The sequence below is a fragment of the Sinohyriopsis cumingii genome, chromosome 4, assembly GCF_028554795.1.
Source record: "Sinohyriopsis cumingii isolate HCF-2022 chromosome 4, ASM2855479v2, whole genome shotgun sequence".
Lineage (NCBI taxonomy): Eukaryota > Metazoa > Mollusca > Bivalvia > Unionida > Unionidae > Sinohyriopsis > Sinohyriopsis cumingii.
The window spans coordinates 116,497,817-116,569,905 of NC_142964.1; the positions used below are offsets into that span (position 1 = coordinate 116,497,817).

General features: G+C 35.5%; 3 protein-coding genes across 7 annotated transcripts in view; 1 reads left to right on the top strand and 2 right to left on the bottom strand.

Annotated features, from left to right (window-relative positions):
• The window catches only part of LOC149801946 (small EDRK-rich factor 1-like), a 17,691-nt gene extending 16,041 nt beyond the window's left edge, over positions 1 to 1,650 (bottom strand). The window contains exon 1 of the mRNA XM_089956344.1: positions 1,512 to 1,650. Within this exon, the coding sequence (XP_089812470.1) occupies positions 1,512 to 1,518 (7 nt within the window). The 5' untranslated portion in view covers positions 1,519 to 1,650. The remainder of the gene's footprint in view (positions 1 to 1,511) is intronic.
• Positions 1,651 to 4,555: 2,905 nt separating this feature from the next.
• LOC149801947 (activated RNA polymerase II transcriptional coactivator p15-like) lies at positions 4,556 to 33,566 on the top strand. 5 transcript variants are annotated; one of them, XM_089956341.1, is made up of 6 exons: positions 4,556 to 4,710; positions 5,212 to 5,335; positions 17,481 to 17,550; positions 27,914 to 28,015; positions 30,767 to 30,872; positions 31,581 to 33,566. In XM_089956341.1, the coding sequence occupies exons 3-6, from the start codon at positions 17,497 to 17,499 to the stop codon at positions 31,661 to 31,663; spliced, it is 345 nt and encodes a 114-aa protein (XP_089812467.1). In that variant the 5' UTR covers positions 4,556 to 4,710; positions 5,212 to 5,335; positions 17,481 to 17,496; the 3' UTR covers positions 31,664 to 33,566. The 5 variants fall into 5 exon arrangements, with proteins under 5 accessions (XP_089812467.1, XP_089812468.1, XP_089812465.1 ...); XM_089956342.1 differs by lacking the exons at positions 4,556 to 4,710; positions 5,212 to 5,335 and adding an exon at positions 6,111 to 6,135; XM_089956339.1 differs by lacking the exons at positions 4,556 to 4,710; positions 5,212 to 5,335 and adding an exon at positions 6,300 to 6,443.
• Positions 33,567 to 40,827: 7,261 nt separating this feature from the next.
• On the bottom strand, positions 40,828 to 45,473 carry LOC149801948 (uncharacterized). Its single transcript, XM_089956345.1, has 4 exons — positions 45,365 to 45,473; positions 43,322 to 43,405; positions 41,362 to 42,504; positions 40,828 to 41,048 (listed from the first exon to the last, which is right to left on the bottom strand). Exons 1-4 carry the CDS (start codon positions 45,468 to 45,470, stop codon positions 41,041 to 41,043), a joined length of 1,341 nt encoding a protein of 446 aa, XP_089812471.1. The 5' UTR covers positions 45,471 to 45,473; the 3' UTR covers positions 40,828 to 41,040.
• Positions 45,474 to 72,089: the final 26,616 nt, after the last annotated feature.

Below are 72,089 nucleotides of genomic sequence, written 5' to 3' on the forward strand. Positions count from 1 at the left end.
ATACCATCTTGACATCACGATTCTTGGCAGACCAGTACATTTTCAGTTTTTAAATTTAAACTTTCAATTTATTTGGATGTTCCTGGAACTATTTTGGGATTATTCTGGATTAACTTCATAAGTTTCTCTCACATTTATAATTTATAATTTTGATAATAAAATTAATTGTTAAGTTTAACCTCTATTTCAGTTCTCAGCCTGCCCCAAACCCCCCTAAGCAGGCATTCCTCTAAGGTCCCCAACCACTTAAGGACCTTGGCAGCACTGGGAAGTATAAGTATTATTAATTTTGTGAAGTAATCATTTCATGAGAAATATAATGTTTACAATCCTACTTTTGAAATCATCCTTTTACCAACAAATACATATCATTTAGGATGCAAACTGATAAATCTTTATCTATATCTGGCCATTTCATGATGAAATATTGTGATTATACTCTTTTAAGAAACAGGTATTGAGAAAAATAAAAATTTATTTTCATTTGAACTACATACACATTTAATGAAATTTATACATTCTGATTATATTCCGATCTATAAAAAAAATTCGGGATTATTCCTTTCTCTAATGATAACTGTATCTTTGTACATTTTAACTATAAAAACACGTTATTATTTTAAAACAAGTAGTATTTTATCTTAACCAAGCCTATCACTTTTGCTAATGACTATCCCTCCCCCACCTCGACATTTTTTACTGAGGTAAAAGTGACTTTTTATATGTGACCATCTTTCCGTTTGCCAAAAGAAAATTTGCAACTCGCCCAAAATGTGTATTTTGATATTTTCATTTCTGTTTCATTATATCCACAGTAACTCTTATCGTTATTTACAATTTAACTATCAGTCATAAATGTACTATATAATACAGTATAACAATGTATGACTGGTAAACTGTAAGTAACCATACGAACCTGTGATTTATGTATGTATAGTCCCAGTTTCATCTGACCTTCCTCGCCTCAGCGTTGATATTTTTACATTTAAATACGGAACAGAGGAAAGTAGATCTACATTCCATGTTACTGTTTTCCTTCGTAAAACGTAACATATTTTAGTCGTTTAAAAGAAGCGTTGGTACCAAATACACACCTAAGAAGTTTCCGGACAACAGTCGTTACTACACAGCGTATAAGATTACAATAAAGACTGGAACAACCTACACAAATCTGGTTTAGACCGGACTAGATTCTGTAGTAGACCCATGATAATATTTTTTTTTTTAATTACATTAGTCGAAGTCCATTAACTGTATGGCTTCTATGCGGTTTTTCATTTAAATATACAAGCCATGGTAGTGTTTTAACGAATAATTACACGTAGTTTGAATCGTACGCATATGTTTATAAAAAGGCCCTATGGAAGGTTCGTGAAAGTTCCTGGTTCAGCTGTTAACTCAGACCTTCTTTAAAAATAAGATAAGTGTTTGATCTGACCAAAGACAAGATTGTATACAGTTGATACTCTGATTCAATTTTAAGCGAACTAATGACTAAATCATATACTTACGAGTCATTTTAGCCCACTGTCAACTTTTTTCGAAACGATAACAATAATGATTGTGTGTACACTGAAAATATTAGTCTGGCGTCCTGATACGTTTATTTATCTGTTCTACGCTTCGTACAAGAACTAAGGTCAAATCAAGAAGCAGGGAACCAGACAAAGAAAATATTGTTCACACTGAAATGCGCATGTGCGGCGAAGATTGTTCACTGTTAACTCATCGGAACTGTAGTCTGGTTGCATTTCAGTAAACACAGTAATTGTAGTGTAATTGACAATAATGGATAGTAGTAGTGTATAATAATGAAAATGAGCATTAATCATTTCAGCACATTCAGTACTGATTAAGGGATTTATTGAATGATAAAAATATAATATTTTGTACCGTTTGTTTTGTTAGTCATCCACTGATGTTAATCAGGTGTGTGTGTGTATGTGTGTGTTCAGTTAGGAGTTGTTTTTATTTTTAGCATGATTTAAAATCGTTTAAGTAATTTGAAGAAATGCTACAATGTAAAAGAAATGACAGCAATGGACCACTGGATATTAGAATGTTAATGTTGTTGTTGTGGGGTTTAACGCCATTTTTCAGCACACGATGGGCTCTTCATGGCGGCCAGTATTAATGGTGGAGGAAGAACCCGGGAAAACCCCAGAAGAACCACCGACCCACGAGAAGCTCCTGGCAAGCTTTCTCACATACCCACATTGGCCGAATCCTAGACTCGAACCCAGGCAGACAGAGGTGAGATGGCAGTGATCCGTAACGGAGAGCGCTTTAGACTACTCGGCCATTCGGGGCCCCTGAATATTATTGTATGGACGTAAATATGAAAATCATGCCGACATGGTGAGTGCTTAGTTCACAAGCTCATTGATTTTATTGAGTAACTTAGGGCAATTTCATAAGATGTGCTCAGAGTAACGAAAGTAATTAGCTGCAAACATCACAGTATTACCGGAGGTGTAGTGTAAACCTTAATCTAAGTAGCTTTGACATCACTTATATCACTTGACAGTATAAAAAAAAAAATTAACAAAAATAATCAGGTATTCCACACTGGATTAGAACTGATAGACACCAACAGCTGGTTTGTGTTATACATTTACTAGAGTTTATGTTCCATAGGAAAAATACGTTCAGGGCAGTCTTTACTCCACTTCCTATTGGTATTGATGTATTGTATTTAATAAATAGTACAGAACGCCTTCTGCAGTTATTCTTCAATAAAAACATCACATGGTGTCAGCGGTAAATTGAAAATGGCTTCATTTCAATTTACAAATCCGGACAACACTGACTTTTTGAGACCTAAAACTTGGGAAAGGTGGTTTAAGCGCTTTGAACGCTTTCGTCAAGCGTCTGAAGAAAGAAATGGGAAGAAATTCAAGTAAATACCTTGATTTATTCCTTGGGAAGTGAGGCTGATGACATTTTGTCTTTGTTCATCCTGACAGAGGAAGATCAAAAGAAGTGGAAGCCCGTGACAGATAGATTCGTGCGATATTTCATTCCAAAGAAGAATGTAATTTTTGAAAAGGGCGAAATTTAATCACAAAATAAAACAGCAAGAGGGAGAAACAGTAGACAGCTTTGTTAAAGCTATATATGTGTTAGCAGATAATTGTAATTTCGGGCCACTGCGTGATGAAATGATCAGAGATTGACTTTGTAGTTGGACTGCGAGATTCAAAACTGTCGGAAAAATTGCAGTTAGGGGCGAATCTAACTCTTGAGTATTCCGTTAGTCGTGCTCGACAGAATGAGACTGTGAACAAGCAGCAATGAATTACACGAACAACTGGAGAACGAATGACTGAAATGGATGCAGTAAAATCGTCTTCACTGAAATATCGGAAACAGAAACATAAAATCCCAAAAGTTCGACAAAATAATGTCCGCAGAAAAGGATGCATGAGATGTGGACAAATGTTAATCGTTCTCGAGACCAATGTCCAGCAAAAGGAGCAGAATGCCACAAGTGTAAGAACGGAGGACACTATGCAAAATGCTGTGTGTGTGTGTGTGTGTGTGATTTGGGTTTCTAACGTAGCTTTAACAATTTTTAAGTCATATCGCTACGATGTCTGCAGTGTGGCAGTTTATAGTGATGTCTCGCACTGGGGCATCATGCCGCAGACATTTAGCATGATGTCCCACCCAGTCACATTATCCTGACACCAGGCCGACCAGTACTAACACTAACCTCGTAATGCTGTGCGCCTAGCGACTCAGCTGTTAATACCATTTTTATAAGTCTTTGGTATGATTCGGCCGGGGTTCGAACCCGCGACCTCCCACATCCGAGGCGGATGCTTTAAGCACTTAGGACACCGGAGCGGTCGAGCTATTCCTTCAAGATAACAGAAGGCTCTGGATTGGGGTAGTTATATGTGAAAAGAAACATTCATCTAATTATATGATTTGATCTTGGTTTGCCAGGCCTAGAATGTATTTGGGTAGGAGTCAGATACAATATCCCACTATATGCCACCTTAAAAAATGACTTAACTATCAAACGTGCAGTGCTGAATGACAGTGATATGGTTATATGATAAGAGATTTTGCTTTGTTAAATTTACTTTTGCAGCAGAATTTTATGTGAGATGAAATATTTGAAAATCACGATACCAATGATAGCACAAGGTATCTATCATTGGTATCGCAAATTTATGTCAGTCTATAACAAGCACATTAATTTGGGCCAGAGAACAATTAATTAGATTTATGGGAACAAGTGATTGTTAAATCGCTATACTGCAATGATTTCTAATAGCTGTGTCGGGAGAGGAAGTGATTCTTAATTAAGCCTTCATTTAATTAACCGTTAGACGAATATAAAAGGGAAGGTTAACTTCGATTTTATATCGGAACTGTCAGAATCTGAGTTTTTCCAGTTCTGTTGTTTGTAAATCTACAAGACAGGCTGACCGCAATTTTTGGCGCCTAGTTATAATATGTGGTAGATATATTTAATCCTAATTGGTTACGCTAAATAAGGGGCATAATTCCCACCTTAATTTCTAGAGGTTAAATTGCCCTCACCGACAAAAATCTACACAGTCTGCATTGTTCCTGCAAGATTCATAATATAAAGGGACTCCGAGATTGAATTTCGAAACAATTCTCCCGTAAAACATTTGCCAAAGGGACCGGATGTCTGGAAAGTCAACGGACACAATTCGGGCTTGAAAGCACAAGGTATCTGCATCAATCTCATGTAATACGTTGATACAAATATAATGATTTGCTTGAATTTATTTACTTATATTTTTGCATGAATTTATTTGTTTAAATTCGTAGATCATTATTCTGGATATGAGTGTAACTGTGTTGAGTTGATCTATCTAAATTCGTACAATGATCTTCTTTATATCGGTTTGACGAATTGTTTGAATTTGTCGTCTTGATTGTTATGGGAATCTAAGAATTTCATGCATTACTTTAGTTGATATGAGTTACGAGAATCCGTATGAATCCTCCGATCTTAGTTGATTTCACGTATGATAAAGACTTGAATGTGTGTATTCGCTGAAAATAACGTAGTTAAACCATATACTGAATTTCATTAATTGAGAGGAGAACGGAAATGTCATATATCGTGTAATGTTAATGGGAATCAGTGATGAAATAGCCATTGGAAAGTATATTAATCTTGTGAAGCTAAGTGTGATTATGGTCTGCCACGCTTTACTTGACCAGATAGCCGTTGGTATCTGTTTGAATTCCGAAGAGAGGCGAGACAGTGGGGAGGTCGGAGAAGGGGAAAAGCGAAAGGACCTAGAGGAACGACCACAGTGAAGTTGGAGTGGACTGGAACAAGCAGGTTATGAAGTTGTACAAGTCAATGACTTCGATCGTTTACTCGATTATATGATGAACCAATTATATCATTTAAAGCAGATCGGCTATTTAGATAAATATATTTGTGTTTGAAATTCGGTGAAAGATTTATTCCCAAAAGAAGTGCATCTTCCTAATATAATGTATTAGCCCAGTTGTTTATGTAATTGATTAAATGTTTGTTTTTCCATGTACGAGGGCTCGTGTCATTCTGTTTTATATATCTGCTCAGATCTCCGTGTATTCATCTATAAGTTTCACTCGTTATTTTAATACGTACTCGATCCGGGCAACAATACAGAGTGCGATCACCCTCTAGATAATGATAGCTAAATAAAGCGGACACCTTGTAAGAAGGTACAACTTCACAACAACACACCTGTAGCACCGCTACAATAGTCAATACTGGATACAGAAAGTAAAACTGTGTCAGAAAAGACGGCCACTATTCACTATCTGCGCAATCCTAGAAAGAACCCCAGGTTTTGAACCACCATCAGAGATTAGAGCACCTAGGTACTTGAAGCTTGTCACCGTGCCCAGCTTCTGTGCATTCAATCTTATTTCCTTGAGAATGCCACTCGTGTTGTTTGACACTATAGTGAGGTTTTTTTTTTTCAGCGCTGATACCCATCCCATACCTTAGCGATGCTGTATCAGACGGTTCGCTAAGGTTTCCAGCTCTTGTTCATGTGCTAAGCCATCGATCAAGCCCAGCCCTTGGACAAGGCGAACGAGGCAACCGCATTGGGCCCCGCGCTTTCAGGAAATCACACACACAGAGTATAGTATACCTTACTGTAGGCATATATGAAGTTTTTAAGTTTGCACCATCAATTGTCATATTAATGTCTATGCCCCAGTGCTATGCATCACTATAAACTGCTACACAGCAAACATTGTAGTGATATAACTGAAATTGGTAAAGCTGTGTTAAAATTTTCACAGACACACACACACACACACTTTACTTTCTTTTCACCGCCATTACTGTATGTTACTATCCGTAACCGTGTTTACGGACTAGGGACTAGACCGGAACTATTGGACTTTACTTCCGTTGCGCGATTTAGTGGAACTCCGCAATTCAGGTAAAAGTGCGGCGTGTATAAGGCAACGTTTGGATTAAAATTAAGGTTTTGATAGGATCTATAATCGACATGATCTCATGTTCTGCTTTGTAAAACTGCACACGTATAATAACAAAATGCAGTAAGCAATTCTCAAAACCCAACCAACAGCTTTTTGCTTTTATTGTCGGGTATTTTCGTTGTTCTAGAGCTTCTGCTTTTGCAAGCAAGAAGCACCGCTCATTAAAAAGCTTTTCCCCTCTTCTTCTCATTATTATGCTTTCAGTTTTCCTAAGTACCAGCACAGGGGCTCGTTACAACGAAAATCAAGGGATGGGGGGTTCTAATCTGTAATAATATAACATGTTATATTATTACAGGTTAGAACCCCCATCCCTTGATGCAACGTTTAAGTTGAACGCATTTCAAACCCCACACTCTGTGGTACATGCAAATACCTTAAATATATGCCGATTTTAACAAGGCCCACTGAATAAAGCAATGTTAACTTATTAATCACAGGTTTAAATATTAACAGAAAGCTTGATTTGCATTCTGTGTATGCATGTAATTTTCGTAGAAGTATCTTCAGATTCGTTGAATTTATTTCAATTTCCAAACACCATATTAAGTTAACTGTAAATCTGCCTGCTGACCACAAATATGGCGGCTGATGATGTCATTTGGGAACTATATTGCATTGCATCACTACTTTTGAAACACTCCCAAAAACAAATGTAATTATGAACTCCTTCGTTGACTGAATTAAGGAGTGCCACTTCATAATGCTAAAATAAATATTTGAACAACATTTAAATTTAACAACTCGATCATTTCAGATAACAGTTTATGTCAGATAGCCTTTTTAACAAATCATTCCTAACCTTTCAAACTTTAGTTAAATTGTAAGAATGGCAGAATTTATGATAAATGGTAACATTGGGACTTTAAGCGTTCACCACAATGATGTATTTTTTATGAATCTTTGAATCAAGTACTGTATGTGATATCTTAAAATAAGAATTTTTTTCTTGCTAGATCCTCATTGAAATGGTCTTTGAAAATTGACATTGTCTGCTGTTTGAATATTTTGAACCAACTACAAAGTTAAAATCACCTACCCATCTTTTAACACAGTCTAATCCTTCCCCTGTCTTTTGACAGTTTAATTCGATTACAGTTGTAATTTTCAACACAGGGTTCATTATTTGATGAGTGGATTGCAAGTCATGCTAAAACAATTATGCCCAACAATAATGTGAATGTTAACAAACATCCTACCTTCATTTCTTTGTTAAATCTCTCCATTTAGAAAAGTCGAACATTTTTTAATATGGAGGAGGAATGTAATCTCTGCATTTTCAGTCGTAGAATAGGTCTAACCCTAGCATTTAAGATGTCAACTCTGATATATAGCCTTACTATGGTTCAAGTCCTACATGGTCAACAGGACACAGATTGTATCTGCAAATGGAATACACTCTAGCCCAGTTGATCATGTTGTGGTGTTCTACAGGGGTCTGTTCTTGGACCTGTTCTCTTCATTCTGTACACTCAGTCGCTCTGAAGTGTGATGGATCATCATCCAGTGTCTCACCAACTGTACGCTGATGACACCCGAATATACAAATCTAGCCACCCAACTGAAGTTGATGCTACCATCCAAGGTGTAGAGAGGTGCATTTCTGATTTGAAATCATGGATGACATGTAACAAGCTGCAGATGAATGATGATAAAACTGAGGCCATTCTGATCACAACAAAAAGACGTTCACATTCGCATCCTTTACCTCAAACAATAAATATCAGCAACACCAACATTAAATTCACACAATCAGTTTGAAACCTTGCTGTTACTCTGGACAGTACTCTCACATTGCACCAACATGTCATGAACATATGCAAGGCTGCATATCTTGAGCTGAGACGCATCAGCTCCATTCACAAATATCTTTCAGTTGATGCCACTAAAACACGGGTGTTCATTAGTACTTTCAAGGCTGGTCTATTGTAACTCAATTCTGCCTGGTTCATCTCAATATCTACTCCAGAAACTTCAAAAAGTTCAAAACACAGCTGCTCGGATCATACTTAGAGTACCACGATCAGAGCACACCTCCCTGCTACTCTGTACCCTACACTGGCTATCCATTCGATCCAGAATCAAACACAAAATTTGTTCTCTGTGCTACGTTTCACTGTCCAACATACCTATCCGACCTCACCCATGTGTAAACACCAGCAAGATACTTACGCTCGTCTTCTGACAATCATATACTCATTATTCCCACTATGAAAACAAAGTCATATGGACAGCGTTCTTTTGCATACCAGGGCCCAGCAACATGGAATGAATTGCCCACTGAACTTAGACACAAAGACAGTGATCACATTCAAGAGGGCTCTCAAAGCTAACTTATTTCAACTGCAAGAACAAACTTATAGACCTAATAATGTTTCCTACCTGAAACATTCTCAGCATGTTTTTTATTTTTTAATGTTTTTCTAATTTCATGGTGTTTCGTTTTTGTAATAATATTATATGTTTTTTATCTTATAGGTGTTGTCTAATGTTGTAAAGCGCTTAGAGTTCCTAAAGATTAGGTACTATACAAAGTCCTCATAGTTATATGATGGGCAAGGGTTGCTGCCTTCACTCTAATTTTGCCGTAGTTCTGTTCTGTCAAATTTACTATGGGAACTGGACTGCATTTTTCAAGAACATCTTGAATAACTGGCCACCCTTTCAAATTGACTCAAGAGCTATGGTAGCTAAGGAATACCAAAATCATCAGATTTTTTTTATGACAATGAATTGCAGCACATTTAGAAAATGTCATACTCTCTAATTATCATCATCTTTTCAAATGAAAGAATAAGGCTACAGAAGATCATTTCCTAGCATAGCTTTTTATAATTATTGTAATATACAATTCTGAATTATTCTTATCTAGTAAACTTGAGAAAAAAAATAATCCTATAAAATATACAGGGTTCTTAATAGACTTCAAAACTGAGGAGTCATTTGATCCATGACACCAAAATCTTGAGTTGAAATTGTAATCTCAAGAGTCAAAACTGAAATTTCAAGAACCATTTGAGTTTGAGACATGAATTCTTAGCTGGAATTGTTCATGGAGGAAACATATGCTGAAATTGTCTTAGAACTTTAGGAGATTTATTCTTTTTCTCAGGATTGTTAGTAACTTTCTGTTTCTATATAGTCCGAGGGTCAGAATGGTCATCATTGACAAGTTTTGCTGAGACCGAGACAGTAAAGAAAATACACTTCTTTCAGCCATTGTGATTAATACAATCCAGTTTATGACAATTCAGTGAAAAAGGAAGAGGTATATGTTTTGTAGTTCATTGCAGAGATTATTTTTTTATAAGCTCCACAAACATTTTTTTTGTCCATCATGAGATCACTGATTGGTTGGCAATGATGACATTGACTGATTACAGTAGAACCTGTCTAAGAGACCGCACTTTCTGTCAACAAGAAATGGTCTCTTACGACAAGTGGTTTCTCATAACAGGTTTGTACAAAAACACTATTTTTTCAATGTAGAATTTCAGAATTATATAAGAAGGAAAAATATCCACAATCATTGTATATATATATTCAGTTCTTTATTCATATTTCTTAAAATATTACATGCAGTCATCTGAAAGCAAAAGCACAAAATTATATTGCAATAAAGATGTACATCTATCATTAAACATTAATCACATTTATATCTGAAGATTACATCTACATTTATGAACATGTGAAACCATTTCTTATTTACTCCTTGTCCTTATAACACTGAATTTGTTTACTAATGTTTAAACTGCTGTTTTGTGAGTTATCTTCCCTTTATCACTTCTTTCAATTACATTTACTCCTCCACTATTTGAATTTGTCTCTTTCTAGTTGGAGGTTTTGCCATTGTTATAAAGGTGCTAGGTGATTACAGTGAATGTTATCAGTGCTCAGTTGCAATAACACTATATCAATGGTTTTCATCAGGTGTTGGGGGAAACATGGAATATGCATGTAGATTGAATATGTAGCAATGAATGAAACATAGAGGTAATTAACTCATCCAGAAACATCATTATTTATTCAGAGACAAAAGTCAGAGGCATAATTCTCAGATAATATAAAGCAGGGGTGGGCAAACTATGGCCCGCGTGCGGCCTGCCAAGGGCTTTCATGCAGCCCACCAAGGGTTTTCATGTGGCCTAGGAACAAGTCATCATTCACACTGACTCTGTTTATGTTACTCTGTTTATCAAACAAATGTGCTTTTGAAGTTTCAGTTTTCAAATATTAACAACATATTAACAACTGAAAATTAATTAGATGTTATTTAGAAAAACCATTTGTTTTTGCTATTTCAAATATTGATTATTTTACTTAATGAACTATGACAAGGTGTAAATTTGTGTATGCGGCACTTGCATTGGAAAGTTTGCCCACCTCTGATATAAAGGGATAACCTCTAGAAACAAAGGCTTTTACAGGTTGCCCCAGCTTCAACAGATCATGGCTTGGTATGTGGGTACTGTAACATCGAAAATAAAGCAACGAACAACATAACCCTTTAATAATATCAGTCAAATACAGGAGATGATTCATACTTACTGGTTTAATAGACCAAGACCTAATTGAGCCTGAAGCTGTATGGATTAACTCCAAAGACAAGCAATGTACATTGACTTTGGCACACAATCATGGCAGTTCATCATGTACTTTAGTCTAATATACAGTCGATAACAAATGACATTAATGCCTGACTTGCCAAATTTTCAAACCGGCATCAAGACTCCCTTTACATTCTTTTTCTTTTTCTTTATATTTTCATTGTTTTTGATCAGAATTGCCTTAACGTTTCATCTGGTCACAATAACCAAGGATTAAATAAAGGTCATTGATATTTGTCTCTGTTTTTGTAATATCGTCATTCATAGTGCTGGAACACTTTGCATGTGCTTTAATCTGGTTTCCTATCTAGAACATAAAACACTGCATGCAGGACATATGCAGTTTCAGAAATTGGTAGTTAGCCTATATTTTTTTTTATTGAATGGCCTAAGCAGTCATAGTTACCAATGATTTAATTAAGGTCACTGATGTGTATCTTTGTTTTTGTGATGCGGTCATTCATAGCAGTGTCAGAATGCATATTTTTCCAAGATCTGATCGCTGATTGCTTTCTGCAGGTGGTCGCTCATGACGGTACAAAAATATATAATAATGTTGATCCATGCATTACAATTGTGATAATAAATGACATGCAGTCGCCTTTAGTAGAGGTTGCTCATAACATGTTTTGCTGTATTAAACATCACCCTTAAGAGGCAAAATAGTTTTGTGGTCAAGGTATCACTCTGAATCACTTTATTTTGCGAAGAATGGGTAATGTATTCTCTGTGTCGTTAGAATGTGACAATTACTAACAACCAGTCAGCCTGTAAAAAAGTTCAAACTTGAGAACAGTGGCTGGGTTTTTAAGGTTACTCACTGCTCTTCCTCTAACCTAATTTTATTTTGAAGAGAAAGTTTCTGAGTTAGGCATGTGATGTAATCACAAGTTTTATATTTGCTAGTCAGCAAGGTTTTTCAGCACTGGGATAGAGATTATGTTTCAGCATTTTAACATGATTTGAACTAAAACATGTATCAGCTGCCCTTATATATTTCTCTAAACACGTCTTGACCAAAGCAATGACAATTAAACAAAACAAATTAAAAATACATTCTCATGTGTTTCTCAGTTTCTGCCAGTGATAGGCATCACTGTAAACTGCAACACTGCTGACATCATAGCTATATGACTGGAAAATTGTTAAAGCTGCATTAAAAATCAAAATCACACACAAGCTTTTGCAGAAAAAGAATTTTTGGTTGGTCTCACTTTTGCCATAGGTAGAATTATTTTTATTAAAATTGAAAACCATACCTTATATCTCATTATTACTTATAATACCCTCATAAAACATCTCACATTTAGTGTTAAACTCTCCAGATTATAACAGCGATCAGTTGACAGCTTGTTGTGTGCACATTAGCTTGTAAGTTTGATTACCGGTAATCCACATATCATTGCACCAGTTTTTTAAGACTTACAGTCTCCAGTAGACTGGTTCCAACTGGGTTTTGCAAAGTGTGAACAGAACACACTGGTATGCCAATTATTTGGTTTCAATAAATGATAATAATAATAGTAAAAATAATAATTTATTTTGCACAGGTGGCAGGGTATACTTCAACAATAAAACAGTGCAGTAGCCTGCATTTTAAATGCTATTTTTTCTTACCACAGGTAGATTCGTGTATGTTCTTGGGATCTCAAACAAACACAGATATTTAATGAAATGTTAATCCAATCAAGCCACAGTTGATTGCATCTTCCTTTAACTATCATAAACATCAAAGATTATCTAAAAACAATCTACATGGGTACAGTTAAGCCCACATACGCGTGACATCAGTGACTTGTTACCTCAATGAGTTTATTAATTTTGCACAGGTGTTATATTTTTGGCAGATAAGGTGTAAACAATATTCTATCAAATGGTGCATACATTCAGTTTGTAACGGACATCGCTCCCTAAATAGGAAATAATGCCAGACGCAAATCAAGGATAAATATGACTGATGAACTTCCAAATCAGTGTGTGTCATAAAATTTACATGCATCAGAAATAGTTCAGCTTTAAATTATAGTTATTGAAACCCAAGAGTACACACCTGTTTAGAACCCTTGATACATCATTATTTCCTTTATATTTCACCGTACATATATGGTACAAATAGTAGTGTTTGTACTCTGTGAATTGTAGTTATCTTAACATTTATCATCATTCTCAGAATTAATTATTGCTGTATGTGTCTTTGAAAATGGACACCAGAACAACACATTAATAATAGTAGTACTGATAATGAAGAAGAGTTTGAAACCTATTGCAATATTGAAACATTTATTGATAATTTTCTGCAGATTTAGATATAAAATAAAGATTTCTATGGTTCCAGACATTTATTCAGTTCTGTAAATAATTTTAATTTGAAGTGCTTGCAGATCTTCTCAACAATGCACTTATTAATAGCAACCTTGCATCGCCGTTTTTTGATGATAATGTGGAATTTTTAATTTGTTTAATTATTTTTTTTATTACTGCAGATGGTATGGAAATTTAAAGAAAACTGAAAAATTAAGATCTCAGTACATAATCATGCTGGTAAAGTCCACAGGTCACTGCTCGTAAAGTCCACAGCAGTGACCTGGTCTTTAACAGCCATCCTCATTTCCCTCAGTAAAATTTCCAAAGTAAATGTTTTGTATGGATTGCTTTCCACAGTCAATAGCTAGGTGTTTCCCACCCAGAGAGTGGTTTTCATACAGCACATACATGAGCATATAGATTAGGCAAGTGAATCATTTGTTTTTCCATAGTAGGCGTTGTTTAGGTAAAGACGTGATCTAAATTGATGTGGAAATGTATCTTATCTTGCTTATATTCATCATATTCAGATGAATCTGTCAATGTTATTTTCAATTGGCAACTCTCGTGGTTATTGTAAGGATTTGAATGAAGCTACCATATTGCTTAGAAATTTATGGTGATGGGGTAATGCGCTGATGACCATACTAAATTTATAAATTATAAAATATTTAAAAGACAATTAGTTTTATCCTGAATTTGTTTTAGTTCATAAAATTTGACCTTTTCAACAATTTCTAACAGTGTTTACTTCATCATAATAGTTTGTAAATCAAAATCATGGTAAACTCCTCTTAAATATTCTTTATTATCCAAAATATCAATTTTAACTTTCAAATTCATTTCAGTGGGAAATGTGCATTGTAATTGTAATTTAAAACTGAACAGCAGCTAAATTATTTTAATGATATAAATCTACTTACACAAAATGCATTGTAATCTATAAAAATAAAAAAAACACTAAGACTAACTTCAAAAGCAGTTATTTCATTATTAGGTTATTCTTTTTAATCCAAGAATAGATTTTACGCCAGCACTACAATCACTATCTCATTTAAGAAATTTATTTTGGTTTGAACTATTAAAGGAATACTTAGCCAGATTCAGCAAGAACATGCTGCTGACATGTTAAACATATGCAAAACAGACAATATATATGTTATCTTGCAATGAAAGTGACCTGTCAATCACTCCCGAGACAGTATTCAAGCAGCTGAGATACCTGCCTTTTTATTATATATCAATAAGCAAACATATATGACATCCAAAATAGACAGATGAAAAACTTGAAGAAATCTGTGAATGAAACAAATTTTCAACATAATTTTTTAATGGTATATTTATATGATAAATTCTTTGAATAGGTGATTATGCCAGATGCTAGAAATATAAAAAAATAATATCATTAATCATGTTTTGGTGCATTGTGTTTGTTCATGAACCAAGTTAAATAAACCAGCATTCAGAGGTCACTGGTCTTCAAAGGCCAGTTTGGACTTTAACCCCCATGGTTAGTAGGAGTCTGTTGTATGCCCAGCTTAGACTGGATACATATTAGTGTTACTGTATAGTTTGTACATGCAGGTATGGAACTGACACATGTGGTCATGTTTGTAGCTTTGGGGTGTCTCACATCTGTTGCCCAGTGTGTCAGCTTTTGCAGCAGGTGCAATTAAACCAGTGATGTGGCATATAAACAACTACAGCTGCATTAAAAACATCCATGATACAGAGTGTGTATCCACCAGATGTAGTAGCCTCCAGAATCTGCTTAATCGCTTGCCTTGTCACAACGCTGTATAAATAGGAACGGTACATGTATTTGTCAGTACAGGTCATACCACTATATAATCAATAAATCTGCATTGAAAATATGATCTTTCAAGACAGGTGGTCTAACAGCAGTGGTCTTTCAAGAAAGGTTTTACTGTACATAACTGACATGTGATTTGGTGTTGAATAAAGACAAAATAGTATGTTTGACAAAAGATCTACTTTAATTATTGAAAAAAGTTTAAGATACCATGAAATATGCATTTTGTCATTTATCATTTTATTAACATGAAAGTTTTTGCTGCCAAATAGGAAATAATAAATGTCATTCATACACTGTTGTGTGGGTGGGTCAGATTTTTTCCTGGGATTTTCCATGGTTCTTCCTCCACCAGTTATACTGGCCACCACATATAGCCTATCTTGTGCTGAAAATGGCATTAAACCCAGCAACAACAACACTTGTGTGGTGTTCTCAATGTACCACTGACCAATACTGTCTTTGGTAATGGTGTGAGAATCACTATGATTTGCCTGGACACTGGCAACTTGATGGACTTTAAGGCCTAAAGTCTGTCACCAATCCGACTACAAGTACATATATGCATATTCAGATCATCCTAACTTTTCTACCATTGTCTTTCAATTTTCATTAATTAGTAAAATATTCACACTGGATAAATTTCAAAATAAATATAGTGGACTGCTCTAAATATTTCTGTTTTTCTCTGTAGAATTCCAATCTTGAAAGTGCTGATGTACCAATAGCCTGGAATATTCTTGATGTTCTAACAGCCTTGATGTATCACAAGGATGTAATTCAAATTGTCTCTAAGTGAATTCACAATAATCCAAAATGTGACTTAATCCAAAAGTCAAAGAGCAAATTGTAACTCCAGTGAATAATTTAAATAAATCCTCTTAAATTAAAATTGAACACAACTAAAGTTGACTCCATCAAGACTGATGTCAAGATATGGAATGAGTAATTATGATCAATATTTATCTAAGAAGCTAAGACACAATAACAGAACCAGGATGAAGGTCATTTTCCCATCAAATTCATAAACAACTTCTGGAACATTAATTTCTGCAAACAACTAGATCATGAACTCAACATCTGTCAACCTGTTTACCTGCAGGTAATAGTGATTTTAAAATATAATCTAACATCATAGACAAGAATTAGTTAAGTTAAATATTGTTTGTTTGTAATACAAAAAACAGGTAGGCACAACTCCCACCCTCTGTTATGGACAAAAGTCAGCCACACATTGCAGATTAAATATACACAGCATATAATCATGGACAAAAGCCAAATTGCAATACAAATGAAATACACATAACACTATTGCTCAATAAAAATGTAACATTATCACATTATCATTTTGATCTGTTGTATATTTGTAAAAGAAGATAGTAAATTACTGTCTCAGACTGACCACAAGTACAAGTATATAAATTTGTAATATGATTAGAACAAAAACCCTAATTAAGTGAACTACATCCCATTCAGTGCATAGTGTGCAGAATATTGGCTTGATGTGTTCCTGAGTAAAAAATATTTAGGAATGTGATTTATTTATCTGTTTAAGTAACATTTAAACTGGGTGAGAAAGTGACAGTATTGATGTGATCAGGGAGACGATTCCGCTTTCTCACAGCTGTCATTAAAACCACATTGAAAACAGATTTGTTCAACAGAAAGAAACATTAAAATAGATATTTATTAATGGTTACTTGGTTATTTGTCTTTCGTTGTTAGGAGATAAGATGGGGCAATATTTTGAACTGTTTTGAAGAAGGTTACCATTCTGTATTTGTAGTGTCGGGTAACTTAAGTTTCCTTGATGATTTTTCAGCCAAAGCAGACATGTTGGCACCAGTAAAATTGTCTTCTTTTTATAGATAATGCAATTATCCCAAAGTGTGTCATCATATTCTAAATCAGGTATAAGGCCACTATAAGTGATGATATATATATAAGAAAATGCAAACAATAAGGCACAAGTTACATGGTGATACTAGAACAAAATTTTGCATTTTGACCTGATGTAGCTTCCAACCAAATCTACTTAAGTGGTAGCTTTTGACTGTGGTAATTCTATTTTCACTGTAGCATAATTTTGCTTCAAATATTACAGTTATAAAGATTGTTTTTTCCTCCCAGTTTCACACTTGATGCCTTATGTTGGAACTGAACATCTGTTATTTTCTTGCATTCAGCATAATATCTTTTTAATTCTAGATTGTTCATTTTATTAATATTCATTATTCTTTTTTAATTTGCAGGTTATTGAGCGACATCATGCCTAAGTCCAAGGAATTTATATCTTCTTCAGAGTCTGATTCAGATGCTGAGGTATATAGTATTTATTTAGTTATGCATCACACATATCCAGCTGTAAAAAGCATAGACCATAAAATGCCATCACATAATAATTATATATAACAGCAGTCTTGGATATATGCTGTAGACCCTGTTTCGATGCTGTAGACCTAGAATTGCAATCACACTGTAATTATATAACAGCAGCCTTGGATATATGTTGTAAACTTGAGTTCTTTGCTGTAGACCTAGAATTGCAATTACATTATAATTATTTATAACAGCAGCCTTGGATATATGCTGTGGACCCTGTTTCTATGCTGTAGACCTAGAATTGCAATCACACTATAATTATATATAACAGCAATCTTGGATATGTGCTGTAGATAATCTATCTATGCTGTACACCTTCAGTTGTAATCACATTATGATTGTATATGACAGCAATCTTGCATATATGCTGTAAACTTTGGTTCTCTGCTCTGTACCCTATACAGGCATCACATTATAATTCCCTATGACAACAGCCCAGATTCTATGCTGTAGTCCCTGAACTGGCATGATAATATAATTTGATATGATATCTGCCCAGGTTTGATGTTGTAGACCCTGAACTGCCATGGCATTTTAATCTTATATGATAACAATCTTGGCAGATCTGGGTCCCAAGAACAAGCTGCTGCCATATACAATAACAATGTGCCTTCAGTTCCACACCACAACATTCAATTTCGGCCACACATCGTTTGAACTAGTCCAAATCACACTCACACTGGAGCAAAGGTCAGTCCATTTTTTCTGCCTGTACCATCCTCCTCCTAGTAGAAAAAACAAGCTGACTGAATCTCTCTCTTGGAGCAGTGTCCGAATCTCCTGGAGTATGGAAATTCGATAGGTGGCAACCTGATTAGATTTCAACTTTCACTTTGACTGTCACAGAAACCCAAATACATCAAATCTCATAGATTCCATTAATGTTTTCAACCTCAAACAGTCAGTTAACCAACCCACCCATAAACATGGTCACATTTTGGTGTATCAGTCCCAAACACTCCACCTTTATCTGCTACTAAGAGAAACCTCCATATGATAGATAGAACCAAACTAATGCATGATATCCAAGAAAACATAACAACTTGCTTACCTCCTACAGCAGAACAACTCGATAACTGCCTGTGTTCATTGCTCGACAAACATGCCCCAACTACCAAGTGCAGAGTATTAGTTCAAAGTGTTCTCCATGGTATAGCAGCATTAGGGACCAGCTTCGTACTGCTAAAAGAGACTGCTGTAAAGCTGAAAGGCTTTGGCTTTCCACCAGACTCACAATTCATAAGCAAATCTATGAAGCCGCTAAGAAGAATGTCACAAATATAGTCCATGCAGCGAAATCAGCCCACTACACTACTAAGATCATGGAAAGTTCTAGCTGCAAAGAGCTCTTTGAGATTACTAACAAGCTAATGTCAAGGAACAAATCAACACTACTTCCAACTACCTTCTCTCCAGTCAACCTTCCGGACATGTTTGCAAATTTCTTCCATGACAGAACAAACCATTAGGGATAAGCTTGACACCACAATTTCAATTGACTCCTCGTCACTATACAGTTCAAAGTTGGGATACAGAATTTGAGCGGCAACCATTAGCAGCATTTGAACCTGTCTCTATGGATTTTGTATGTACAATTCTGATGAAGAGTGCACCAAAGTCATGTGATCCAATTCCAGCATCACTGCTGCTTGAGTGCTTAGATCCAGTATTGCATTCACTAACTGATGTTATTAATACCTCTCTCTCATCAAGGGAATTCCCATCATTTTTCAAAACTGCCATTGTAAAGCCTCTGCTGAAGAAACCAACACTATACCATAACGATTTAAAGAACTACTGCCCAGTTTCTAATTTGCCATTCATATAAAAAATCTTAGAAAAGGTTGTTCTATCCCAGCTTGTATCTCATCTGAATTCAAACAGTCTTTTTAGCAATGTACAATCTGCATATCGCCCTTGCCACAGTACTGAAATTACTCTTCTAAAAGTAGTTAATTACATTCTCTCTGCGTTGGATAGCGAAAAGATTACAGTCCTCACCCTCCTTGATTTTTCAGCAGCATTTGACACAATAGACCATGATATATTACTTCACCATCTCCAGGATGTATTTGGCACTCATGATACAGCTTTACTGTGGTATAGTCCTACTTGGTCAACAGGACACAAATTGTATCTGCAAATGGAATACATTCCAGCCCAGTCGATCTATGTTGTGGTGTTCCACAGGGGTCTGTTCTTGGACATGTTCTCTTTATTCTATACACTCAGCCATTCTCAAGTGTCATAGATCATCATCCAGTGTCTCACCAATTGTACGCTGATGACACCCAAATATACAAATCTAGCCACCCAACTGAAGTTGATGCTACCATCCAAGGTGTAGAGAGGTGCATTTCTGATGTGAAATCATGGATGACATGTAACAAGCTGCAGATGAATGATGATAAAGCTGAGGCCATTCTGATTACAACAAAAAGACTTTCTCATTCACATCCTTTACCTCAAACAATAAATATCAGCAACACCATCATTAAATTCACACAATCAGTATGAAACCTAGCTGTTACTCTGGACAGTACTCCCACATTGCACCAACATGTCATGAACATATGCAAGGCTGCATATCTTGAGCTGAGACGCATCAGCTCCATTCACAAATATCTTTCAGTTGATGCCACTAAAACACTTGTGTGTTCATTAGTACTTTCAAGACTGGACTATCGTAACTCAGTTCTGTCTGGTTCATCTCAATATCTACTCCAAAAACATCAAAAAGTTCAAAACACAGCTGCTCGGATCATACTTAGAGTACCACGATCAGAGCACACCTCCCCGCTGCTCTGTACCCTACACTGGCTATCCATTTGATCCAGAATCAAACACAAAATTTGTTCTCTGTGCTACGTTTCACTGACAGACTCTAGTCCACCATACCTATCTGACCTCACCCATGTGTACACACCACAAAGATACTTACGCTCCTCTTCTGACAATCATATATTAATTATTCCCACTATGAAAACAAAGTCATATGGACAGCATTCTTTTGCATACCAGGGCCCAGCAACATGCAATGAATTGCCCACTGAACTTAGACACAAAGATCACATTCAAGAGTGCTCTCAAAACTCACTTATTTCGACTGCAAGAACAAACTTAAAGATCTAATAATGTTTCCTACCTTAAATATTCTCAGCATGTTTTTCTCTGTTTTCTAATTTCATGGTGTTTGTGTTTGTAATCATATCATTATATATGTTTTTTATCTTATAGGTGTTGTCTAATGTTGTAAAGCGCTTAGAGCTTCTAAAGATTAGGCGCTATACAAAGTCCTCATTATTACTATTATTGTTACATGTAGGCTTGGAACTGGAGGCACATTATTATTATTGTAGCAGCTTGTTCGTGGGACCCAGATCTGCCATCACATTATATTTATGTACGTCTATGCTGTCAACCATGAACTGCCATCACATTGTAATTATATATAACAGCCTTGGTTGTGTGTTGTGATCCCCGAATTGCAGTGACATTATTATGTATGACAGCACCCCAGGTTTTATGCTGTAGACTTGAACCACTGTCACATTATAATTATGTGTAACAGCAGCCTTGTATCAATTCCATAGACTCTGAACTGCCATCACATTATTATATATGATAGCAGCAGTGTTGCACATTAAATGTAGGCTTATGATTCCTAAAACTTTTTGTCACATGTTCCCCATTTCTTAATCCTTTGGGCAATGCTCAAAGAAAACATTTGTAGGCTGGTGACTTAAATAAACTCACAAACCCTGACTGAAATTCCACAAGCCCAGACTCCAATTTCCACATGCCCAAAATTTCCTCCTTTTCAATATTGTCACACAATGTTGCAATAGCTACAATTCAAACATAAATTCAATAACATTCAAATGGGTTTGAAGGTGATACAAGTGTCATTAGTGTTCATCACTACACTCACTAGGGGGGCCCCGAGTAGCCGAGTGGTCTAAAGCGCTCACCGTTCCAGATCACTGCCATCTCACCCCTGTCTGCATGCATATGTGGGAAAGCCTGCCAGTAGCTTCTCATGGGTCAGTGGTTCTTCCCTGGGTTTTCCAGGGTTCTTCCTCACCAGTTATACTTGCTGCCATGTATAGCCTATCTTGTGCTGAAAAATGGTGTTAAACCTAGAACAACAACAATAACACTCACTAGGGACTGGATGGTCCTGGTGTTCAAACTTCTGCTGGAATCTCAGAGTGAATCCTGGTCAGAACCGTGTGGACATATGTTGATGTGTTATTTGCAGTATGTGCAAAGAATTATTAGCCCCACCAACCCACTTATCTTTTTTATTCCTCTTTTTCCTGGTGTTATTCACACAGTAAAACGTCAACCAAGAGAATGATGATGCTTTGGATTCTATATTATGCAGTAAAATCTGACTTAAAAGAAACGTTGCCACTGTTCGCAAACTTGTCAAAAATATAATATATATGGCTTAAACATTCTCATTCAAGACAATGATATGCAATAACTTGTTTTTGTGCAAACATCTAGCATCTTTTAATCAATTGGTCCACTTCCTGATCATACCTATGCAAATTAACATAATGGGCTCGCCTATTGCAGCCTTCAAAGGTATCTCACTAGCTATTGTCAGCCAGGTAAATAATATATGAAATGGTGGTTTATACCTGACTGATTTGCCTTTAATTGCCACTATTTAAACTGCCCAAGGGATAATTTTACATCGGCTCCAATCATGACCGTTTACCGTTTATACATGCTATATGTAACGGGCATATACTGCAAGTGATGGTTTTCATTTTTGTGTCATTTTTTTTTATAGATTACTGAAAATTGTGTTTCTTTGAAACACAACCAAGTCAACAGGTATGGGAGTATAAAATCGTATTTTCAGCATGACACGCCATGCTTCAATTTGAGTGAAATCAGATTCAGGTTCACGTAGCCACATTGGTATGTGATTTAGATAACAGGGTCTTGTATTGTTGCATACAATTTAGCTGTCAGTCATACATAATAGTATATAATATTATATATATATGACTGACATTTAAATTGTAAGCAACATTATATGAGTCCCTGTGATTTAGATTGCAAAGTGTCAGGTGTGTCAACATTGTGAAAATACATTTGCACATTTCATCAGCGTGATCATAGTTTCCTGAGGCAATTTTTTTTCCAACAAGGCTGATAGGCAGCTCACATGGATCTAGAATTAGAAGGGCCCCAGACATCGGGCTATTAGATTTTGTTAGCACTGTCTTGGGCAACCTTTCTTTTAGGAAAATAATTGAAAAATACGTAAACTACTTTCATTAATGGATGTCCTTCCATGTTTCTGTCGGCACTAGCAATGGCCAAAGGTGATAAAAACTATAAGATGGCAATCAATATCTGAATCAGTGCCACAGACTGCTATCACATTATAATTTTGTATGACAGAAGACCTGAATCAGTGCCACAGACTGCTATCACATCATAATTATGTATGACAGAAGACCTGAATCAGTGTCACAGACTGCTATCACATTATAATTGTGTATGACAGAAGATCTGAATCAGTGCCACAGACTGCTATCACATTATAATTGTGTATGACAGAAGACCTGAATCAGTGCCACAGACTGCTATCACATTATAATTATGTATGACAGAAGACCTGAATCAGTGCCACAGACTGCTATCACATTATAATTATGTATGACAGAAGACCTGAATCAGTGCCACAGACTGCTATCACATTATAATTATGTATGACAGAAGACCTGAATCTGTGCCACAGACTGCTATCACATTATAATTACATATGACAGAAGACCTGAATCAGTGCCACATACATCTATCACATTATAATTACGTATGACAGAAGACCTGAATCAGTGCCACAGACTGCTATCACATTATAAGTATGTATGACAGAAGACCTGAATCAGTGCCACAGACTGCAATCACATTATAATTATGTATGACAGATGACCTGAATCAAGTGTCACAGACATTATAATTATATATGACAGAAGACCTGAATCAATGCCACAGACTGCTATCACATTATAATTATGTATGACAGATGACCTGAATCAAGTGTCACAGACATTATAATTATATATGACAGAAGACCTGAATCAGTGCCACAGACTGCTATCACATTATAATTATGTATGACAGAAGACCCGAATCAGTGCCACAGACATTATAATTATATATGACAGAAGACCTGAATCAGTGCCACAGACTGCTATCACATTATAATTGTGTATGACAGAAGACCTGAATCAGTGCCACAGACTGCTATCACATTATACGTATGTATGACAGAAGACCTGAATCAGTGCCACAGACTGCTATCACATTATAAGTATGTATGACAGAAGACCTGAATCAGTGCCACAGACTGCTATCACATTATAAGTATGTATGACAGAAGACCTGAATCAGTGCCACAGACTGCTATCACATTATAAGTATGTATGACAGAAGACCTGAATCAGTGCCACATACTGCTGTCACATTAAAATTATGTATGACAGAAGACCTGAATCAGTGCCACAGACTGCTATCACATTATAATTATGTATGACAGAAGACCCGAATCAATGCCACATACTGCTGTCACATTAAAATTATGTATGACAGAAGACCTGAATCAATGCCACAGACTGCAATCACATTATTGATATGAATGTCAGCAGCTTTGAATCTACTGTATGATACAGACCCTAAACTGTCATCAAGTTGTTATTATTCATGACACCAGTCCTAAATGTATGCTGTCAACCTTTAACAGCCATCATATTAAAATATGCATACCTTTACAAAGTAGAGGTAAGCTATTGTACTACAACTGGCATCTGCATCAGTGTCCACACAGATGAAAGCTATTGTAGTATTCCTGGCACCTGTATTGGTGTCCACACAAATGAAAGCTATTGTATTACCCCTGGCATCTGCATCAGTGTCCACAGAGATAAAAGCTATTGTACGACAACTGGAGTCTGCATCAGTTGTCCTTTCTGAACGTCAATAATTCTCTCGTTCTAGGTTCTAGGCAACAGTTTGAGTATGTTTCATGCCCAGAAAGTGTGTCTACATGGTTATAAGGCTGGAGTCTCATTAATTATTATGTTATGACTGGGGGTGAAATAGACACAGGGGCCAAAGGTAGCTGCATATCTGAATTCTACTTTTTACACCTAGTCAGTGTATATATAGAGTGGAATCTCAGTGGTTTCTGGGTTGTGACCCAGAGGCCACAACTGTATGCCTTGAGGCATGACCAAGTGATCTAACACCATATGTGATGGTTGGTGACACATGGGTTAGTAACCATACACACACACACACATTATCATATTTATTTCATAATTTATGTCAGACTTATGCCAAATCACCCTCTCCAGCCTGACCCCTGCTAAACAACCCTTTCCAGCCTGACGGTGACCCCTAAGGCTGCATAAAAAAATTATGAAATTTTTGTGAATATCTTAAGACCACTCCCAATCATATCGCAGTTTAAATTTTCTATATTTAATTTAACCATGTACGTGGAGTTGTGTGACATTACACACCCATACACACACATGGAAAGGGCAGACCAAATAATCCCTCACATTGTCTCCTAAATCAGTTTGGCATGGCATATTAATCATCTGATCAATTTTAGATTTGATTTTCTTTTGAACCCAAAAGGAAAGTTCCTATTGGTTGGTTGTTTGGTTTTTAAATGACACTTTCAACACATTATTGGCTGTGACCTGCTTAGTTCTGCCTACTTGAATTTGTTTTTGTTGAAGAGCACAATTTAAACAGCATTAGAACTCTAAATAGGATTCCTAGTTATAACATCCTTAGAGAAACCATGCTGATCATTTGCACTAGTTTGAAATTGTACAATATCAGTGTTTAAAAATTGTTAGTTTAAGAACACATTATAATCTTTGAGACATACATGCCAACCATTATGCTTTTGGCATAATCGTTATGCTTTTTTTCACTAAATTACACTTTACGCATAAACGTATTTGGATTACACATTTTTGGTATGTCCCCTCCCAAAAAAATTAACAGTTTGTTTTCTCATTTTTATTAACATCCCATTAATCTTTCAGACTGTATTCTAGAAAAGACAGCTTCTGCATAACTAGAACATAAGAATACACTTGTTCGTAGCCTTGTATGCACTTTCCTAACAGCAGTATGTTCTATTTATAGCAGCTGCCCTATTCCAAGAAACATGCTGGTTTCTACTTTCAAACTTTTGACCTCAGTTTCTATTTATAGCAACTGTATTGCTTAGTTAAGAGAGAACAGACTGGGTTTCTAATTTTTAATCTTTGCTTGCAGATTCTTTGTTCTAATTCATATCTGGTACAGAACCAGTCTGTAGGTATTTGGCACTAAAAGTCCTCAGATTTATTCTAGTAGATGTGTGTTAGAGCAAGAATGTTTTTCAAATAATTTCACAGATGGATTAGAAAAAGACGAAAACCTGATTCAAAGATGAATACATGAATTACACAATACAGCATTCCATTTTTGGGCAGCTTCATGCCCACTGAAGGCTGCATGGAAAGGATTTTAATATTGGTCTTGATGGTTGTTGTTGTTGTTGTTGTTGTGGGGTTTAACGCCATTTTTCAGCACGATAGGCTATACATGGCGGCCAGTATTAATGGTGGAGGAAGAACCCGGAAAACCCCGGAAAGAACCACCGACCCACGAGAAGCTACTGGCAAGCTTTCTCACATGCCCACATTGGCTGAATCTTAGACTCGAACCGCCGCAGACAGAGGTGAGATGGCAGTGATCCGTAACGAAGAGCGCTTTAGACCACTCGGCCACTCGGGGCCCCGGTCTTGATGGTAAAACAAAGAAACCTTGAATTAGTTTGTTTTACTAGCTCCAATACTAAGGTAACATCTTTTATATGGCAGAACTAATAAATGCAGAGGCATTATTTACTGAGTTCTTAATAGAACATGGACTACCCCTAGCAGTAGAAGACTATGTTGGTCCAGATGTTTCCTGATTCCAAAATTTCAGAAAATATGCATGTGCAAAAACAAAATCATCTAATATTGTTAGGTGTTTAGCAGAAGAAAATTTGCTTACAATTGCAGAAGCCATGCAAATTGGGCTATTTAGTATTGCAACAGACAGGAGCAGTGATTATGATGACAAAAAGTTGTAACAGTCTGTGTAAGAGACTTTAACAAAAAAAAGGGCAACATCCTTGTGCTCTTTTTTCATTACCAGAATTAACAGTAGATTCCACTGGAGAAAACATTTTGTATTTGCTTAATAATGCTTTGAATAAATACAAGTTGGCAGAACCGTATGGGGTTTTCAGCTGATAATGCATCAGTGATGACTGGAATTCATATAGGAGTTGCATTCTGTATTTCAAAAAATGTCTCCGTCAGTGTAAATATCAGGTTGTCCCTGTCATATGATACACCTTGCTGCAGGAAAGGCTGCCAATAAATTAGAAGGAGAACCCCTGAAGTACCAAGTTGGCAATCTACCTCACAATGTACTTCATGCTATTAGATTTGGTGTGCAGTGGCACCTTATTTCCCAGCTCAAAGATCTAATAACTGGAATATATTTCCTCTTCTTTGTCAGGTTATGAAAGGAATATTGGTTCTTTACTATTCTAATGCTGACTGTGAAAGAATGTTCAGTATTGTTTTAAAAAAGCAACTGAATTCAGATCCAGGCTCTGTAATCCAGTATTTGGTTCTCTACTGGTGTGCAAAACATTCATAATCTCAGCTGGTACAAAGCATTTTGAAATGGAGTATGAGAGTCTGTTGCTTTTTATAGCTCAAATCACTAAATAATTATGAAAATTTGAAGCAATAATTGATGTTAAAACACCAGAAGGGGTAAATAAATCATTTTGTATTATGCTGATTGAATTTTATTGTTATATGTGGATTACTCTTTTTCTGCTTGGATTACTCATTGTCCACTTGGATTACACTGGTTTGTTGCCAGTGGTGTGCATGTATGTATATATATGTATGTGGATCTATTTTGCTATGTTTTATCAACTACCATATATATTTACTTATAAGTCAAGTCAAACTGCAGACAACAAAGATCATGTTCTGCTATAGCATAATGTGCCTTCATTTCAGGGTCTGTATATTGTTTGTTCTACTGATTATTCCTAACAAACTACACAGACCCACATCTGCAAGCACGTTATTCAACAGCAGAGATGGGTCTGTGAAGTTTGCAGATGGATTCATCTTATAAGCAAGAGTATATGGTTATAGTGATGAATATAGAATCTGCAACTTTTGTTCATTTCTAGCCAAAGCCCAAAAAGAAGAAGCCTATTGAAAAGAAGGTAGAAAAGAAAGAGGAGAAGAGCAATGCTGGTGCCTCCAGTGGTCCTGAAGAGCACTCCTTCCAGGTGCCTTGTTAATTATCTTTGTTACATTACTCCAAACATTAGTACAGTAAAACCTGTTAAGATCACATGCCATTAATGACCAGATTATTAGTGCATGAATCAGTTATTTTGTGTAATATATTGACCTGTTTGAGGAGGCCACTTGTCTTGAAAGAACATTTTTGTAAAGGGATAATGATAGCTTAGTCGCAGTTAACTAGGTTAACACGTGAATTACACAAGAAGATAAAGATGAATTAAGAGCATATAAATATTGTAGGAAATCTCCTAATTTTCTGTAATATGGATATTACTGCATGTTTAATTACTGCTACTCAGTAAAATTGCCTTTTCAATGCATTATTGATGCCTGCAATTTTTCAAAAGTCAGTAATGAGATTGCATAGAAATTTTTTCCTTCCTTTTATGGGTAGGCCTAGATATAAAATATAATATAGACATTTTGTAGCTAAATATATAATATTAGATTTTGTCAGACCCACTTGAACAGAAAGTGAAATGCAGCAGTCACTTTCCAGCGGTGTCTTTGACATTGTCAGCAGTTAAAGATTTGGTTGAAGATTTTTATTTGCATGCGTTTCCTAAATCCTTTAATCAATTCTTCTCATATTTATCGCAAATCATTATGAAACTAAGACCATTAAAATATGTAACATGTTTGCCCACCATGTTAACCTTGGGGTCAAAGGGTACAGAATAAATTTGTGTAGAGGTTTATGTTAACGTTTTTTCATTTGCTTGTATTCCTAAGCCCATGGATGGATTTTCTTTATACTTGGAATTAATCATTATGAAGCAATGGCTGTTCGCTTTCTTCTTGGGTCAAGGTCATGGTTAGATTTTAATTAAACTTATTTCATTGGTTTATATTTCCTCAACCCCTTAATGTGTTTTCTTCACACATAGTTGAATAATTATGAAACTAAAACATTTCAATCAGTGATACGAATGCTTGACCTTTTGACCTTGGGTCAGATTTACAGTCATACAAATTTGTGTCAAGGTTTTGGTTGATGTTTTGTTATTGCTTATATTTCCTCTGTGGATTTTATTCATACATTGGCTGAATCATTATGAAGTCAGAATAATTTATTCTGCAACACTATCACTCTCCCATTTTGATTTTGGGGGCCACATTTACACATTTTAAAGCACAGTTTTATGATGGACTCGACATGCAAAGCCTGGCATTCTTGTTAGAGCTTTACAAGTCAACTACTCCATTTGCAGATTTTCAAATTTAGTGCAACAACAGTAAGAATAGAAATAAAAATTCATATCGAAATAAGTGCCCATTTGAGATTTGCATTCAAAGTGATCTCATGACTTGAAGTACCATAAAGACATTCACAGGAATCTGATCCCAGATTATTATTCAAACTGGCTTCACTTGAAATTTAGCAGCAGCCCAAAATACAAATACACATAACTAGGAAATGGATTCATATTTTATTTATCATTCTGCATTTTGTATTTATGCTTTCTGTTTCTTTCCAGTTGCATTTATCATTTCATTTACATTCTTTCTGCATTTGATATGCATTCATTCATCATTTCATTTACATTAATTCAATTTTAATTTACGTTCGAGTCTCGGATTCAGCCATTGTGGGTATTTGAGAAAGCTTGCCGGTAGCTTCTCATGGGTCGGTGGTTAAATGGCTTTAAACCTCACAAAAACAGTACTCATTTACATTCATTGTACATTTAATTTATATTTATTTTGCATTGTTTTTATTTAAGTGGTAAAATTAACTGTTTCTGGGTCTGTTAGCAATGTTAAGAAGTTGTGTTCAGGTTCTTGAAAGACCTATATTTTACATCATTTATAGGGTGTACACTAAACTGAACTTTTGGGTATACATACTTTATGTACCATAGATACTCACTTGTAAGTTTGGGTATACAAACCATAGATACTCACTTGTAAGTTTGGGTATACATACTTTATGTACCATAGATACTCACTTGTAAGTTTGGGTATACATACCATAGATACTCACTTGTAAGTTTGGGTATACAAACCATAGATACTCACTTGTAAGTTTGGGTATACGTACTTTATGTACCATAGATACTCACTTGTAAGTTTGGGTATACATACCATAGATACTCACTTGTAAGTTTGGGTATACGTACTTTATGTACCATAGACACTCACTTGTAAGTTCGGGTATACAAACCATAGATACTCACTTGTAAGTTTGGGTATACATACTTTATGTACCATAGACACTCACTTGTAAGTTTGGGTATACAAACCATAGATACTCACTTGTAAGTTTGGGTATACATACTTTATGTACCATAGATACTCACTTGTAAGTTTGGGTATACAAACCATAGATACTCACTTGTAAGTTTGGGTATACATACCAAAGATACTCACTTGTAAGTTTGGGTATACATACTTTATGTACCATAGATACTCACTTGTAAGTTTGGGTATACATACCATAGATACTCACTTGTAAGTTTGGGTATACATACTTTTGTACCATAGACACTCACTTGTAAGTTTGGTCCAGCTGCAGTGAACACAGACTCTGATCTTCCATTCATAAGCACAGACAGATCAGGGTCTGTATTGTTGTTCTACTTACTAATCCTTACAAAACTTCAGATCTGCTTGTGCATTATTTAAAAATAGATCTAGATCCAAGCAGTTCGAAGTTGAAAGTGACTTGTTCACAAATATTCACCATAATTAATTCCTCTTGTTACATGTCCTCAAACATTTTATTTCTCTAGCTGGCAAAAAATAGATTTGTCACCGTGAGTGAATTTCGAGGAAAGGTTCTGGTTGGAATCCGTGAGTACTATGAAGCAGATGGAGCACTGAAACCAGGGAAAAAAGGTTAGCATCAACACCCCAAACATCTTTATAGTTGGGTCTAGAAAATATACAAGTGAAAATGCAAGTCTGAAGTTTTACTGGTATGTTGCAGTAACAAAATGACCAGTTCTTATAAGACACTTGTACATATATGAAGCAGACAGCGTAAGTATTAGTTATAAGACACTTGTACATATATGAAGCAGACAGCGTAAGTATTAGATGCCTTATAGACAGTACTTATAGACAGTAAATCATTGAAATCATAACATAAACATGCTTTGTTTATAGGCTGTCAGTTTTGCACAAAATGTTGAAAATTGCTATATGTAGATAATATACAATAAATGACTTGGAAGGTTTCTAAGAGGACGTAATAATGATACAGTAAATTTAAGCATTGTGACAAGGTAGCTTAATGTAACCTTATATCTTTACAACATTTCACCAGATTCAGTGGCAAAAATTATACTTGGACTTATTCGTTTGAAAATAATTTTCCCGATAATTAAGTAATACTTTTTGTTCAGAATTAGGTTGACCAAGGGTCAAAAAACAGAATGACGGACAGATATTTTGGTGTAATGTGAACCCCTTTTATTCTTAAACTTGAGGCATTGTAAAGTTTGATATATATAAAAAATTCAGTGAACAAAGAAATTGTGGTAACTAAATGCTATATTATGATAATGTTTAACTGGTAGGCTCAGATACTGCTTTTTATTTCAGGCATTTCACTGAATTTGGATCAATGGAAGAAGCTCAAGGAACAAGTAGATGATATTGATGAAGTTGTAAAGAAATTCTCTTAGATCTGAATATTATTTGGATTCCTGAACTGGACATTGTTGTATGTAGAGTGATGATGATGATTGTAAGAAATAGACTGGAGAAGCCAATCATTTTTTCATCATGTAAAAACAAATTCATAAACCATCAATCTAAGAACAAGGTATCTGTATGTTTGATCTATATGTCTGTTTAAATGTGGAAAATTTTCACTGATGAGTTCGTACTGTCATATTAGCCTCCATGTTTTATGTACCCAGTCAGCTTCAGAACATCAGATTTTGTGTCAGCCAGTCATAAAGAATCTTACATTTGTAATGTCACCTTTGATTGATGAGGAAATAACGTTACATTTGTAATGTCACTTTCGATTGGTGAGGAAATAAGTTTACATTTGTAATGCCACTTTTGATTTGCAAAGAGTTTTATGTTCTCCAAGCCAAAATTTCCTTATCTGATGTGCTGGAAAATAAGGGCCAGCAAGTAGTAGACCAAACAACATAGATCCTGGTGCAGAGTAATAAAACAAAATATATCATGCCAAACAGTTTTATGATTTCAACACCTCATCTGCTGATAATAGTAATGAAGCTATTAATAAATACATATGTAGTTAAAATGTAGGTCTGAAACAGTAAATTCTGTAACATATTACCCATTTTGCAGTAACCATACCATTACTGGATATTCACAGTTGTTGGAAATACCCCCAAAAATTATATGGGGGTCATTTAGCCTGTTACCAAATTTTTTTAACTGGTTACCACTAATACTAAAACCAGCAGTGGTTATCCAGGTAATCGATGCAGCCCTATTAAACTGTGAAATTAAGATACGTAGTGCTCAAAAGAATTCGTTGGGTATTATCTTATATTGTCATTCAAAATATATTTTACTTATCCAAATGTTGAAATTTAAGGAAAATCTTTGGGTGTAAGATCATGTACATGTAATTGGCGTTTGACTCAGAATTCATGACTGGTGCTGATTAGTATGTATTGTTACACTTTCATTTATCTTGTTTTATCTAATACTGACCTCCTGCATGGTTCTATTGGGTAGATCTTTACATACAAGCATTCATTGGTCTATTCTTGTCATTCGTAGTCCTCTTTCCAGCAGATTGCTGGAATTTCTCTCATAAATTCTCATGTTCCGATTGGCTTTCTAAATGAATCTGATTGAGAACATTTTCCTTTGAGTCCAGGTGACTATTTATGGCTACTGTCATTACAGCTAGCTCTGTTGCTACTTGCCAAGGTCATAGCAGTTTCTGTGTAAATTTCAAGGTCATAGCAATTTCTGTGTAAATTTCAAGGTTATAGCAATTTCTATGTAAATTTCAAGGTCATAGCAATTTCTGTGTAAATTTCATATCCATCTGTTTGATGTAGAAAATCATCTTTTAGCACTTGAATCTCCAACATAAGACAGAAACAACATATTTTGTCCACAGATATAAAGTAAACAACAAAATATGTATGCACAAATTTGCAGTTTCAGAATGTCTAGCAAAAATGCAACTGATTTGTTATTCAGGAAGCACCGTAGATACCAAACACACGCATCTAAAAAAAAAAATCAGTTTAAAGAAAACCTGCAGTGTGTACCAAAACATTTGTTAAAGGTCTCATAGGAAAGCAATGAGCATTTTTAAATCTTTGAATAAAATATTCAAACTTTGAATTTTAAAAAAGACAAATCAGTGTGCAATTCTTATCATCAGCTTCACATTAATCTTTATGATCATCATTATCATCATCATCTTTATATCATCATCATCATCATCATCATCAGTAATGTCAGCATCCTGAAAGATGATATTTTGTGTGTCCGTGTAATCATGGTTGAAATAATTAGATGTCTGGTTAATACAGGTGCAGAGGATCACAATCTCAACTGTAAACATTAAAAAATATCAACCAATGCAGCTCTTGTCTCTTTTTTTTTAAAGCATTAAAAGACGGCAAGAAACAAGCCTTTTATTAAAGCTTGAAAGCCAATATCATAGCAAAATTTGCTGGTAATGCTCTTCATTCTAAGGAACTGGTGTATTTTACATATACTCAGTCGTGCCCTACACCAGGCATTCTTTAGATGCATCTCTTGGATGCTGTTGTTGAAAGGGCAAATCACAATGCACGTTTTCTTTATTGTTGAATACTATCAGCCATGCATGTGATATCTTCAAAAAAAAATTAAAATCTGTCACCTGTGCATGTGATATCTACAAAATTGAAAACTATCACCAATGCATGTGATTTCTTATCTACAAAATTGAAAACTATCACCCATGCATGTGATATCTTATCTACAAAATTGAAAACTATCACCCATGCATCTAATATCTTATCAGCAATATTAGACATCCTGGACATGATTCTGTAAACAAATTCAAAACATTTCAGTCACTCAGAAGTTATGGCCGAATGCCAGACCTTCCAACCCTTACGAAGTTTGCTTTAATTCTTATGGAAATGACCCTTAAAATACGGAGTTAATGAGATAATAGCACAAATTACAGAAATATGATTGCGCTAATATCCAGGTACTGGCTGGTCCATGTTTTATTTGGAGTAGGGTTTTATATTAGATTCAATGGATTTGGTCAGAACACCAGACAAACATATTTTGGAATACCTCAGATGCTTTAGACTGTCCATATTTTGTGGTTCAAAATGTCTGCATGATCAAGCTGTTGCTTATTTTCTTTTAAAATGGCATCCAACAAGCAACATGTCGGGATGAAAGGGACTTTAAGCCTCTTGCGGATGAATATTCAGATTCTTTTGGGAAAAGGCAGGACGAACAACAACCATGTTTAGTGTTACATGGTGGGAAAGAAGATTGCAGTTGCCATAGCCATGTGAAATTTAATTTATTTTAAAGATTACATCAAGTTTAGAGATATCAAGAAGCTATTGAACTCCGTAAGGTTTTGGAATTGTAGTTGGTGAAACTGTACTGGGGGTAATTAAGGTTCAACTAAATTTTACAAACCTTTGAGTTGAACTCAATGTTTACCATCATTGCATCAGTCTTGAGTCACACTCCTGGACTTTTAAATGAATGTTTTCCAGATTAACAATAGCAGTACATGACATTTTGTTACACCTTACTGAGATCTAGTCCAGCTCATGGAAATAAATTGACTGCTTACTGAGAATGTCTTGTTAGGGTCGGCAGGTAGGGAATGCAGTATACAGATATGTTGAAAAATAAAATGTATGGTCCCTCCATTGGCTTCTTTTGTTTTCTCTTTAAAGAGTGTATATTTAATGTGATAATTCGGTGCTACAATCACATCAAGTAAAGGTCCTTATGACACAATAGGTAGAGCAGTGTTATGGTAGTGATGTGTTTTTGTTTTGTTTTTTTAATTGACTTTACTTGACAAAATAGGTGTGCCAGATCTTCCTATTATGTAACAAGTTTTTTTTCAGTGATAAGAAAAAGTAATGAATGGGTTAAAAAAACAATTTAGGTAGTTTTAAACTTGATTTCATAGCTTTTATGATGCCCATCCTCGAAGTTGTTCACAGTTTTATCAACAAAGTGCTTATTCACAAGCCGTGATGGAGTGGTCACCTCAGTATTTTAGCTCACCTGTCCAGTGAGCTTATCATATGATGATGCTGCATCTGGCACGCATTGTCCATCATTCATTAACATTTTGTATTTTTAAAATTATTTTAAAACCACTGGACCAGTTTCAACCAAACTTAGCAGAAAGAATCCCAGCATTAACACCTGACAAGTTTTTTTGTACAGAATCTGAAATCCATTGGCTACTGTGGCTGCAGTCACTAAAACTAGCTTTTGTAAAACAGAATTCAATCAGATTTGACTGAACAACATCAAAAGTACTTCACATTTGTTCATCAGATATAACTGCCATTGCTAACACTGGAAAAATGTTACAATTACTTCACAATTCCCATTGAACAAACATTTACACTAAGCATCCTGGTATGGTGACCATTCAAAATTGTTACATATAATAGGAAGAATTATAATGATATCTTGGTGTTATACTCTCCCTTGATTTGGCATGCACATGTTACTCATGAACACACTTAGAAAAGGCAACAAATATTTGTCTTGACATAAAACATTGCAGCTGTAATTGAAATTCATCAATGAAAGCTTGTAATATCCTTTTTTTATATATTGTGTTACGCCAAGGAAATATTAAATCGTGAAATTTGCAAGTGAAATTCATGTTTCAGTTTTATCTTTCAATTGGGTTTCTGATTCAGATGTGAAAAGAATCTATTAACTGTCGCAGCGATGCCAGTGAGGACTTTTGTGAGAAACCAATTAAATGTTTACTAAGTGGCTAAGCTAATCAGCTTGCTTTTGACAACAGTTGAAATCCATTAATGGTCCTTCCACGTAAAGAGACTTGCTACTTAACAGATTTGTTTTCTAATTTGTTTTCCAGTTATACAGTACATGAAAGGTGCCAGCATCATGGTAACATCCTGATGTAATTCAGCATTATTTCTTGTTAAAATCACACAGCACAGACAACTCAAATATTTGATCTTTGGTTGTTCTGTGGAATGTTCTTCAAACTTTGCAGTGGTATATTTGAAAATAACTTGAAAGACTGAATAAAATATGCATATTTCTTGGTTTTCTCTTTTTTCAGACTACATCATTTTTATCTTGATCTGGGTGAAATGTTTTGGAATATTGCAGCTCTTGTAGGTCAGCTGGTTTGGATTTTTTTGTGTTGTGCATATGACAGTTTTCACCATGTGCTATTGACAAAAAAGTGACATAAAACCATTCTCATGAGGAACTAACTAGTGCCAGCATATTGATGCATTGGCTCTTTTTCTGTAATTGTGATTCAAGCCGTGAAATAGTTTATTTGAGTTTGCTTCCTTGGAATACATGTGATGCATGCGATTTTATATTGCAGGGGAGATAACTCAGACTTATAGATTCATGAATTTGAGATGATGCATGTCAGATTGATTTATATTAAGACTTTCATCAATTTATTAACTTTATTTTACTTGTTAAGATCTAATATATGTTAATATTTGGATCCATTATAGATATATGTGTAGGAAAAAGACTTTTGTTCTCCTGTATCAACAGCAAAAGTGGCTAGAACTGCCCCCCCCCCTCCTTCTGTCAGTGTTAAAAACGGGGTTCTCATGCTTCAGGGAAAAATCAGGAGAAATTATAGTTTTTTCTTACCGTGAAAAGTCCTTAAATTTTGCAAATATTGATGAAAGTGGGCTAAAACCCGGGAATTTTTCGCCATCACTGGACGCCCAAAACAATCATGTAACTGAGTCTTAACTAAACTGATTATAAATTAAATTTACCAAGTTCTAACCAGAATATTCGGAGGGTGCGGTATGGATCATTTGGGTGTTTGCAATATACATATATGCTGAGTCAGTCCAAATGCTCAATGGATTAGATTCATCTGATATACTTTTATTTTCAAAGTCAGCTCGATATCCGCGCTTTTCATGGAAGTTATGAAAACCGGTCTAGCATAAAAAGAGGCAAACATGGTGGTGGTAAAGCGTAACTGATTACCAGATGGCCTAGCAAACTTTAAACAATGTTAGATTGAGTAACACATGCTGAAATCGATATGAAAATTGCTTATTTTCTCAGAAATTTTTAGTATTAAAATCGTTATGCCTTTAATCTGCTGAAAGACAAGATAACACTTCGGCGTCGATGAAATGTGACATTGGTACTCACAATTTGCTGTACTAGTCACATGATGACACAAATCTAACAATCCACATTTTCAAATGTTGAGAATTTTTTAAAAATGAAAGTCATATATTGATTTTAATAAAATTGCAAAAACGAAAGAACACAAAATTTTCCATATTTATATATTCTAAGAACTGCTGTGACTACCACGTTGACATGAGCTCTCTGCTTGATAAATCAGACTGGCGCGATTACTGAATTTTACAGAAATTATCTTACTTTCATTTAATATGATTGAATTTATGTACAATAATATTTAAAAGGAGTTTTTGTTGATTTCCCGTGACTATTGGACTTCCGATGTCGTCGTTTGAGATTTGTGAAGTTATGTGACCAGTAAATGCAAATGGCAAGTATCGGGTCAAGTTTCTAAATCTAAACATGTTTCTCTTCCAAGACTCTCCAAAACATCCAAGTCAGAAAGATGATCATGTACAAAACCACAAAATGTATCACACGAAACAAATTTTATTATATTCCTATAAAATGACACATAAAGTCATTTCAATGTATAGAATAAAAATTCTAACTTTAGTTTGCTGACCTGCATTATTTTTCTAAGTGAACATAAATTAGTTTTGTTATATTTATATTTTATATATATATATATATATATATATATATATATATATATATATATATATATATATATATATATATATAATATCTTTAATTCTAAAGAATTCTACAGCAATATATATATATATATATATATATATATATATATATATATATATATATATATATATATATATATATATATATATATATATATTGCTGTAGAATTCTTTAGAATTAAAGGTTTGAAAGGATGCAACTGGCCCCTCTAGTCATACCCCCAATACCGGTTTCCGTGGAGAAAATTACATGTTTAAATAAACATACGTCTAGTTCTTGAGTTCGTCAGAATCACAAAGTGAGCTTCATATTTTCTTACAGACTATCATCTGGGTCTATGTACGTTATTAGACAGACAATTCTACCACGGCAGTGCGTGGAGCTTATAGCTTAGTCAGGAATTTTAGGCATCCGCTAATTTAGCAACTTACACAACTTAGCGAGTGTAGTGTTTGCTGACTTATGATACAATCGAAATGTATAGAGAGTTTTGCCTTTTGCTCACAATTGGCACAATCTTTATTACATATTATACAATTGTGATACCGAAATAAATGGAATTAATCTTAATATATTTTGATAGAAAATTAATTTTAATACAAGTTAGAGAAAATTTCAATCTTATTACTTTTGCTAAAAAAAAAATCTGTCCTAATACTAACCTCTTAATGCCGAGAGACAAGCGAGTACCACTTTTAAATAGATAGATAGATACACACATACATACATACATAGATGAAGGTACCAGCTATATAAATTCATATAGAAGATAGAGAAAACCAGTTTGAATGCATCATAAGCGGACGCTCTAACCACTTAGACGACCTGAGAGGTCATCAATTAATTCATCAGAATCATATTCATTTTAGTCTCAAAAGAATATTACCCGTATACAGCTATACCCTAATCCAGTGGTCGTATAATGCACCGGCAGATCATGGTCTGTTTTTAAAAATATATCTATAGATTGAAAGTAATTTTAAAGCTATGGAAGAAAATTTTAAGTTCAATATCCTACAAAACTTGTTTCAAAGTTTATTTCTAAATGCCGTGCTCACCGTGAGCCCCGAGCATAGACGCCGGAGGCCCTGCCAAAATGATCAAAATCTGGCCCAGAGTTTGCTAAGGCCTGTGCTGACCATTGCCTTGGACAAACATTTTAGTAGCAGATTAAATCATTATAACTAAGGGTCTGTTATATGATCAGCCAGCTGGTTTAAAACTGATTACAGCACCAATGACCATGGTTTCAAGTAATTGTGTAATGATCTGTTTTTGTGCAGCAAAATGAAATTATATTGTGGTTGTATTAGGAACCGAATGTTTCAGCACTGTGAGTACATTTTTTCTCTCGTAAAAAAATGCTGAAACCTTCTATTAGTGGCAAAACACTGAATGTTCTCCAAGGTTTACATAAGAACATCAAGTCCTATGTATGTCTATGTTATATTTGCTTAATATTTTTCATTTCTAATGTTGTTTTATGTCAAGGAGAAATTCATTTACCCGTTCTATGTTCTGTTCTTCAATGTTCTTGTCCAATTTATCTCACGTGCATATACTGTTAACACTAATATTAGCTCATATTTTATTAGATAATTCAGATGATGAAGTATGTTTCAAAGTGTTTGTGTTACTTTATGTGGATGACACAAGTAATGTCTAATCTATTACAAACTGTATTTGTTACTTTATGCGGATGACACAAGTAATGTCTAATTTATTACAAATTGTATTTGTTACTTTATGCGGATGACACAGGTAATGTCTAATCTATTACAAACTGTATTTGTTACTTTATTCGGATGACACAAGTAATGTCTAATCTATTACAGACGGTATTTGTTACTTTATGCGGATGACACAAGTGATGTCTAATCTATTGCAAACTGTATTTGTTACTTTATTCGGATGACACAAGTAATGTCTAATCTATTACAAACTGTATTTGTTACTTTATTCGGATGACACAAGTAATGTCTAATCTATTACAGACTGTATTTGTTACTTTATGCGGATGACACAAGTAATGTCTAGTCTATTACAGACTGTATTTGTTACTTTATTCGGATGACACAAGTAATGTCTAATCTATTACAGACTGTATTTGTTACTTTATGCGGATGACACAAGTAATGTCTAGTCTATTACAAACTGTATTTGTTACTTTATTCGGATGACACAAGTAATGTTTAATCTATTACAAATTGTATTTGTTACTTTATTCGGATGACACAAGTAATGTCTAATCTATTACAAACTGTATTTGTTACTTTATGCGGATGACACAAGTAATGTCTAATCTATTACAAACTGTATTTGTTTATTCGGATGACACAAGTAATGTCTAATCTATTACAAACTGTATTTGTTACTTTATTCGGATGACACAAGTAATGTTTAATCTATTACAAATTGTATTTGTTACTTTATGCGGATGACACAAGTAATATTTGATCTATTTCAAACCGTACTTGTAACTTTATGCGGATGACACATGGAATATTTATTCTATTTCAAACCATACTTGTAACTTTTTGCGGATGACACAACTAATAATTAGTATATTTTAAACGGAACTTGTTACTTTATGCGGATGGCACAAGTAATAGTTGGTCTATTTCAAACTGTATTTGTTACTTTATGTGGATGACACAGTAATATTTAGTCTATTTCAATCCGTAGCTGTTACTTTATGCGGATTACAAAGCGACACCAGCCACACTGAGACTCCAAGAGTAATATGCATTGCAGAGTATAGCCATCATTTCAATTTAAAGATAGTCTGGTTTATTTACAGATTGATAACATACGCTTTATACTTCATTAAAATGCTTTAATTATAATACAATTCGGTACATACACAAACAAAACACACAAAAAAATCTGTAACAAATATTGTGAGCATATATCTGTGGGTCCGTCTGTCTGAGAGCGTGACATTATGCCAAGAAAGTTCAAAAAAAGGTTCCAGAAGATACTAGCTTTTGGTAGAGATGACGATCCTTATAAGTCATTATTGCTCTTTTCAATATTCTACAAAAAAAATGAAATTATTGTAAGAACATTAGCTTGGAATATTGAATATAGCTAAGCTGGTTGTACAGGGAGATGTGTAGTGATACTGTGAAGAACAGGAATATTAAAATGACACAATCTTATAATGTTGAAATATTACGCCATTGGAATCTTTCCATATAACATTTTGACACAATCATTTGGCTACGTGATATATATATATATATATATATATATATATATATATATATATATATATATATATATATATATATATATATATATATTCAGAATCAGTTTTGCGGAAGTATTTTTGGTAGAGAATACTTACTTTTAAACCCTGTGAATCCACCTCCTCCACCTACACCACCGCCAACACCACCTCCAACTCCTCCACCTACACCACCGCCAACACCACCTCCAACTCCTCCACCTACACCACCTCCAACTCCTCCTCCTACAGCAACACCCACACCTCCTCCAACACCACCTCCAACTCCTCCACCTAAACCACCGCCAAATTTACCACTGCTAACGGCTCCACCGAAACCACTTCCGAATCCACCTCCGAAACCTCCACCGAGTCCCCCGCTGAGCCCACCATATCCTCCTCCAAGACCGCCACCATATACACCTTTTCCGCCAGCACTTCCACCATATCCGCCCCCATATCCACTGCCGAAACCACTTCCAAATCCATCATCAAGAATAACTGTTGCTCCACCACCGACTCCTAAACCTCCCCCTACACCTCCTCCAACACCACTACCATATTTGCCGCCTAATCCACCCCCATATCCGCCGCCAAATCCACCGCCGTATCCACCACCCATAAGTGAACCATATTCTCCTTGGCTCCCACCATATCCACCTCCAGAACCACCGCCGTATCCTCCTCCAAAACCTTCGCTGTATCCGCCTTTTCCGCCCATTCCACCTCCGTATCCGCCTCCAAAACCTCCGCCATATCCTCCGTCCATACCACCTGCACCGCTGTTTGAAAGAACGACACCACCACCGACACCTCCACTGAGCCCTCCACCAAAACCGGCTCCGTATCCTCCTTTCACTCCGAGGCCACCACCATAGCTACCTTCATATCCGCCACCATAACCACCGGCGTATCCGCCACCTATGCCACCCCCAAGACCGCCTCCGTATCCACCGCCGAGACCAGCTCCATATCCGCCGTATCCTCCCTTTCCGCCTACGAGGCCACCGCCGAATCCTCCACCGACACCTCCAGCTCCTCCGCCGCTGACGATAACACCTCCGCCCACACCACCACCGACACCTCCTCCTATTCCGCCGCCTATGACGCCACCTCCTCCTAGACCACCTTTTCCGCCAACACCTGCTCCTAGACCACCTCCAAATCCTGCCCCGAAACCGCCTCCAAATCCGCCACCGGCGCCTCCTCCACTAAGTACAACAATACCGCCTCCTCCACCTCCACCTCCACTACCACGTCCACCTACACATTGAATAAAGAATGACCAGAAATATCCCATCAATACCTGAGAAAATCATTCTGGTGTTTCCTTTATATTTTCGTGAAGTAAACGCTTTCAATTAAGTCTGTTTATTAACTGCAACCCTAAATCTAGTATTACGAAACCATTCTGTCTGCATTCGTAATTTTAAGGCACACAAAATAATAAAATATAAGATGGAGCATCCATTTTGTTTCATGGCAAACGTTATAATAATCCTTGTTATTACATATTCTTTTTCTCCAGAATGGCTAATAAAGTTGCACTTAAGATGAATATATCGTAATGATGATGCAAAGTCAAATCTGCATACACGAACACATCCCCATCATAAATTTGCAGTATGTTTCCAAGTTTACTCGTTTGCTCGTTTGACTGTTAGCAATGTTATATTTTTACAGGCATTTCAAAATCACAAAATTCTGTCGAACGTTCTGTCTCATAAAAAATCATTTAAGGATGTTATCACACTTTGAGATCATGGCGCAATGGACTATTTACCCAAGCAGCATACGCTGTTGTGTGTCAATAGCGTGAAACTATACAGTATCGTATTTTCAGACCGATCTGGGTCTACGCTGTTTGTAATTGGATGAAAGATTCACAAGGATTAACACTAATTTTGGCATTTTTGTTATTATTATTATTATTATTATTATTATTAATGTCAATTTTACATGGGCTATGTTAAGTCATTCCATTTAATTTTTCTTTCCTTCTTTCTCTTATGTAAAGAGGCGATGAAAGATAAATAAGATTTAATGTTGGACACGGTTTAAGCCTATTAACTCTGCTTACCTCCCTTGATGTCACAGAGGGCGTATGAAATCAATAGTGTACACAGGAAGATCTTCATTGTTTTCTGTAGTTTATGTTTTCCTCCTGAAAAAAAGACAAATTTAAGTATATGGTAAGGGGTGCGGATAAGAATGTTTGATTTCAGAATATGGTAGGATTTTCTGACACACTCAAATAATTGTAGAAGACGATTTTCTTGCAAAACTACAGGTAGGACAATAAAACACGTACAACAATGCCCCTTACAACGGTGTGGTTAAATTTCTAGGCAATATTCATAGTAAGATCATGTGATGGGTTGCGGTGATGAGGTCCTTTCTGACATTTTCAAATACAATCCATGCTGTTAAAAATGACAGATATCCTGACCAGAAATATATGAAATTTCTCCTAAAATAAGCATCATTCCTTATAGCAGTCTTTCCTGATTTTAAGCGCGCAAATGTTATCCAAAGAATAGCACATGGTAGACAGCATAAATGTGTTCTATATTTCATAATGAAATATTGAAATGTACCAGTAGCAGAAAAATGATTCATTGCCATACAAATTTTGGAACTACCTTTTTGTCTCCTTTAGGAAATATGCATGCTGTTAAGAATGTTATTCAAGCTTGACTTTACAGATTTCGAACTTTGTCTTTCTTATTCATTGCTTCTTCTTCTTCTCTCTCTCTCTCTCTCTCTACCAAGATGAACATATCGAAATATAGGTCAAGACAGTATATTTAAATAAGAAATGAGATGCACTGAACTGCTTTAAAACGAACTCCAAAAACAAAACAAAGTTAGGTTAAAAAATATGAACTTATTTAAAAATAGTTTTTCACGTGAATCATGCAAATTGTCAGTGACTTTACTTACATGGCCTTCTTTGTTTGGGATTCAGTGTTGCCAATATAGTACATGTTACATCTACGACAAACGGGACAAGTTTGCTGGCAAAAATCCCGTAACCAAATATAACATTAAAGTTGTTTAGTTAGTGGTTTTAGCTCTCAACAAATTTATAATCATGTTTGGAAACGATGGACGAATCAGGGTTGAGTGTTGGTTGCAAGCCGAATTGAATAATCGAAATTTGGGTGCATCCCCTGTTACCGAAGCAGACTGAAGGCATGCCACAGCCACGCAATTCTCGTTTGAATAAAGAAATTATTAATCCAAGACACCCAGATACGTACAGGTAAATTTACAATTATTAAATTCATTAGGTCCAAGACGTTATGCTCTGAAGCCTGTCTCATACGTCTGCTTTTGCTATGTCTCTAGGGTACCCAACCTCAACCATATTGACTGTTTTAATCCGCGGAGGAAATATATTAACGAAAAAAATATCCTCATTTTCGCATGAAAATAGTCATTGATTTTATTTTATTGAACCCTTATATAGTGGAGCTAAATCTTTATGCATTCGCTGTAATAATTATTGTAAAATGTCGCAACTGATCTATGTCGATGCAATCATACAGTCGTAAGTAGTATTGACACAGCATTGAAAACAATCCAAGTGGATTCACGGTTTCTGCCATCGAAAATATGCAATAAAAGAAATCCAAGTTTTGTGAGAGATATAAGAAAATATTTATTTAGTGAAGTGGCAACATTTTGTATTGTCACTCGTAGCTTCGCCAATCGTAATAATGCAATGTTTCCACTTCAATCATTAAATGTTTCCTTATACCTACTAAAAGAACGTAGATTTTCGAATATAGAGTTACATATTTCAATGGAAAAATCAATTGTCTGATGTATATTTTTGATAGATGGAGATTTACAACAACGTTTTTAAAAATCTTTGTGAGAAAAAAGTATCTAGTAACATTACAAAAATAATTTTCATTTTAGTGAACTTAGTGCTGTTTTCCCAAGAGTTCTATTCTATGAGAGCTGGAGAGTAATCATCTGGTATTCAGTGATTTCTTTTATATTTATATTTTTTTTAAAGTATTATTTTAGTTGCTGTAGAATTACATACCAATGCAGTTAAACGTTTTAAATTTCCAAGTCATTCTAAAATGTTTACATTAGATGCTTCACTCACCTGGGACTCTCCTTGGGATGTTCTTCTGTCTGAGGAAGACGGTTGGATGAATGCGATGAGACAATTCGAAGAAGGTCCTTATATACCCAAAATGACTAGCAAGCATGTAGCCAGCGCAGCATGTACTTGTGTAATACATGACAACAGGTAAAGTTTATTATGCAAAAACAGCTAACCGCAGACTAATCAAATGTGCCCCATACACCGTTTCGCAAATAAAACAAGCGGCGAGTCATCGAAATTTACTAGTCACAGCAAATTTTTATTTGTTGAACAAGCATTGGGATTCCGCCCGGAGAAAGAGAAACTAGTCTTCATGTAATATTTAATAATTTATATGAGAAAGAATGACTGCTTTAAAAGGAGAAAAATGTCAAAGTGAAATAAAAACTAATTCATTAATAGTTCAAAACTGTTAAAAGATTTTTTGAAAGAATATTATCTATTTGAAGATAACTATCAAAAATGGCAGTTATTAATACATCATCTTGATTTTCAATTTAAAAAAGAAGAGTAGGTGTGGTATAGTTTATATATGTAAACCCAAAAATTAAGTTAAAGAAAATTATATCATTCAATTATGTTGATTCATATCGATGAAATATCCCACGATTTTGATCAAATATAGAAAGCATGCTTGACATACATAAAAGTAGAACAAATATGTTATTCAGATTTCAATTGTCTATTGTTCTATTAGTTTTAAAATGGTAATACCTAATTTATTGCTTAGATTTGCTTAAATAATGTCAAAAACATAAGACTCTGATTTGTTTCCTTTCTTCGAGAAAACAGTTGATTTCATATCTATTCAAATTTTTATGTTATACATTATTACATTATTATAAGTTTGATTAGCCAAATGATGATTTTGTGTATTAACGTTATTTTCCAGAACTAAAATGACAAAGTAATCAAAATTTCAAAACTAAAAGATAAATCGTGGTGACGTACTTTTAAACAATTTATGACAAATTATATGGTAACAGAAAGCTCAAACAATCATAGTTTGACTAATTTCAAGATATACGTGACTACATAGATAGTATGATATCAAGATGGGCATGTATACATAGTTCAAGTTAGGACATGAATACATAGTTCGACAGACTTGTGAAGGAAATGAATACAAAAGTTCCTTCTTTAAATAAAGCAGCAACAAGCAGGCCCGGCCCTAGGGCAAGGCGAATAAGGCAACCGCCTTGTGCACTGTGCTACTCCGCTATGCAATTGTTTTTTGCTTGGGGGCCTGCGCTCGTCGCTTGCTGCCTTTGGCCCCGCATGATACCTTTGGCCCCGCAAATCCTAGGTCCGGGCCTGGTAACAAGGCAGTTTTCTCAGTACTACTGCTGCTGCTGCTACTACTACTACTACTACTACTACTACTAATAATAATAATAATAATAATAATAATAATAATAGCAGTTGTATCATTGTTGTTAATTTTGTTGGCAAAGAATGAATCCAAAAAGCTGAAGTTCAGCACATTAATAGGTATATATTTCTGCCAAAAGAATCCACCGGTACAGAATCAAATTACCCATAATGATCTTCACAAGTCAATAATTACATTAGATAACGAGCATACATTGTGTGCTCAATTTAACCTGTGTCAGCTGTTGGACTTAATAGTAATGAGGTTACGAAAATAAGGTCAGAGAATAACTAATGACATTTGCCACGAGGAAGTAAGATTTTCAATCAACTCTTGGAAATATGCATCAATCAGCATGAAATTATGAGTGGGTGCATGCTAATCGTTGATTGGCTGTCGTACAAAGTAGTCGCAAGAATAATACAAGAAACGCATTAAACTTATAAATCTGTTACATTGCGACAACTTTTATTTAAAGCAACGTTACAGAAATGCCTTGGCGTTTTTCATACTCCGCACAGTGGGATATTTCCTTTGGTTAGGATATTTCTGAAAGAGTATGAACTATGCGGAACGTGGGTCTTAGCATAGCACTGCAATCGGAACGTCGGTTTTCCGTGATATACTAGAAAAAACCTTGGTTGTTAATAATGACCATTCTGAAATGTCCTCAAGACCGTAGATGCCATTACATCACGATCATTTCATTGACGTCACAACGACTAGATAATATAAAAATGTAATGTAAAAATGAAAACATAAGAACTTACGGTTTTAAGAATCAGATCCAAAAATAATCCGAATAATCCACGAATAAAATTTTAGAAGTCCTAATAATGAAATGTTCTAATGATCTCAAGTTCGAGTCCTGACGAAGAATCCAAGATGGAAGGCGATGACGTATGCTGTATCCTGTTCAATGTTGTTGTCTACAGTTCATTCTAGAAACACAAGAAATAATCCTCCGGTTTTGGAAATCCAAATAAAATTTTTAAGAAATGTATTTGTTCAAGAATTCCGTAGCAGCACTCAAAAATATTTCCAGAGAAACGAATTAATCCTTTTGAATCCAAATAATTTGAATAAACATAAAAATGTAATTCCTAAAATGACACGACAAAAGAAACACCTTTTCGTCTCAGTGCTTAGAAGCCCGACTGAGATTATTTCGCTGAAACGATGGTTTAAAACTTGAATTTTACGCAAAAGAGATGCCCGGATTAGGGTCATGTGATCATGTTGCATATAAAAAAATCACGTAGCCTCTGTATGCCCTTGATAAGAACCAATCATTTTACTCCGAGAATAAAAGTTGTTTACTTCACTTAAAACTATTTACGTGTCGAGGGCTTCGATCTCAACCTTATTATTCCCACAATAAAGATAAATTAAAAATAACTTGTTCACGTGGCTGTTACTAATTTTGAATGAAGGTTGGGAACCAGGTCACCTTTAAGGTTTAATGTTCGTCCCCCAATACTTAGTATCACTACCTTTAACTCCGAGTCTCTTTTAGGCTGGTTCCCTGCTTCGTATGCTCCCCGCGTTGCACTCAGCCATACATGTCACTTGATCAAAACAAATGGCCTCATATGGAGAGATCGAGTTAATCTAACCGCGGCATATTTATTTCTTTAATATTATGTTTGTTAGTGACACAATGTGAACTTTACTAATAATTTCGATTTGAGCTATAGCAGTAGTTATCTTGTGTTCAAGCTTAACCATTAATTAGGTCATATAATTATTTTTACAAATATTTTTACTAGCAGGCGAAGATCAAGGAAATGGGTACACAAAACGATATTTTGTTAATATTGCACATTTTACACAGCGTCGTCTAAAAAAATCCTTTTCCAATCGAATCCTTGATTAAAGATTACGTCGAAATTTATATGAGATGATGTACGACAGCCTAAATATAGCAGAAGATTACGACGATAATAACACCCCTCTTTTTACACACTTCACACCAAGTCATCTAAAATATTCTGGTTGCAAAAGATTCTTTGATTAATGTTACATTGATATTGATGTCTCGTTGTACATGACACCTCAAACTTTGCCAAATATAGTAATCGAAATTGCAACACTATTCCACGAGTAGGTGAATTGTGATGAAAATTGGTTCAATATTGAACATCATATACTTTGTAAAAGATTCCGTTTGCAATCAATTCATTGATAACTTTTACATAAGAACTGATTTAAGGCAACAGATGACAGCTTTCGTTTGAAGGCAGGCGGTTAGGGGAAGTTGCGTGGAGTGGGTTGTCTGGGTAAAGCATTAAATAAAACTACATGTACATGCCAACATTTGTGATCAAATCTTCATGGCATTAAGTTAAACAAATTATATATATATATATATATATATATATATATATATATATATATATATATATATATATATATATATATATATATATATATATATATATATATATAAAACACTGGATTCTAATCAGTATTTTGTTTCCAAATACTCAGGATCGAATTTTGATACCAAGTGACAATAGAATGGAATTGTCTCATCAATAATTTTAATTTTGATTTTATACAATGGAGTGTCATCCTAGTTTCCACCGCTTTTCTAAAGGGCAGAGGTCACTGCCAACAGGAAAGACTCCAGTGCATGTAACGAAAGAAGCAGAGACAGAAAGTACGTTACATTCGCTTTACATTTACACTACCAGTTATCAACATTCTGTACTGATTCATCTGATAAAAGTTTGAATGTCTTTCTTCAAGGATTGCCTTCAAGACCTTGTTAAGATGTTTTATTGTGTCGATACTCACTTTTGTCCCAGATCTCATAAAATAGTGAAACAAATTTACTAAATTATTACTACTGTTATTATTTCGCATGGTTTTTACATGTGTAACTCATCAGTAAGATATGTGAATTTATTAAGTACTAATTAAAACCAACTATTGTTGATTATTAATGCATGTGTAAAGTACCCATAGTCAGAATTGAAGTTAACTATTTTGAAGTCTGCAATATGTATTTTTGTTAACATTACACTGATTATTCACTATAACATGATGATTATGGGATCATAAATATATATATTATTATTATTATGGGGTCCATTAAAGACAAATCTTAAAACTTAGTGTAAAACTGGAATCATGACCATGACAGAGCAACTTGAGCAGCAGAGGAGGTGAACAAACCACTTTTTAGAAGGATCAAAATGCCGAAATAAACCTTCGTAAAAAAAAATGATTAAAATGACGTAAATAACCTTAAACATCAAGGCAGTCTAACCACACTGAGGCTTTTCTCCAAGAACCTCTTTCCTGTCTCTCTTGAGGGTTAGTAAAACTTTTTCTCGGAATGAAAACTCAAAGATAAGCGCAAATATATTACGAAATTGAACCAACTTTAGGTCGCACCTCCTCTGCTGCTATTAACCAAATATTTTATCAAGACCCACACGATATCTTGTTCTGGGATCATGTAGATTTATTGTTATAAATCCATGTGGGGTTGACTGTGCTCGCGAAAAGAAATTTTTAAATTTAATTATATCGATGTCACCGCTATACCAAGTCTGATGAATATTTCCAACGTATGTGTATCAACTCCGTTAAATACAACTAAAATATTGCAATTATTTCGGATCACTTTTGGTATTTGTGTGTATCGCTGAGTAACATAAATCATATCGGTGTTTTTATGTCTACCTCGAGAAAATATCCTAGCTGGATTCGATTGTTTGTCCAGCATCACATCATCGTATACAACTAGATTATTAATAAATCCGTCTAAAGCATCTACGGACGGTGCTTCATCAATATCGGTGATAAAATTAAAAATACCATTGTTATCTTCGTCCAGTAATATTGTATTTTCATTAATATCTTTAAGTACATCATAGCATCGCTGATCATCGATTGATGGTGCTATTAAATACAACTTATCCCATTTAAGCCATCTCATTATCAAATTAAGTAGGAATTGCGTCTTACCTGATTCAGATGGACCTATTATTATCATTCTGACAGAATTTGGTAGCGCTGGATGGTGTTTAACTGACCCTTGCCTTCGTGTCGCTGAGAAATCAATTATATCTATATTATAAATAATATGAATCTAGATTATTTACGTTGTAGAGTCAAAACTCCAACTACTGATTTATCTACTGTTACAACAAAAAATGAAAGAATAGCAAATGGTGGAAGATGTGCAATATGAAACAGAAATTGTTTTTCGTGTACACCTAAAATTTAACATAAGGACGGTGGTGATATTACTACATTAATGTCAAAGTATCCAGGAACCCCATGGGCTAAATGCCCAAGAGAAAAACATCTTCCAGGATATAATTATTGTGGTCCTGGTACTCGACTTGATATCCAACTTGATAATCAAGATCAACCAAAACCAGGTGAGTATCCTATAAACGCTATTGATCGAGCTTGTCACGTTCATGATGTAGCATATAAAAGTAAAACATACAAGATAGACATATTGCAGATGTGAAGTTGATTCATTCGTTAAATTCCATAAAAAATAAAAATATCAGAGAATCATTAGCTAATTGGTTGGTAATATCTGCGATGAAAAGTAAACTAGCATTGGGGCTGGTAATTAATTAATCAATTATTATAATGGAATCGATTTATTATAGTACAAGAGGATACTGGAAAGGTAGAGCAGCTATTAGTAAACTCGCTGATGCAGCAAATGTCACACGTTCCGCCGCCGCCGCGTGGTTAGCACGACATTAGCTATCACCACCGAAACGAATTCAGTACGCACATTTCGATGTCAGCGTTCCTAATGAAGTTCATCATGCAGATATTTTGCCTTTGCAACATGATACTATCAAAATTGGGAGACGACAAATAACGTACAAATACGCGTTAACTGTCGTTGATGTTGCAAGTAGGTATAAAGAAGCGGAGCCACTATCAACTAAAACAGCGATTGAAGTTGTATCTGCTTTTGAGCGAATTTATCAACAAGGACCCTTACGATGGCCACAACTATTACAAGTTGATCCTGGCAAGGAATTTCTTGGTACAGTATCATCGTTGATGAAGCAACATACTGTCAAAATACTACGAGGACATAATGCAATTCATCGCGATCAGGCAATTGTTGAACGATTGAATCGAACACTTGCTGAGCGGTTATTTGGATATCAATATGCAAAGGAAATAATTCAGGATGCGAGATCTCGCGAAAGGGTTGCAAGATTACCAAGTGTGATAGCTGCGTTAAATAATGAGATTACTCGAAAAACCAACATGAAATCTATTAATGCAATTGCAAGAAAACATATACCAATACAACGACGTGATTTTTCAGCGCAGCCAGTATTAGGTAATGTTACCGTAAGATATTTAAATGAACCTGGTGAACTTGAAGGTGGTAAAAAAAAGAGCGACTGCTCCTATTTGGAGTTCTACAATGCATAAAATATCTAGCGTGGTAAGATCTACTGGTAGACCCGCAATCTACAGATTAAATTAAACTGCTCCTCAAGGTGGATTTACACGTGAATAATTACAAGTGATTCCTGAAGATACACAGTTACCACCGCGATCACTTAACTAGCACCGCGACGTCGATTACATTCAAGACAGGTCAGCATCACATTTTCGCGTGTATGACCAAGAATACTATCTTTTCTATCTACAGTAAATTGTCTTGGATTATTACTCGAGTACTGCCCCAACATTATAAAATTACAGCTTACACAATGATTATTCTGCTGTTGTTTCAGCGCTATGACAAATTCAACATATGGTCAAAGTCGCGTTTATTTTTTGTCACATTGTTTATAACCGGTTAATTTTTTTCTTATTATATCATTGTCAATAACATCATTGATGGTTTCTGTAACGTCTATGATAATTCTCCGCAGCTGAGATATTCTTCTGACTCGAGATACTGCGAGATAAACTAAATTTGACCATTCCATACGATCATCGACGATCCAAACTCGCGTACCAGAAATAGTTAACCGCTGAGATGAGTGAATTGTCATTGCGTATCCTAACGTCCACGGAGATTTGTTCATATTTAGCGCATCCTCAACAACATTGAAATTAACCAAAACAATATCATTAAGAACGAGATTCTGTTTCTCATTCTGTCCTGATATATCAACGTCGATATTCTGCCGTCGCGTATCTGCTGGTTTATAACGCAGCGTTACTGGTAATTCTGGAAACTTTTCTTTATGTAACATAAATAAATGTTGTTGAAGTGTATCACGAACTATCATTCTACTTGCAACTATCAAATAATTTGGTCTCCACGTTTGCAGAAAGTCGTTCATGGAAGTTTCTGAAATTACTTCACGCATTATTTCACATTGAATTTTATTCGGTTGAAGTCTGATTAATTTTTTTAACTCTCTTAATCCTACATCAAGTGCTCTATGATCATCAGTTATTTCTTCATAATAATCAACAAAATTCCTCAGCCATTTATGTGGAGACAACCCAACAAAAGGTGGTGGTTGACCATGATCGCCACACATTATCACAGCAGTATTTTTTGTTAATAACCAATCAAGAAATGCTTTTAATGTTTCTAACGACACTGTACATATTTCATCCCAAACGATAATCTTTGGAATGTATTTCTCTCCCATTTAATGAGGAGTCCATGCGTCACCTTTGTATCGAAACAAGCTGTGATAAGTACATGATTATACTCCTCGTTGTTTCATTTCTCTTGCAAGTCTGTGTGTAGGAGTTAAACCGATCATATCTGAACTCTGCCGAAATAGTTCAATCACACGAGTTGTTTTACCAGACCTCCTGGTCCGTTTAGATAAACTGTTTCATGCCTAGTCACGGGATCATACACTGATGGTGCAGATGATAACTGTAATGTCTGATATTTTTTGCAATAAATATCTCTGATTTCAACATCAGCGGATTCGGAATAATCGAGTATATTTTCTTGTTTTATTCTCCATTCGCCCCATGATGATGCATAATTACCGATATTTAATTTTTTCAACAATCCTGAATATTTTTTATTGATATAAAACGAATTCGTTGCGACTCTGACAGCAAGCACAGAAATTTTGTTTATCATCGATAGTAGATTTATCGAAACGTATCGAGCATTGACTATCTTAAATGAGTAAATTACGGTGACTCACCATCCATATCATTCAAAATTTTATCTAATTTGGTTCCATTTGGCAAGAAAGTTATTTCTCGACTTATAAACGTATTTTCTTCGTTGTATCATCGATTATAAAATATAACTCAGCATCGTCTATAATCAGTCTTGTACAATGTCGTTTATGATCATATGATCCTCTTTGGGTGAATTTACCGATTATCTTTCTGCCGAGATCTTTTGCAATTTTATTTTCACAATCGGTTGTATCAGGATTTTCATCATCAGAATATTCCTTTTGTTGTGGTAACCAAACTTTGGTCTGCTTCCGATATGATATAATTGCTTCGCTTATTGTCAGAAATATCAGTATTTTTACATCGAGCATATATGGTAATAATACTGTTGGTGCCCACATTTTTTCTGAAATTTTTTTGCCAAACCAAGCATAACAAATTGGATGAAGATCTTTAGCAAACTCGAATGACTCGATACAAGTGAATCCAGTTAAGTCAAAATTCGGTAATGGTCCATTTATTGATACTCTGGTCATCTCGTTTGTGGGGTGTCCAAATCTTTTAAAATATGCGGAACACTCTCCCATACCAAGAAAACTTCCCGGATGACACGCGACCATGTCAACCGAGATAACATTTTTATAATCGTATTTAGTATTCCACAATCCGCCGTGTCTGTATTCGACACAGCTTGATATTATGTCATTAATAAGATCAAACCGAGTTGGTTTCCACGAATTTTTCTCTCTGGCAAAACGAGACGCAACTGACGGAATAGTAAAATACTTGCTCAGCAACTCGTCAGGATCATCAGTAAATCGCAGCGCAAGATTTTTCATTTTTGTGTTAAGAAAATCTGTTCGATAAATAACGCCATTAGGTCGTACAAACTGATCAAATTTACTTTTTTCTTCGATACAAATGTTTCCATCTGATCTTATCGATTCATCGTCGTCTTCAGAACTCTGAAATAGCATACCGATACAGGATCGTTTTTACTTATTTCGTTAATAAAATCGAACATGTCTATGCGGTAAAAATTAACAGTTCGATTTCGTGGAAGCATTGTTACTGCATTAGTCCACGCGTGCGCATTGTGATCAATGATTTCAATCGAACCTCTTTTTGATTTATATTTTGATTCATACAAAATCTCTTCGGTTATCGTTTTTACAGTTATTGGGAATTATAGTTTTTTTTCCTAGCTCAACGACATCTTTGATAGACGCACAGGTGTCTTTAACTTTTTCTCCCCATTTCTTTATTATTTTTCGTCTTTTGTCCGTTAGAACGTTTCCACGAGTCGAAACGGTAAAATGTTCTGCTACTCGTTCGGCTACACAATTGAGTCTTGAAAATTTAATCGGTTTTAGATTATCAACACTTGATTTTTCATTTATCGTATAAATTCCATAAATAACCAAGTTTACAGGATACGCTCTTTCATAATACGGGTTGTAATCCAATTGTTTGTTTCTGCTAGTACAACAAATTTTATTCTGAAAAAATATTTTTGATTGTCGAGGTAATTAATGATAGTTGCTGCTCGTTTGTCGTTCATTGTAGCATCGACACCATCGGTGATTTTGAACGTTGACCATGTGTGAGATGCGCCATCTGGGATAAATTCTTTCTTGGCGTCGTTAATTTTATTGATCAAACTTTTATTCTTCGGATCAACCAGGGTTTTTATTGGCAAGTCAGGAAATATTCTATCAAGATTGAATTTATCTTTAGAAGTCTTGATCTTGGATAATCTCTCGAATTCGTTCATATTATAATCAAGACAAACATTTAAATTGAAATGTTATATATATGATGTCTCAAACAAGAGATAAATGCTGATGGTTGACGATAGGCTCCTTGACTCCTTGTAACAAAGCCTGCGTAAAAGAATTCTGCGGATATCATTTGCAAATTGTTCGTAATGGAAGTTTAGGACCAAAACCGTGTTTACCATGTGGTGTTGGAGTTAAAGAGAAAACACAGTTGTGTGCACAATGTGGTGGTAAAAGATATAGAGAACTCAAAATATATTATGATAAAAAATAACGACAGTGACAAGGCTATAAAAAATGTAGAAGATTATCTAACTAAATTCTCAAAGTAATCATTTAGACAAATTATAATTTAAAAAATAATATTATATATAGAACAAAATGCGTTTGTCCCACATCCTATAATAACGAACTACGAAGCAAATCGTGTTGGTGTATATACACACTGTCGACTAAAAAAAACCAGTCGGTTTTGTTACTAATGCCGGTTATCTCGTTCTCACCGCTGGGAAGAAAAAGTATTACTATCACTATCACAGGTTTACTTCGTAGTTCGTTATTATAGGATTTCGGCCAACACCCCCTCCCCCCATCCTATCTACTTATAAGTGTGTTTGAGAAAGTGAGCGTGAATGTGTGTTGTCGGGATATATGGGAAAAGCAGAAACGCGAACAGAAATATCTATAGCCACCACACAAATATAGCATACACACACTCCCTCTCCCCCCATTTTTTTACTCCACACACCCCTTTTTTTTTACTCCACAAACAAGTTTACCACATAGGGTTTTCATTCCGACCCAGGAAAACCCTCTTTCGACCAACAACTTACTGGCCCTGAAAAACACTGATTGGTTTAAATACACACGTACGAAATACCTAACCAAACTGAGATCTTCAAAAAAATAAAGGGCTACTAAAGCCTACTAGATGTGACAAACTTTTCGGAAAATTCAAGTACGCAAAGTACACAAAATTAAATAGACCTTACAAAAGATAGGAAAATTCACAACTCAGAAATATCTGAAGCGTATGTGACAATCACATGTTTGGCAAGATAGTATAGGAATAGCCCAAGAAATATAGGGAACTGGGCATTGATTGAAACGAAAATTTAATAATACTACTGCTGGTTACTTCGGTTACTGCCTGAAATGAGAGAGGAAGGAGATGCAGGATGCAGATGCAGACAACCAGCGGAGTACAACGATGGAGGAGGTTGCAGTGACGAGAACCTGGGCGGGACCTTTGGGGCACCTGGGCTTCCTCTTGCTTGCTTGGGGGCATTGTACAAATAGCGGTTAATCGCACAATTCAAAAAGTACACAAACGTGTACAAACTAACCAGTCGCACATAACGAAAGGTGCACGTGACTTTAATCCAATAAATGAATGAATGAACTAACTTTTCAAGTCTTTCTTGTTAAGTAGAAATACGTTCATATAATGTACTTCTTCTGAATTCGTGTGTTCAGAACCAAATTCAAGTTGATTCTGGCGATCCAAGTGGGGGAAATACTGAAAATATATATTTTTATCTTGATTACTGTGCTTTCTTTAGCGAAAAAATATATATCGTGATGATTTTTTTCTGTTAATAAAAAGCCGGAAAGGTTATATCACAAAGTCTGGCGCGGGACAAACTGTCCTGTGTAAATAGTGTGTGATGAAAAGTGGTAAATTTTATATTTTTGTACACGGCTAACTTTATAATGATTTCTAGAACATATATCTGTTAGATGCTTCCGTAGCTCATTGCTAGCACGTATAACTGTGATACTCGACGTCTGGCGATCGAGTACCATGACTGACAACTGTCGGTGGTTGCGCATATTTCGCGATTTTTATATATATATAATTGGGGGTCCAGCCCGGCCTCGAAGCTCAACAGGAAAAAAAAAACACACCACGTCAGGCAACGTGGTGAGTGCTGTATTTGCACTCTCCCCGGGGTTTCATATGAGGGGAGTGTGTGTGTGTGTGTGTGTGTGTGTGTGTGTGTGTGTGTGTGCAGAAATCTGTTGAGCGTAGAGAATGGCTCCCGTGTATGTTGTGCTGTCCTTATTGTACATGTACTGTGCCGTCCTTACTGTAAATACTGTAAATATAATTTTCTTGAGTCCGCTAGAATGTTATTTGACAATCTAGGAGTTTCATGGGAGATTGTGCCGTCTTTACTGTATCCTTCTGGACTTGCTAGGTTGTCACGTGGCACCCTAGGAGTTCATATAAGATTATTGTGTACTTTGTCGTCCTCCACTAAACACGCCCTCTTGAGCCTGCTAGACTTTTGTTTGACAGGTTATGGGCTTACATAGAGGTTTGTGTTTCGTGCCCTCCTGAGCCTGCTAGGATGTCATATGGGCACCCTAAAGGTTCACATGGGGTTGTGCCGTCTTTAGTGTAAAAAACACTCTTCTGGAATTGCTAGGATGTCATATGGGCACCTCAGAGATTCATATAGAGGTGTAATATATTTTTCTTTTAAAGATATTTAAAAGAATTGCGAAAATATCAATGATATTATCTCTGCTATCAAAAATTAGGAAAAGACGGCATAAACATATCTGATGAACTAAATCCTGAAAAAATTATTTCTGATTTTGAAACATTACAAGAACGTAAGGAGGATATACGTTACCATCAGAATATCGATTCGTAAAGAAAATTCAGACGGTGATGTTTCAATCGTTAGCTACAGTAAAAGAAAATGAGGTGAGAGAATTCGTCCCTCTCGTTCAAGCGAAAAAATTAGATCAGAATTATCGCGTGAATACGAAGCAAAGAAAACATTTAATACTCGTATAAGACAATTAAGAAAAATTATGTCAGATCGTGAAACGATCCAAAGTAGTTCTGTTACTGATGAAAGTGAATAAATTGACAATGAAGGTTATGGTAACTGGGGTCCGTGTCGCTGAGCACGTGTACTATTAGTTTTAAAATATTCATTCAGATTTCTATTAAAAATTCTGATTATGTTGTTTTCTTTGACAAATCAGGGAGAATCAGTAAAATAAATACTAACTAGACAATTTTATATTTTTTAGAATTCAGAACTAGACAATATTTTTTAAGTTGAATAATTCAGAATCTGATCTCTATCACACGTGATCATAGAAATATGTTCTGGCCGCAGTTGTTCTAATTGATCTTGCGTCAATAAAAAGTCTTCGTCACCGTATTCATCAATAACTATGTCAACACTAAATTGTTCTGTGTTTACTGGAGACTGTGTCATTATTGTTTTGATGGCGTTTTCAAGTGCCTCTCTGTCGTGTATGAAAACCCTCACATGTTGGTACATTATGCAATTACCTCTTGATTAATTGTAAAACACGCTGCAAAAAATCACTTCATGATAAAAAAATCTACGGACAATATTTTTATTATTTTTATCTGAAATGTTTTATTTTTTCTGAATTTTGGTCAAAATTTCTTATTTTTTCATGATATTTGGTTAAAATTCATCGTTTTTATAACCTATTTTAGTCGTTTTTGTCGAGGAAAATCTGTCAGATTTCGTAATTCTTGAGCGTCAAACCCCCCAGCGATTCTCTAATTGATTTTGTGTTTTTTTGTGATTCTTTCCCAATTTTGTTGAAAAATCGCTAAAATTAATAATCTTGTATTATATTTCAACCAAAAGTTCTAAAATCGATTAGATAAATACGCGCTTGGGTTATTGCCCTCAAAATTTAAGAAATCTGACAGATTTTCCTTGACAATTTTACACCAAAAAAATAATGATTTTGTCATCAGAATAAAATAAAATCTGATTTCACGCTGAGGTTGAAAATCGTTAAGATCCTAACAAAGTTAGAAATCTACGATCCTAACAAAGTTAGGGATTTACGATCTTACGTACAGATTTATATTAAGAAATTCTCCCCTCAGGTCAATCAAATGTCCGCTCTGGTCAGTTAGTTGGAACTGTATTCGTGATAATAGATTATTATGACACCGCAGATAAACAGGATTGATCGGTTCTTGTACGATCAAGTATCCAGGAGGTACTTGCGGTGGAAATGTATATAAAGTATATTCTTGTTGAGCTTGATTTGATTTTTCAAGATCTATTTGATAGCTGCCATCGGTTACATCACAAACAAGATTAACTGCGATCGTTGAAGTTATATTGACAATTCCTGGTGAAATATGAATCCCGCCTCCGTATGGATCATTGTTATGTTTGAGAATAACTGGAGGTGGAGCTATTTTTCTCCATGACTCGACAATTTTAGGAAAAGATTCATCGATGGTATCACTGACAAATTTTCTCAGTTTATCTGGGTCATATTTGGGAAATCTAAAAGTTAGTATATCAGCTTCTGTTATTTTATATTTATTAGCGAAAAATTTCCTGTAATTACTTGGTGACTCAAAAACTAGATTTATAATTCTGTTATGAAAATATTCAATATTATCGGGGATATGATTCAGAATTTCTATTTGTTTGATAATTTCCTCCTGCGTGGATGTCAAGTCAAGAAAATACTCCGTAAAACGCTTACGTAAATTAATTAGCTGTTTTTCATGATCATAATTCATAATTTCGATAGCATTTTCAATATTTAACTCGTAAAACTAATTATAAGGGTTGTTGATATCGCTAATGTTGTGTAAAAGCTAATAAAATTGACCATCTCGTTCAGCATGAAATCGGTTCCGTTTATCCCAAGTTCGTTTTTCTATGTTCCACCAAAACTCATATAATCCATTTTAACTCCATGATGCAAACTATTTACTGACGTAAAATCAGCCCGAGTTGGTTCTGGTATCAGTCCAGGTACCAGTGGTGCTATTTCAGGCCATCCTAAAAAGATATTATCGATGATTGATAAATATCAACAGCATAATCTTGCGAATATATCTCGATCGTGGATGATAAAGTTGGTTCATGAACTGAAATAGCTATTTTTTTATTCTTTTCCGGTTATTGATTTAATTCTCCGTTGAAATTTATCATTGATTTGTTCGATTTGATAACTGCCAGTGGGAATAGAAACAATATTTCAATCGGGGGTTCCATCATCTTTATTTTTATTTGCAAATACAAGTGAATTATTTGCATATAACCGACCGAATGGTTTTGATCGGATGTTTGGCCAGCCGTAATATACTCGTAATTGTGCCAGTGCGATTTCTTTTACTGGAATCGCAGTTGGAAAGTTGACGTTAAATTCAGGATTAGTCGAACTTACTGATATCATAATGGTTTGTAACGGAGCTGTGTTCGTTACAATTTGTTGAAGTAGTTCGCCTGACGATGTCATTATTATTATTATTATTATTATTATTACCTAAATTGGACACATTTGTACCTGTAATGTCAGCGCCATCATGGTAAATTTTAATTATTTCTGAAAACTCAAAATCAGAAATTATTCCATCATTAAGGCTCTTTGATAATAATGATGATAATTTAGAGTATGCTGTTGTCGCTGTGTGTAACTTTATCATATAATTGTGCATTCGTGCAAGTACATATATTTTTGCAACGATATTGAGAACACCGGAAATTCTTGTTGTAGCTGAAATACAGGTTATTACAGCTACTGGCGCCATCATTGTTATCGTTGATAATAACACGCCGGTTCCAGCAACAACAGCAGACACTGAGTAAACAATTACACCAACAATAACTACACGTCTAAGATATTTCTTTATTTTGTGTGTGTATTGTTCGACGGTATCTTTTAATTTTGTTTGCCATTCACGTGCTTGATTGTACCTATAATGTTGCGATCAACGTCGATTGAGGTACTCATTATATTTTACTTAGTAACCAACTGAGGTGTTTGAGCTACAAATTCTAGACATCACCAGTAAGATGTTGTGGTTAATTTATTATCAGCTGCTTCCAGAATAAATATTTCTTCGTTTCCTTTATTTAATATGATATGACAGACACAACTCCAAAAAACCTAACGGTTGAATGACGCCAGGGATACGTTGTAAATATCTCATATTTTGCAGCACTGAACACAGACAGCCTGTACACACCAGTAACCTCTGCGGTATGTTTGAGGGTTTTATTTTGCTGTGACCATGTTGAGAATCCAGATGATACTTTGTATACTATGTTGGTAATCTGCTTGTGGGGGATTTTAATCAGATTAATTTTATTAACCATCTCAGGAATCCCACTTACGATATCTTCTTGTGTTTTTTTAATCGTGTCAATGTTCGTCTTGATATCAGAGAGTTTCATGTCACCGGTCAACGGAGTACCAAAGAATTCATCTGCGGTTTCATTGAGTTTTCTAACATTTCTACGGAGATTTGTAAACGCACTTACATGAACGCCATACTCGGCCCGCAACGTGGATAATTTACCATCAACGGTGCTGTAGTTAACGTCTACATATTTTTTGTCGCGGCATCTTCGTCGGATGTTGGATCTCTTAAAACAACTATTTTATTCCCGTTCATGCTGAGTTCGCCCGTCATTGTGTCACCGGTATTCCGCAAACGATTAGCAACGCTTCTTGCAATTTCATTTCTAATAGTTGCAAATGATATATTTGAGTCTCTGATTCTACGGCCGTCGGTAAATACTGGAATGTTATCCGTGGCCGCTCCAAGAACTCATTCCATTTGATATTGCTCGTTTTTAAAACACCGTATTTATCCTGAAAAACAACAACCTCATCTCGGTCAACTCCAGTGAGGTTCATGAGATCATTAAGATCATCTTTTGTCGCGTAATGTGACAAATCTACGTCAGATTTTTTCTTACTCGCAGTAATACCACCGCGGTATCTCCCGTAAATATCTACCATTATTCTTTTCTCCGTTAATTCAAATCGTAGTTTTCCAACGCTGACTTGTATAATCAGATGCAACTTTGTGAGGCGGCAACGATGACTTTGATACAGACTTGAGTACAGCAATTGCTTCACAGCAATATTGGCGGATCGGTTAATTTTTGTGTTGGTAGCGTTGAGTACCAGGTTTTTACGTGAAATGGCGAGACATGCTTGATAAACTCACGCGGTGGAGCTAACCCGTACGAATCGAAATAAACGATTCCACGTGGATCATGTGCGTATGCCACCTATTGAGTATCAGGTCCAGTGCTGTTGTCATGATTAATAATACCTGTTTCAATATTGTTTGGTCGTTGTGATAATTGATCTCGCATGAAAACACCTATAAAAAAATTTATATTTAATTTTTTAGCAGCATCAAGTAAATCAAAATTTGACATCGGTAAAAAAAAACCTATCTAACGAAGTGTTCCTAGAAGCCTCATACCTTTTCCCTGATAAGGAATTGTTCCTGGTAATGTTAGACCTTTCGCTCTTTTTGAAATCCTTTTCCTGTTGCTTTCTTTAATGCCATTGAAAGCAGCTGTTCCGACGGCACCTAATGCGGCTGCTTTTGCAACGGCTGTAGCGGCTGCGGCAGTTAACGCTAGAATAGCTGCAAGAAGTGGAAATATACCACCAACTTTAATCATATCTTTAATGGCCCTCGGAGAAAGATGAAGTTGAACTCCCGTTTTTGATTCCAAGGCCTTATTAAAATGTTTAAGTTGAGTCTTGGTTAATGATAATTTGTTTGGACCGCCATTAGAAATTTTATCTTTTTTTTAGCGATATTTTTATTCCGCATTTCCTCGCGAGTTTTGATTGTAATTTTTTCACCTGACCGGGGGTCAGGGTGACATTATCGTGACTATGCAACATGTTTTTAATATGATAAGTGATTTAATTACATGCTTTCTCTTGGAGCGTCAATAACCCTCATTCTTCCACCAGCACCTTCAAGTAACATTGATTTGTCTGAAAGAATAACTGCAATTGCTGTATAATTAGCACCAGCACCTGGATTCACGTTAGCTCTAAAGTGTATATCAACGACAGATTGTCTAGATAAATCAAGATGTTCCAATGAAAAGTAATAGATCGGATACAGATTTTTAAAATCTAACTGTGATATTTGTAGACCGGTATCTATATTTTGATCACGTCCCATAAATTTCATTAAACGATGATATGCACGTGCTATGTAGTTATTTTCAAAATTTAAAGTTATATATTCAGATGGTTCTTGATCTCCATTTATCCGTAAAGAAACCTCACTAACTTCAAGTTGGTCAAATATCATACGACTACGTTCTTGATCATTTAATCGTTCAGCATTTTGTAAAGCGATAAATATGTGTCTTGCCGCAGAAACCCCTTGTTGTGATGCAATATGCCATGGAAATAACCCAGCAACGTTACTATGAACACTGTCTGTGGTTACTGTCAACCATGATATCAATGATTTACCTCCTGAATCCATAAAAGAAAGTAATCCCTGTTCTTCAGTAAGCGATGGGGTCATTACTGGCAACCACAATGAAAGTTTAAATAAAATTACTTTACCAAATAGCATCATTATCGTTACCCTTTCTAACAAGTACAACTGTATGTTTCGCTCCAAAGATAACTTTTCTGACATTTCTACAAAATCTAAAGATATGAGATAATGGAATAGCGCCTGAAAATCTTCTACCACCATCTTTCAACATTAATTTACGTGTAGCAAAACGTAAGTTGTAATTGTTGTTGGACTAATAGGCATCAAAAAATCAGCACATGGTCTATCTATCGCTCCAGCAGGTTGTGGATCAGTCGCAGTATTTCGTGGTACTTGTACTTGACGAAATGGGTTGGTATCAGGATAATTAGAATTATCTTTGGCAAACATCATTGACGGTCCAGATGAATATCTTGCTAAACCTATTATCGTTGTAGCAACATCAACGTCTTTTTGAATTGTTTCAATATTTCTTCCATCAATCATGTAAGTGGCACTATCAAATAACGCCATAATACCGTTGTTAACAAACCCAATTATGACATCTGCTCCATATGCTGTATTAAGAGGAACATCTGTTACAAGCTCTCCTTCTACCTCAATAAATGCTTCAGCGGGTAAAAAGTATCTGCTTGTATCTTGAACCTGTAATTCGATTCGACCACGTTGGTTTGGTTGTCGTGCGTTGTAGGAATAAAATTGATAATCACGTATCTATTCATCTTTGAGAACTGGAGCGTCCATGTCGAACGCTGGATCGGATATACGCTTGAACATTTTATTAAAATTGCCATGATTTAAATGATGGTCGTCTAACACGAAGACCAATTCCTGAAATAAAACTTGTATTTGTCGGTATAATATCATTAGTTAACTTTGTGGGAACAACTTCATTAGCAGCCAATTCCGCTAGTTTTTTTATTTGCGGCTTGATTTATTATTTTACTGACATTTGCAGGCATAACTTCAGTGCTGGCTAATTTTACTTGCTGAAGTTTTCTTCCTACTAATCGAGCTAGTCTATCCTTGATTGTCGAGAACGTTTTACCAGCAAGATTACCAATAGCGCCGATGCCTTTATCACGAACAGCCTCAATAGCCTTCATCCCTAATTGTTTTGCAATCGGTATTGCTTTTGGAGCAATCCTTCTAAATAGACCTTGAACAACATCACCAAGTCCATCTCCGTAAACTGCTTCGTAAGTTGGTAATAGTGAATTTACTATCCTGACCATGATCGGTCCACGTTGAGCAGTGTGTATAATCATTTTTTATATATCTAGTAGTTGTTTAATCACTGTAATAATCATCAGCAATTTCATCAATAAGGGAACGATAAATGCTGCGATCCATAATACCGCCAGTAAATAATCTTCGGCAAATATCAGATATTTCATTAACAATTTCCGGAGAATTATTTCCAGCGCGTTTTCCTCCATCAGTATTTCTAATCGTTCTACGTCAGAAAGAACATTGTTAGGACAAGCAATAAGACCATTTCCCGTAAAACCGCTACCAGTAGCGCCAGGAGGATCATCATAAAATTCTTCTTTAGAATCTTTCTTACTTGATAAAAGAGACAATTTCTTTTTCCGCTCAGCTTCTCTCTCACTCAATTTTTCTTTTTTTTTGTATCGCTTTTTCTTTTTCTTGTTTCATTTCTGCCAACACCCGTTCCCTTTCTTTTTTTAAACTCTTCAATTGACTCCCGCCTCGATGAAGAAGATTGTTGTTTTTCTGTTTGTTGCAGAGGTGGAGCAGGTTGATATGAAGATTCTTGCTGTGGTGGAGGAGGTTTTTGTTGTCTTTTTGTTTGTTGCAGAAGTGTAGAAAGTTGTTGTTGCTGCATAAATGAGATATATCTATCTACTGTATTAATAAAATAAATATATCTAGAATCAGTGTTTCTGGCCTGATCAATTCCATAGTGTATGCGATATATGCATTTGTACCAGTTATCACGACTTATAACATCATTGGTATATTCGGATTTTAAATTTTTTTTTCGATCATCATAACTTTGTACAGCGTACACAGCTAGATCCCTTACGTCTTTAATGTTTCTTATGAGGTTAATGTTTTTCGGTAAATTTATCGTTTATATCAACTCTAGCCCTTGCTAGTTCCGTTTCTGGTATACGATCTTTGATATCTCCTACTCCTGTAGGAATTTCTTCAATTTCATCTGTGGGAAGTGGAGTCCTACTCCTGTAGGAATTTCTTCAATTTCATCTGTGGGAAGTGGAAGCTGAGCATCAGCTATTTTAGCTGGAAGATCTCGTAAAATCTGTTTTGTTTGTTTAGTTCGCTTTGCTATTTTTTTTTTCAGTTTGCTCAGCGGTTTTTTTTACCGATGGAAGTAGACCTTCAGCAGCCTCTGCAACTGTTTCAGTAACTTTTGTAACTGGTTTAAATAACTGTTTTGTGCCTTCTTCAAATTCAACTTGTGCTTCTTGACGTTCTTGCAATTTTTGTCTTACAGAATCACGAACAGGAAGAAATTTTTTGATTGCTACTAGTCTCTCTCGAGCTAATCTAGCAGTGTGAGATTCTTTAGCTGGTGGTATTATTGATATGATAATGATTTAATTACAGCAGCAGAGGAGGTGCGACCTCAAGTTGGTTCAGTTTCGTAATATATTTGCGCTTATCTTGATAGATTTTCAGTTCGAGAAAAAAAAAATGAAATGAACTAACCCCCAAGAGAGACAGGAGAGAGACTTTTGGAGAGAAGCTTCAGTGTTGTTAGACTACCTTGATTGTTAAGGTCATTTACGTCATTTTATTATTTTTTTTACGAAGGTTTATTTCGGCATTTGGACCCTTCTAAAAAGTGGTATGTTCACCCCCTCTACTGCTATTTGATTCAGTTGGATTTTTAACGTAACTTTTAAAAAAATTCAGTCATATCGCTACGATGTCTGTAGTGTGACAGTTTATAGTGATGTCTAGCACTGGGGCATCATGCCGCAGACATGTAGCACGATATCCCACCCAGTCACAGTATCCTGACACCAGGCCAACTAGTCCTAACACTAACCTCTTCATGCTGAGCGCCAAGCGAGGCATATGTTAGTACCATTTTTGTAAGTCTTTGTTATGAGGCCGGGGATCGAACCCACGACCTCCCGCATCCGAGGCGGACGCTCCAATCACTAGGCCACCGGAGCGGTATTGATTCAGTTGGGTTATTTAGATTTTGCATTTAACTCTAGTGTAAGTTTCTGATGTGCAGTCATATAACGTGCAGCCGTGTAGTCCTTTTCTATTTTTATACAGTATAGGTTTAGGGCTTCATGCATGCAAGGGCGAAATGCTTGCTCCCTTCTACCTGCTTGTCCAGTGATGTAGGCACCACCTTTAATGCTGTATCCACAAGCTCAAACAGAACTGAAGTATTGGCCCGTTCCATGTATACACCGTCTAAATATCTACATACCTATATGGTCCGGTCCATTTATACACCGTCTAAATATCTACAGACCTCTATGACCAGGTCCATGTATACACCGTCTAAATATCGACGTACATAGGGAAAATACCTATACAACGAAATTTAAGTACAGGTATAAACGCAAGCTTTATCGCATGTCACTTTGAAATTTGTACTGGACATAACTGAAACACTTTCCTGTTACAAAACAATGAAGTGGTCACTCTGCGTCATACAGTCACAGTGAATTTCTCTATTGCTTCCAGTCCCTGCTTTTTTGACAGTGCAGACATCGTTTTCTTCTTTCCTCAAGACGAGAAGAGCTATGTAGAAAGCAAACTGCTTTTCAGATCTGATGTTTGTTCAAGTGACCTACTGGTTTGACCTACTTATTATGCATATATGTAGTCGAATATTTTGTTATAGAAGTTAAACACAAACTTAATTTTTGTAAATTAAAATAAACACCGTGTAACATAATAAGCTGGAGTTGAATTTGATTAACGAAGGCACTGAAAGCAAATTCGAGAATTAGATGTAACTGAACGAAGAATGAATCTGACACGATACTAGTGCGCACAAAGACCAACAATGGATTTAGCTGAATGTTATAAGGAAATGCTATCGTTCCTAGCTGAATCTAATCAGAAGTGAAAACTTTAGACTAAGTTGGATTTGTGCCATTAAGAAGTGCATCTCCATAAGAATACCCTAAGTTGGAAACACAAGTTTATGTGTTAATTGAGACCCAAAAACTCAATCCTACCATCCAGCAGAAAGTTAGAGGAGGTGGAAGCATGTTGCGCTTGCAAATAAAGAAGACAAAGAAAAATTCAGTGCTTTCCTATATATTATTGGTCGGGATGGTAGAGACATTTACAACACATTTACATTTGAGGCCAATGAAGCTGAAAAATTTGATCCACTGATCTAAAATTTTGAGGATTATTGCAGTCCGAAGCAGAACATTACAGTAGAGAGACACATATTCAATACAAGAATCCAACAGATGAATGTAACCATTGATCAATATATAACTGAACTTAAATTGATTGCAAAGAACTGTAAATTTGAAAATCTACAGGATGAAATTATTAGAGATAGACTTGTCTGTGGGACTAATTCTGAAAAGGTAACAGAAGAACTTTGCGAGAAAATCAACTGACATTACAAAAAGCACTGGCTATCTGCAGAGCAGACGAAGAATCCAAAAAGCAGATTCAAAGTATGCACAATAAAGCAGCTGCATCAGAAATTCATGGTGTGAAAATGAAGAAGAAAGAAAAGAAAATGGCACAACCAAAGAAAGCGGAAACGATATACATGAAATCAGACTCCAGATTAATAAACTCTGGTAAATTTGGCAAACTACATGCAAAAGGTAAGTGTCCAGCCTATGGAAAAACTTGCTACAGGTGTTGAAAACAGCATCATGTTCTGAAATGCTGCAAGACAAGATGGGTACATGGTATGCAATAATACTCAAGTGAAGAGGAAGAAACATCTTTTGTAGAAACAGTGACAAAGGCAAACACTGAAATCAATGACAAAGAATGATACGTCACTGTGACTCTTTGTGGTACTGATGTCAAATTTAAAATTGATACAGGATCGCAAGTAAACATCATTCCAAATCACATTTTGAAACAATGAACAATGACAACGTTGAAGTAAAACCAACCAGTGAGTGTCCCCACACTACTCTGGCAACAAACTTATTGTCATAGGCAAATGCAAATTAAACTACATGAATCAAGTACTTGTATTTTTATATCACAAAAACAAACCAACCGCCTATTGTTGTGCTCAAAGCGTTTCAAGATTTGCAATTAGTACAAGTTGTTTGCAGTGTTCAGAGGAATAATGACAATCATATCGTGAAACAATTTCCCAGTGTGTTCAAAGGTCTAGGATGCCTGAAATTAAAATATCATATTGCAATTGACAAAAATGTGAAACCTGTTATCAATCCACCATGTAAGGTTCCTACAGCTTTACGAGAAACACTTAAATAAACTTTGGAAGAGATAGAACGGGAAAATGTAACACGGAAAGTAGATGAACCAACGGAATGGGTCAGTTCATTAGTAGTTGGTATTAAAAAAAAACACGTCGGGAAAACTACAAATTTGTCTAGATCCGAGAAAATTGAATCAAGCTGTCAAGCGAGAGCATTATCAACTTCCTACAATTGAAGATGTAACCACAAGGATGGCTGGAGCTAAGATTTTATCCAAACTAGATGTCACTCTAGGTTGCTAGCAAATACCCCTTGATGAGGAAAGCCAGGTATTGACAAAATTTAACACCCCGTTTGGTAGATATTGTTACCTGAGAATCCCTTTTGGTATTGAATCTGCTAAATGTTTGGGGAACTTCAAAGGAAGATCATGATGGAAAACTGAAAAATGTTTTAAAGAGATGCCAAGAACTAAATCTTACACTGAATTTCGAAAAATTCCAATTTGGACTAAAAGAAATGTGCTAGGTGGGACACATGTTGATATCTTCAGGTATTAAACCAGACCCAGAAAAAGTAATAGCAATCACAGAAATGCCCTCTCCGACAGACAAGAAAAGAATCGAAAGATTACTTGGTACAATCAACTACCTAGCGAAATGTATCCCAAATGTGGCTACAGTGACAGAGCCAATCAGAGCACTTTTGAAAAGTGACACTGAATTCGTTTGGGAAACTGCACAGAAACATGCATTTGAAGCGATCAAACAGATTCTAAGCAAAGAACTTGTGTTGAAATACTTCGATGTTAAGAAGCCTGTCGTCGTTAGCTGTGATGAATCAAACTCAGGACCTGGGGCAGTCAGGCAAACCCAGAGCATTTGCATCAAGGTCTTTGACAAGTGCAGAAACAAGGTATGCACTGATCGAAAGAAAACCTGCTTGCTGTGTTGTTTGGTCTTGAAAGATTTAATCAATATACTTATGGTCGTTAAGTACAAGTTGAATCGGATCATAAACCTCTGGAATCAATCCTCAAGAAACCTTTATCTGCCGCACCGCCTAGACTTCAGAGAATGCTTTTAAGTTTGCAGAAGTACAGTTTTGACTTAAAGTATTGTCCAGGAAAAAGTTAATTATAGCAGATACATTGTCGAGGGCATACAGACAGACAAACACATCTGATATGAACATTAAGAGTGAAATTGAGTGCTATGTGAACATGATCATGTCAAATATACAGATTACATATACAGCTAGAAGCAATAAAGAATGGAACAACGTGATAATAAAATGACCAAATCATGAGAAATGATTTAAAAAGGATGGCCAAATGATAAACATTTCGTACCTTTTGGAATCAGAAATTTCTGGAACTGCAGAGATGAACTTTCAGAACTCGACGGATTAGTTCTAAAAGGAGAGAAAATAGTAATACCAGATACTCTTCAGAAAGAAATGCTAAAATAGTTGCACAAAAGTCATATGGACATTGAGAAGACAAAGCAAAGAGCAAGAGACAATATATATTGGCCTGTCATAAATGCACAAACTGCAGACACTGTATGGAAATAATCTTCTTGCCAGGAATACAGAAAGTCAAATAAAAAAGAATCATTGTTATCTACACAACCTACTTTACCGTGGGGAATAGTTGGAACATATTTATTTATGTGGAATAATTACAAATATGTCTTGATAGTAGACTACTGCTCCAGATATTTTGAAGTTGCCAAGTTGGAAAATACACACGCAGGCATAGCAATCACACGCACAAAGTCAGTTTTTGCAAGACATGCAATACCACGAGAAGTAAGGAGTGATAATGGACCACAGTTCTCCTCAAAAGGATATAGTCAATTTGCAAACCATGGGGATTCGAACACACTGCGTCAAGTCCCACGTATCCACATATCCACAGTCCAATGGTTTGCCAGAAAGAACCATTCAAACTGTCAAAGGAATTCTCAATAAGGCAAAGAGATATGAAAAATATCCATATTTATCGATATTGGAGTATCAAAATGCAACAATTGACGATATAGGATCTCCTGCAGAAATACCGATGAGTCGAAGACTTCGATCGACTTTACCTACTACCAACACACAGCTACATCCGCACGTTATAAAAGAAAGAAACCTAAAGTGGAAAATGGGTGAAAAGAAAAATCAGCAAAAGAAACAGCATGACAGAACAGCTAAATGGCTTCCAAGATCTGACTTCTGGAGAAAAAGTTAGACTCAGAAGACAAGATCTTTGGGAACCAGCTGTAGTCGTCAGAAAAAGCAGCACTCCAAGGTCGTATGACGTGAAAACCCAGGATGGTGATATATACAGGAGAAATCGAAGATATCTGTTACAAACAAAAGAGACATTGCCAGAGATATATGATACAAACAAAGATACTAACAAGGAGGTCACTGAACTGAATGACAGGATGCCATTAGTCATCAATGAGCCACACCAGACAGGAGAGATTCGAACAAGGAGTGGACGTATAATAAATAAGCTTGCAAGAGACAGAAATTTTGGTATGTGAATTATATTGTGTATTGTGAGTATTAAAAACAGGAAATTGTCAAGGGCATAACAATACGTCTGTTATATCACATCAGTTTATATGCAGTGATAACAACTGTATTGAAGAACAAAATATTAGGACTATAGAATTTAGTGGCAATACCAATATATCACATTGCACATGTTTTCATGAGCATAACAATGACTGTAAATGCCATAGGGATAGAA

Bases quoted from the DNA above. Each gene is read 5' to 3' on its own strand.
- LOC149801947 (XM_089956340.1), top strand. From the start codon at position 6,521: ATGTTCTGCTTTGTAAAACTGCACACGTATAATAACAAAATGCA. The intron at 6,565-17,480 runs GTAAGCAATTCT...TTTAATTTGCAG, and splicing joins ACGTATAATAACAAAATGCA to GTTATTGAGCGACATCATGC. The intron at 30,873-31,580 runs GTTAGCATCAAC...TTTTTATTTCAG, and splicing joins ACTGAAACCAGGGAAAAAAG to GCATTTCACTGAATTTGGAT.
- LOC149801948 (XM_089956345.1), bottom strand. From the start codon at position 45,470: ATGCTTGCTAGTCATTTTGGGTATATAAGGACCTTCTTCGAATTGTCT. The intron at 43,406-45,364 runs GTGAGTGAAGCA...TCTTTTTTTCAG, and splicing joins CATCCCAAGGAGAGTCCCAG to GAGGAAAACATAAACTACAG. The intron at 42,505-43,321 runs GTAAGCAGAGTT...TTCAATGTGTAG, and splicing joins CCTCTGTGACATCAAGGGAG to GTGGACGTGGTAGTGGAGGT.